At 44.9% G+C, this 71523-nt stretch overlaps 1 protein-coding gene across 2 annotated transcripts; it reads left to right on the top strand.

The window, feature by feature from the left end:
* The first annotated feature begins 24519 nt into the window (after positions 1 to 24519).
* Positions 24520 to 71011, top strand: IGSF5 (immunoglobulin superfamily member 5). Of its 2 annotated transcripts, XM_044254946.1 has the most exons (10): positions 24520 to 24737; positions 27113 to 27226; positions 28139 to 28217; positions 41838 to 42155; positions 46929 to 47228; positions 56940 to 57083; positions 59872 to 59896; positions 63543 to 63643; positions 64905 to 64978; positions 70181 to 71011. In XM_044254946.1, exons 3-10 carry the CDS (start codon positions 28160 to 28162, stop codon positions 70274 to 70276), a joined length of 1116 nt encoding a protein of 371 aa, XP_044110881.1. In that variant the 5' UTR covers positions 24520 to 24737; positions 27113 to 27226; positions 28139 to 28159; the 3' UTR covers positions 70277 to 71011. The 2 variants fall into 2 exon arrangements, with proteins under 2 accessions (XP_044110881.1, XP_044110880.1); XM_044254945.1 differs by lacking the exon at positions 27113 to 27226.
* The last annotated feature ends 512 nt before the right edge of the window (positions 71012 to 71523 follow it).

The following is a 71523-nucleotide window of genomic DNA, read 5'->3' as shown; positions in this document are numbered from 1 at the left end:
GAGCTCTTTATTTTAGTTTACTTTTTTTTTCCCTAGGAAGAGCATTTCATTTTCTTTTTTAAGACATATAGTCGATAATCTCTGGTGATATAAAGATTTCTTTCTAAAGGTAAATAAATGTGCTTTTGTTTTTCGTTGCGCCATGTCATTCCAACTTGCAGAAAGTTCCAGCCCAAGCTACAGAGAGGTTCACAGGTTTATTTTCTTAATAATAATCCTTGGCATGCATGCCATTCATTCATTCATTCATTCGTTCTCCATTGAGAACTTATCTATTCCTGGTACTAAAGGTACATTGTAATAAAGATACACTGTAAACAAGTAAGAAAATAGATCCCTGCTTTTGCAGAGTAAAAAGAATGTTTTCACAATTTTAGCCTGAATTATGAAGTAGAAATACAATTTCATTTTTTTCAGGAAAAAATATGGCTGGAGAATAATCATTCATAGATTTTAATAATTAGGATAATTTATAGTCTTCTTCTTGTGTGTTCCAAATTAAGGGTGAGCATAGAATTACTGAGTCACCCAATCTTGCTGAATAAAGTGAGGGGTGTGTGTGTGTCGCTGTGAGTGTGGGTAGGAGTGAGGAGGGAACCCATTCCGGGGTAATTAAGGTAAAATTTTACTTTCCAGGCTTGCTTTTTCAGCTTGTCCCCCCCTGCAGTGCCATCTGGTGGTAGAAATGGAGGAAAAGAAGTTGCTGTGGCTGATATCGAAGAGATTACTGCCTATGTTCTCCTCTAGGATTCTGATGGATTCCTGTCTCACGTTGAGGTCTTTTATCCATTTTGAGTTTATCTTTGTGTACGGTGTAAGAGAATGGTCGCGTTTCATTCTTCTACATATAGCTGCCCAGTTTTCCCAGCACCATTTATTGAAGAGACTTTTTTCCACTGTATATTTTTTCCTGTTTTGTCAAAGATTATTTGACCATAGAGTTGAGGGTCCATATCTGGGCTCTCTACTCTGTTCCACTGGTCTATGTGTCTGTTTTTATGCCAGTCCCATGCTGTCTTGGTGATCACATGATGCCCCCAGTTTTATTTTTGTTTTTCAGCATTTCCTTAGTGATTCGGGGTCTCTTCTGATTCCATACAAATTTTTGGATTATTTGCTCTAGCTCTTTGAAGAATACCGGTGGAATTTTGATCGGAATGGCATTATAAGTATAGATTGCTCTAGGCAGTATAGACATTTTAACAATGTTTATTCTTCCAATCCAAGAGCATGGAATGGTCTTCCATCTTTTTGTGTCTTCTTCAGTTTCTTTCACGAGTGTTCTGTAGTTCCTCAAGTACAGTTCCTTTACCTCTTTGGTTAGGTTTATTCCTAGGTATCTTATGGTTTTTGGTGCTATAGTAAATGAAATCGATTCTCTAATTTCCCTTTCTGTATTTCCCTTTCTGTAAAGCCACTGATTTCTGTACATTGACTTTGTATCCTGCCACATTGCTGAATTGCTGTATGAATTCTAGTAGTTTGGGGGTGGAGTCCTTTGGCTTTTCCATATAAAGAATCATGTCATCTGTGAAGAGAGAGAGTTTGACTTCTTCATTGCCAATTTGGATACCTTTTATTTCTCTTTTTTGTCTGATTGCTGTTGCTATGACTTCTAATACTATGTTGAACAAGAGTGGTGAGAGTGGGCCTCCTTGTCGTGTTCCTGATCTCAATGGGAAGGCTGCAAGCTTTTTCCCATTGAGGATGATATTTGCTGTGGGTCTTTCATAGGTAGACTTTATGAAGTTCAGGAATATTCCCTCTATCCCTATACTTTGAAGCATTTTAATCAGGAACGGATGCTGGATTTTGTCAAGTGCTTTTTCTGAAAAAATGTTCATCATCACTAGCCATCAGGGAGATTCAAATTAAAACCACATTGAGATACCACCTTACACCAGTTAGAATGGCCAAAATTAGCAAGACAGGAAACAACACGTGTTGGAGAGGATGTGGAGAAAGGGGAACCCTCTTACACTGTTAGTGGGAATGCAAGTTGGTGCAGCCACTTTGGAAAACAGTGTGGAGATTCCTCAAGAAATTAAAAATAGAGCTTCCCTATGACCCTGCAATTGCACTCCTGGGTATTTACCCCAAAGATACAGATGTCGTGAAAAAAAGGGCCATCTGTACCCCAATGTTTATACCAGCAATGGCCTCGGTCGCCAAACTGTGGAAAGAACCAAGATGCCCTTCAACGGATGAATGGATAAGGAAGATGTGGTCCATATACACTATGGAGTATTATGCCTCCATCAGAAAGGATGAATACCCAACGTTTATAGCAACATGGATGGGACTCGAAGAGATTATGCTGAGTGAAATAAGTCAAGCAGAGAGAGTCAATTATCATATGGTTTCACTTATTTGTGGAGCATAACAAATGGCATGGAGGGCAAGGGGAGTTAGAAAGGAGAAGGGAGTTTAGGGAAATTGGAAGGGGAGGTGAACCACGAGAGACTATGGACTCTGAAAAACAATCTGAGGGTTTTGAAGGGGCGGGGGGTGGGAGGTTGGGGGAACCAGGTTGTGGGTATTGGAGAGGGCACGGATTGCTTGGAGCACTGGGTATGGTGCAAAAACAATGAATACTGTGATGCTGAAAAGAAATTAAAAAAAAAAGAAATGGAGGAAAATATTTCCACCTATGCGGACAATTTTGTAAACATTTGGTCCCTGCGCCTGTGATGGGCATATAATTCATTATCCAAACTGGGGCAGTTTTGAACATTCAAAGCAAAAGTACTAATAATTTCCCAGGGACAACATGTGTCATGTAAGGCTGTCCAAGGCCAACCTACATCAGATGCAAGAGTAGTAATGATAATATACTGGCATTTCCAGGGCACTGTTGCTTTACAGGTATTATTTCATAACTTCCATGCAATAACCCCATGAAAGTTCAAGTTCAGCTTTTTTTTTTTTTGAGAAAGTGTGAGCAGAGGAAGGAGGGAGGAGACCGGGGCAGAAGGAGAGGGAGAGGGAGAAACTTCAGTGGGCTCCTTGCTCAGCAGAGCCCGATGCAGGGCTGGATCTCTTCACCCTGGGATCATGACCTGAGTTGACACCAAGTCAGAGGTTTAACTGGCTGAGCCATCCAGGCATCTTGGTAAGTTCAATTATTATCTTCATTTTACTGATGAAAAGAGGGAGCTTTCAGGTTTCCCTGGTAAAATCTAGAACTTCTGGTTCATTTCAGATAATCAGCAAAATATTTGCTGATTTACCAGGTTTCCCTGGTAAAATCTAGAACTTCTGGTTCATTTCAGATAATCAGCAAATATTTTGGTAAAAGTATGCCCCACATATTCAGATAAACAATGGATAATTTTTCAGTATATCTCATGGAACACTTGAGACATATCTATACTAAAAATACTTTGTGGCTTGTCTAGAATTTAAACTTAACTCGATGGTCTGCTGCTGTTGTTGTCCTATGTCTGGTAACCCTCGCCCACAGAGGTCAAGAAACTCACGTGAGATGATGTAAGTAGCAAGGACTTTTTTGAAACCAGCTCTTGCTCAGAATGAAGCTCAGACCCTTCCCTGCGTGACCATAATCTACTCCTGACCAGGGAGCACACTGCTGGGCGGGGAGGCAGAAGCCCCATGATTTAATCATACTGGGACTTCCAACTCCATACACAGGCATGCGGGGACTGTATAGCCATGAAGGTTTGTCTGGCCCATAATCATTAACAGTGCTGTTTGTTTTAATTTAGTAAACCTCACAACATTTTAGTACAAGTGCATTAGGGCCATGGGAAGAATTAGACCCAGGGACTAGACGATGCAGGAAGACTGGGGAAAACTTTCACGTGGTGAAGAGAAGAAACACCAGCTTTGAACTTTGGGTGTGGGGCAGCGGGAGTGAAGTCTGGAAGGGCACATGCAGCCGCACGATCGTGGGGGGATCCTGGGAATTCTTAAGAGGCATTTTCATGCTCACGTCCCAACAGGGTGTCACAGAGGATGGACCCACATGAAGGCCCCCAGTGAGGGAGGGCTCCTCTGACCAACACCCATGGGCAGCCAGCACCAGCTGGAGGCAGCTGGTGGTTGTAATCACTGGGCCTAGGGCTGAGCTGCCAACTTCTAGAATGTATGTTTTTGAAGCAGGAGAGCAAGGTTCTTGTCTCATGGAGTCGAAGAATGAATCTCGCAAACCAAGGAGAGTGAGTAAAGCAACAGATGTTTATTAGGCAAGGACATAGGAAAAACCTTGTAGGAGTGAGAGGGATCTCAATACGGTTGCCACTGAGAGCTTTAAAGGTTGGTCTTTTATTGAAAGCTAAGATTTTACAGAAATCTTTCTGACTTTTCTACTGGCTGCACCATTGATTAAGGATGAGTGATAACATCTTTAATAGCTTCCTTTTTTTAGGGTCTGGTTATTTTCTGTTGACCACAGAAGACTATCATAAATAAGAACCCCACTCTCCCCACCCTCCCCATCCCTAGACACCTAGGACAGGGTAGTCTGGTGTGTTCTTTTACACCTCCACATTTTTGGGATTTCTGTGAGCCTGATCATGGAGCCCGTTATCTATCTCTCCCTACCTAGCCCACCTGTCCCTTTCTCATTTTGAGGAATCTCCTGGTTCACAAGTTCCTCTTATGAAGGAAGAAATCTACCCTCCAACCCTCAGACAGATTCTGGCATCTGTTTTTATACTTGGTAGCCGTCCCTCTGCCCATACCAGCATGTAGCAGTGGGGACACCGACCAAGGTGGATGGTTAGAATCCATCCCCTGGGAACTTAGAATTGGAACCTGAGACACTACTTAGTCTCTGGTGATGAGGAGATAAAAATTTGGGAGCAGGAGCGTCCTGACAGTGGAGATAAGGCAGGGAGGAAGGGCAAAGAAGAGGGAGAAAAAAGAGGGGGAAGGAAAAAGAACCACAAAGAGAAGTGGGACCCTGTGGCTTTAGCTGCACCTGGGAGCCCAGGCCCTGCTTCCTGGTGACCTCCAGCTCCCAATTTTAGAAACTTTTGTCTGAATGAACGTCATGTCCTAGTTGTAGAAGCTCCAGAAACCTCCATGTGCTCTCAGCAGCCCCTCAGCTTTCCTGTGCACAGGGCATGCCACTATCAGCACTGTTCTCCTAGATGACATCTAGCACGTGGTCCAAGAACCACAGCCCCCACCCACTGGGTCTCCCTTTCTCCTATGCAGTATGGAAAAACACTGCATTATCACCAGTTTACCCAGAAACAGATTTCTTTGTAGACTATTTCCCCAGGATGTCTCCCCCGTAAGTGAAATGCTGGATCCTGGCCTCATGCTAAGTCTACCTCCCGGTGCGTCAGGAGGGACCCCCTCCTGGTTGAGCTGTAGTGCTCCTGCTCTTAACTCAGGGTTTTCCCATCTTCTCCCTGCATGAGCCCTTCCCTGAGTCCATGAGGCGTCTGTTACATCCCTGACTTGGGGACATGCTGGATGTTCCAGTCTTCCAGGTATCCCTTTGAAGGACTTGGGGGGTTTGGTGTCCCAGAGGACATCATACCCAGGTAGTTGTGCCTGCCCTGCGAAGTCTGTTGCCACCTAGTGGCCAGATGTGGTAGTGGAGAAATCTTGACCAGAACAGAGGTGGTGCTTTCTTGGGTCAGGTGAAGCAGCCGGATATACGGAGTCACTTACCGTAGGAGGCCAAGTCATGAACCTGGGGCTTGATACCTAACCTAGCTGCAGTTTCAATGTTCCCCCTAAATCTCAGTTTTAACAGGTCAGTCAGGAATTTTCTGTTAAGCACTAATGAGGTAGCCTATCCCATGGACCCCTTCCATCCCCTGGAGGAAGAGGAAGGAATTCACCCAAGACCCCCTGCCCTTCTCCCCAAGGGAAATTGACCTTGCCTGCAACAATTCTTTCTTTTCTTTTGCTAATAACTTCCTTGGCCCACTATCCTTCTTATAAAAACCATTCTTTTCAAACCCCTCAGACTGTTTTTCAGAGTCCATAGTCTCTCATGGTTTGAAGTGGCGGGGGGGGGGGGGGGGTGGTGGTGGTGGTGGTGGTGGGAGGTTGGGGTACCAGGTGGTGGGTATTATAGAGGGCACAGCTTGCATGGAGCACTGGGTGTGGTGAAAAAATAATGAATACTGTTTTTCTGAAAATAAATAAATTGGGAAAAAAAAACCAAAAAAACAAAAAAACCATTCTTTTCTTTAAGCACTCCGAACACTCCTCTACTTGCTAGACTAGGTGCTACCCGATTTGTGCATCACCTGCTAAAGCCAACTAGATCTTCACATTTACTCAGTTGAATTTTGGTTTTTGACACCGTGAACCTCCACCCCTTACCGTGGTTCAGACTATGAACTTGCTTGTGGGATTTCTTTGTATTGAACACCTTTCTCTTCCCCCTGACTTATGCTCCACAAAGCCAGAAACCCTGTTTTATGCACCTGCAGCTGGAAAACCAACCCCTGACATACAGTAAGTGCTGCATATGTGTGGAGAAGGCAGCAGGACTCCCTGTATGGTCAATGACAAAATTCTAGAGGCGACTTCACTTTTCTAGGACTCCCCTGGGTCAGTTCAGGCACAGAATGAATCCCAGGTCCTCTCTGTCTGGACACTGGCTTGGCTGAGGGCCAGTCTGGTTTATTCTCTTCTAGGCCAGGGCCAGGATGACAACCGATGAGCATTACTTGATGCAGGGGGAGACCCATGAAACAGACAGGAAATAGAGTCCGTGCGTTTCCTGTGAATATATTAGCCAGCAAGTTTGCTTCATGCTGCCCCACAGAGTACTGCTTAATGCCATTTGTTCCTAAAATATTTTCCTACAAGTATTAAATGGAGAATATGTGAAACAATCCATTTGGTTTGGTGTTAATGTGTATTTCTGACATAGCGTGTGCTGGTCAGTGTTGAGAGAAACCCTCCTGAGGTCTGATAGAGATGGGACGGCATTTTAGATTTCTTTCTAAGTCAGCATGACTGTGCATAAACTTTACTTAGATCAAAAACCTGATTTACGGCCCGCCAAGCATACATTGTTCGTAGCCTAAAGGAAAGTCATTTGTCTCTACCGTATTGCTCAATGTTCCTTCTGTTTCCCGCATTCCTTGACATTAAAACTGGTGATTCCTACCTGTACGCTGATCTATAATCTTTTGAGCTTTTAGAAGATGTAAAGACTCTTTGTTCTCTGAAGCACTTTCTTTACTGTGAAGACCTTGTATCTCTGGGCAGCTATCTTAACTTGGGCTCAAAGAAAACTCTCTTTCTATTGGAGCTTCTAAAATGAAGTTCATTTTGCATTGACACCAGTGAGAGCTAGTGAAGCTGACTAAAGCATCCCCTCCATCGGCCCTAGGTAACCCCAAAGCTGAATGTCACCCTAACAATCACAAACAATCTTTCTCAATTTTTTTTTTTTTTAAAGATTTTTTATTTATTTATTTGAGAGAGAGAGACAGTGAGAGAGAGCATGAGCGAGGAGAAGGTCAGAGAGCGAAGCAGACTCCCCATGGAGCTGGGAGCCCGATGTGGGACTCGATCCCGGGACTCCAGGATCACGCCCTGAGCCGAAGGCAGTCGTCCAACCAACTGAGCCACCCAGGCGTCCCAATCTTTCTCAATTTGATTGAGCAAATGGTATCTCGATGATTTAACTTACAACCTTACATTATTTGTCTTAGGATTTTTTATTTTATTTTATTGTTGTATTTTTAAAGATTTTATTTGTTTATATGCGAAAGAGAGTGCACATGTGCAAGTGCTGAGCAGGAAACCTGATGCAGGGCTTGATCCCAGGACCCTGAGATCACAACCTGAGCTGAAGGCAGACAATTAGCCAACTGAGCCACCATGTGCCCCATCTTAGGCTTTTTTAAACAAACTTTTTATTTTGGAATGGTTTATCTTTATAGCAAAATTGTGAATATAGTACAGTGAGCTTCTGTAGTCTCCTATAATTAACATCTTACACCTGTATTGTACATGAAAAATGTGAAACAAATCCCAATTGAGGGATTCTACAAAATATCTATCTGGTCCTCAAAACTGTCAAGGTCATCAAAGCCAAAGAAAATCTCAGAAGCCTAAGGAGACAAGGTGACTAAATATCACACATGTGATTTTCTGGAGAGACTCCAGGAAAGGAAAAAGGATATTAGGGGAAAACAGGAAACCTAAGTAAATTACGGACTTTGATTCTTAAGAAGGTATCAATATGAGCCATGAACTGTGACAAGTGTACCATACTCATGGAAGGTTAATAATAGGGGAACCTGGAAACCCTGTGTCTATCACTGCATTTTTCTTAAATCTAAAACTACTCTAAAATAGGAAGTTTACTTAACAAAAATACCTATGTGAAATCTAAAAAATACAAAGACAAAATACCCCCTGAGATCATAGATAAGAAAGAGATTGGTGGTTGGTAGAAGCAGGAGGCAGGTGAAGGTGATCAAAAGGTACAAACTTCTGGTTATAAAATAAGTAAGTCCCACGGATGTGAAGTACAGTATGGTGACTATAGTTTACAGTGTTCTGTATATTTGAAATATTTGGAAATTGCTAAGAAGAGTAGATCTTAAATGTTCTCACCAGAAGAAACAAAGTTCTGTAACTATGGGAGGTGAGGGAAGTTAACTAGACTTATCTGGTCAGTCATCTAGCAATACAAACAAATACGTTGTACACCTGAAACCTATATAATGTTTTATGTCAATTATATCTCCATTTAAAAAATCCAGGCACTACAAAACAAGCTACCATCACCTTTAACAGAAAAGTGATATAAAGGGGCTGATGAGTTGAACTGCAGGAGGCAATAATTTAATCTGCAGGATTGGATGTTTGAAATCACATCTTTCATTGTTAGGACAGTTTTCCAAATGGGAGGTTAGGTTAGGGAGGCATCTTACAAATTTTTCATGAATATCCTAATGGAAAAACGGTGCAATAGCATGGGAAGACTATGGGGTATCTTTGGGGTCAAATTCCGATGCAAAGCTGGCTTCCGGGCAGTGTGGCTCTTGACAACATAATGCAATGTTGAGAGCCTCTGTTTCAGTCTCTGTAAAATGCGTATACTGAAGCTCACCTCTCATGACTGTTGAGTTGATTAATGAGACTGTAGAAACAAGCCCTTCCACAGTGCCTGGCACAGGGGGAGAAGTCCCTTCACCTTCCACCATGTCTGCAAATGGACATGAATCACAGCAAAGCCTTATTTGAACATGGAAACTGTTTATAGAATGTATTTAGTTCAGGAAGTTTGGGTTTTTTTTTGATTAACACATAATGTATTATTTGTTTCAGGGGTACAGGTCTGTGGTTCCAGGAAGTTAGTTTTATTTTTTTTATTTTTAAAATTTTTTAGATTTTATTTATTTATTTGACACAGAGAGAGCATGAGCAGGCAGAGAGGCAGGCAGAGGGAGAGGGAAAGCAGGCTCTCCACTGAGCAGGGAGTTCAATGTGGGGCTTGATCCCAGGACCCTGGGATCATGACCTGAGCTGAAAGCAGTCGCTTAACCGACTGAGCCACCCCGGCGCCCTCAGGAGGTTAGTTTTAATTCAAGAGCGTATACTATCTAAAGCAGGAACACTGAATCTGAAATTTTCTTGCCTATTGTAGGTAATTGAGATTTGCATGGAGATATAATTGATTAAATTAAATCCTCTGAAAATTAAACACCAGGATCTTATTTGCAATGTTCATTTGATTCAGAATAGTTTCAAATAATTAAAATTTGATATTATCCTGAATTCTGAATTAAAGAAATCTAAATCTATGGGGTCTTAATTTAAAGTTAAAATAACCAGGTGCTTAAAACATGTGGTGTCCTTCCCCATAAGGACCACATCCCTCACTTGACGGTGTCAGATCCTGGATCTAATTAGGCAGCATTAAATATAAATAATGTGCTTCTCCCCTACTGCCAAACCAGATGACATATTCACCAGTGGGGAGCAGGGACATTTACTTTAGGAACATTGCAAAAAGTGTTCTAAGGAGAAAAAGGGAATCAGAATGATGTGTTAAAACAAACAGCCAGCTAGCCAGCCAGCCACAGTGGTTTTAAAAGAGCTTCCATGAATAAAATCAGAGGATATCAGAGAAGGAGGCAAACCGTAAGAGACTCTGAACTCTAGGAAAGAAACTGAGGGTTGCTGGAAGGGAGGTGGGTGGGGGGATGGGGTAACTGGGGGATGGGCATTAAGGAGGTCACATGATGGAGAGCACATGATGGGAATTAAGGAGGGCACATGATGCACTGGGTGTTGCATGCAACTGATGATTCATTAAATTCTGCCGCTGAAACTAGTAATACAGTATATATTAATTAATTAAATTCAAATAAAAAAAGAACTTCCATTGTTTGGGTTTGTGGTGAGATGATGCTTTAGATATTCAGAAGCATGCTGAGGATGTCTGTAGGGGCTGAGTAGATCTGCTGTGAGGAAGACCTGAAAGGAGCTGGGTAGAGCCATATACATATGGATACAGGGCTTTCAGAATACTTTCCGAATACAAGGTTTTCAGCCTTGAGTTTTCAGATTGCAAAGGTAGTGTGTTCATTGTTGCAACCTTGGAATATGCAAATAAGGACAAGGAACCAACATTTTAGAAAATCAAATTTTACTGTCCAGAGATCCCCATTGTCAGTGTTTTGGCGTATGTGTTTTTAGTTCCTGTTATGGACTGAATGTTTGTATCCTGCATAGAAGTCACATGTTGAAGCCCTAACATCCCTGTGATGCTCTTAGGAGGTGGGGACGTTGGGAGGTGATCAGGATAAGATGAGGTGGAGTCCCCAGGATGGTGTCCATGTCCTTAGAAGTGGAAGAGACAACTTCCTTTCGCTTTCTTCCATATGAGGACAGAGCCAGAAGGTGGCCAACTGTAAAACTGGGAGAGAAAGGGAGAGCCTTCATCGGACACCATCCCTGCCAGCACCTTGGTCTTGGAAACTCAGCCTCCAGAACTGTGAGAAATAGTTGTCATTTGTTTAAGCCACCCAGTATTTAGAATTTTGTAATAGCAGCTTGAGCAGACTAAGACAGTCTCCCTCTCTCTCTCCTTCCCTCTAGCTCCCTAACAGTTTCTCTTTCTCACTCCCCACCCCATAAACATCCATATACATACATTTTTAAAAATTGCAATTATGTTACACAATTTTTCTCTATTTTTTCCTTTTCTTTAAAATTTTTTTTCATTATATTCAGTTAGCCAGCATATAGTACATCATTAGTTTTATTTATTTATTTATTTTCAGCATAACAGTATCATTATTTTTTCACCACACCCAGTGCTCCATGCAAGCCGTGCCCTCTATAATACCCACCACCTGGTACCCCGACCTCCCATCCCCCTGCCACTTCAAACTTCTCAGATTATTTTTCAGAGTCCATAGTCTCTCATGATTCACCTCCCCTTCCAATTTACCCCAACTCCCTTCTCTCTATCTCCCCATGTCCTCCATGCTTTTTGTTATGCTCCACAAATAAGTGAAACCATATGATAATTGACTCTCTCTGCTTGACTTATTTCCCTCAGCATAATCTCTTCCAGTCCCGTCCATGTTGCTACAAAAGTTGGGTATTCATCCTTTCTGATGGAGGCATAATACTCCATAGTGTATATGGACCACATCTTCCTTATCCATTCATCCGTTGAAGGGCATCTTGTTTCTTTTCACAGTTTGGCGACCGTGGCCATTGCTGCTATAAACATTGGGGTACAGATGGCCCTTCTTTTCACGACATCTGTATCTTTGGGGTAAATACCCAGGAGTGCAATGGCTGGGTCATAGCGAAGTTCTATTTTTAATTTCTTGAGGAATCTCCACACTGTTCTCTAAAGAGGCTGCACCAACTTGCATTCTCACCAACAGTGTAAGAGGGTTCCCCTTTGTCCACATCCTCTCCAACACATGTTGTTTCCTGTCTTGCTAATTTTGGCATCATTAGTTTTTGATGTAGTGTTCAATGATTCCTTAGGTTAGAGTCTATCTCGTCTCATGACATGGTTCTGCAACTTGGTTCTTATCAACTTTATAAAGTTCCATTAAAGAATTTCCCATTCTTTATTTATTTAGTTAAATGATCACTATACTACATTTAAGCAATTTCTGCTTTGCTAGTTTGCTTCCATTCTCTCTCATATCTATCTAAGACAAACTCTCCTTGTTCTCCTCTACTCAATATTCACCTTGAACACTACTGTGAGGTGTTTCTCCCTGACACTAACAATTCTGTGACACCAGCTGGGTGTCTTCTGATTTGATTCAATTCTGACTTATCTGCCTGGATAGCATCAGATTCACAGGTGAAAGGCAGATGCCGTGACCAAACTGTTTTGTGGGCGAGATGTAGACTTGGGCGATGTGAGGCCACCAAGATTCGGGGTCATTCATTCATGTACACAGAGCCTAGCCCACCCTGACTGCTACACCTAACATTAACCACACCCTTAGCTGAAAGAGTATCCCGTTACTGTCTGTTTTTTGTACCTTCCCTTGTCTTCATAACGTATACCACAATCCAACATACACTTATCTGTTCATTTATTGGTGGTTTCCCCCTCAAGCAGCTTCTCCAAAGGGGAGATTTCTGTTCATCACTGTCCAAGCTTATTACATAAGTATTATGTGAATTAACCAACGTCATCGAGATCATCAACAATATAAAGAAGCACAAGTACTGGGTGTTGCATAAGGAGTTTATAGTCAGTATCTCAGTCAGTCCTCACAAAGCTGGGTGAGGTTGAGTATTGTTATGCTTCTTTTTCCTTATAAGTGAAAATTTCTCATTTTATGTACAGGTAATGTATTTATTAGCTATTTCTGTTTAACAAATGACCACCACAGCAGCTTTAAACAGCACACATTTATTATTTTCTTAGTTGCTGTGGGTCAGGAATCCAGACACAGCTTGCTGGGTCTCTGTTCAGGGTCCTTGCGTGACTGCAGTCAAGAAGTCAGTTAGGACTGACGTCTCATCTAAAGGGCATGACTGGGGAAGGGTCCTCTTCCCAGCTCACGTGGCCGCTGGCAGGATGTGCTTCCTTGTAAGCTGTTGAACCGAGGGCCTCGGTTCCTAGCTGGCTGCTGACTACTGGGGTCTGGTCTCAGTCACAGTCCTTTGCCCTTGGACCTCCCCAGCCTGACTGTGTGCTCCATCAAGGGTGCTGGCAGAGAAGGCAGCAGTGAGCTTCTGCTGGCAAGATGGACGTTACAATCTTACATGATTATGGAGGGGATGTCCCATCACTTTGGCTGTGGTTTGTGGGTTAGAAGCTACTCAGAAATCCCACTCATGCCCAATGGGAGGAATGTACCACAAAGGCATGATTACCAGGATGCAGGTCCATTGGAGCCATCTGGGAAATCAGAGAGGAGAAGTCACCTGCCCAAGGCCATGTGGCAGGTACATTGGTAAAGACCTTGCTCCCTAGAACTTACCTTACTTAGATGGTAGCAGAACTAAAGGTGAGGGGCACCTGGGTACCTCAGTCGGTTAAGAGTCTGACTCTTGATTTTGGCTCAGGTCATGATCTCAGGGTTGTGGGATCAAGCCTGGGGTTGGGCTCTGTGCTGAGAATGGAGCCTGCTTGAGATTCTCTCTCCCTCTCTTTTCGGCCCCCGCCCCCCTGCTCCTGTATGCTCTGTCTTTAAAAACAAAACAAAACAAAACAAAACAAAACAAAACAAAACAAAACAAACTATTGGCGATTATGGATCAAAAAGACTGTATGCCCTGAAGCATGATATAAATATTCACGTTGTTCCCATGAGGGTCAGAATCAGGGCTTTGACTAATACGCATCCTCTTTTTTCTTTTTTTTTAAATATGAAATAAAAAATTTAGACTTACTTTAAGAAAAAAATCAGCTTTTAATGGTCTGAAATGATGAAACAAATTTCTTAAACCTAAAAGTACTTTGTGTCTTCAGGAAATGTAATAAGTTTGTATCCCTACACGGGTCACAGAAGCCAGTGGACCTATTTCTGTTCACCCCCTTTTTGTCTTTTTATTTGGGCCAACAATGTGTCCAGCTGAAAGATGCTAAAGAGTGCATTTCTCATCCTCTGTGGGCGGCATGGACATCTGACTGAAGTCTGGCCACAGTGTTATGTGGGGCTCCCAGGAGGTGCCTTGCAGCCGCGTGGCCCAGCCCGCCTACAGGTCCTCTTCAGCTTTCTTCCTTGCCGCTCCAGCCTCCAGCTGGGCAGTGAGACGATGTTGGGAATGAGAGCTTCATGCTGAGGACACAGAGAAGAAAGAAGGGCTCTTGGAACTGGTTCAGGATCACTTACCTATAGACTTCTTCTTCTTCTTTTCTTTTCTTTTTTTTAAGATTTCATTTATTTATTTGAGAGAGAGAGGAAGAGAGAAAGCATGAGCGGGGCGGCAGGGGGCAGAGTGAGAGGGAGAAGCAGCCTTCTCACTGAGCAGGGAGCCTGGCCAGACTTCTGACCTACAGAAATAAATAGGTACTCGGAAAAAAAATATAAAGAAAAAAAAGAAAGAAAGAAAAGAAATAAATAGGAAATAGGTGCACTTTTAAGCCACCAAGTTTGCGGTAGTGTGTCACAGAAAACTAATCCAGCGACAGTGTGTGAATTTCCTGGTCCAGGCTTTAAAAGACTAGCCACTTCCGTTTTTTGTATAATGGACCAAAGGCTCTTGGAAGCTCAGCAGCTCCGAGGAGATGCCCACCTGGAGAAGAACGAAGACCCTCTGTGTCACCACAGCCCTGCTCCCACCACTCCCCAGCCTGGGAACCAGCTGCCTTGTCAGGGGAGCGGCAGGGGTGGGGGTCCTGCAGCCGCAGCTGATCCGTCCCAGCGACAAGCAGACAGGCCACCTCCACTGAGTCTTGTCCAGATCTCAAAATTAATGACTGTCCTTGTTTCCATCCACGAACTTTTGGGGTGTTATAAATACAGGGTGAATTTTCTGCTCTTGGCCCTGGGCCAGGATTGCTAATTGTTTTTCCCATGGTATGAATGACATTAAAAAGAAGGTAAAGACACTAGCACATTTCTACCTCGAGGGAGAGAAAACAGCCCTGCAACTTGAAGGGCACATTATTCTACCGACTTTCCTCCTGGATTTTATGAATCAAGGACTGTAAGGGACAGGCAGCATTTTGCAAATTCCTAGTCACTAGAACCAACCAGTTTATTAACTTTGCATTCCAATGAACCAAGAGGGGTTTATTATTATTCCAATTAACCACATTCACAAATATGACCGCATCCCATGATGTGGAGGGTGGGGTGAAACAAGTCATCTTCGAAACTGCATATGGGATCCCAAGTTGGTATGGTTCTGGAGACTCTCATAACTTTATCAGTCATTTTAAAGTGACTAATGTTTTCACATGATCCTAAATGAAAAGACTCTAATGTTGATAGGGGACCAAATGCACTCCCCCCCTCTCTGTATATAAATACATGCATGCCGGTGTTATCTGCAACACTAAAAAGATGGAAGCCACATGAGGTCTAACCACATGGGTATTCTTATTGTCATTACGATATACTTGTAATGATGCTGTATTCTGTATCATAATAGAGCATGTTATTCTGAAACCATTAAGACAGTGCTCATGAATGGTTTTTAATGATAGGGAACAATGCTTATGATGTAGCGTTAAATTAAGAAGCTATAAAATCACGTTCTACTATATAATACATGAAAGTAAAACGTGATTCTTCAGGTAAAAGATTTCTAGTAGCTGAAATGTAGATGCAATTTAATGTTTAATAATAAAGAATTCTTTAAATAACTGATGGTACAGCCACAGACAAGACTTTTTAGGCACCTAAAATTGTTTTGTAAGGGCACACATTTATGGAAAGACACTTAGGCCATTTGGTTAAGTGCTTTTATGAGTTGCCTAGGGCTACTGTCACAAAGTACCGCAAAATAGGACACATTTATTCTCTCTGTTCTGGAGGCTGGAGGTGCTGGCTTGGCCATACTCCCTCTGATGGCTCTAGGGGAGATGCCTTCCTTGTCTCTCATAGCTTCTGGGGGTCACCAGCAGTCCTTGGTATTTCTGGTAGGTGCAACACACCCATCTCCACCTCTGTTGTCTCGTGGTACACTCCTGTGTGTGTCTTCACGCAAACGTTGTGTATGTGTATCTGGGTCCACCTTTCCTCTCCTAAGGACAACGAGTCATACTGGATTAGGGCTCTCTGTAATGCAATATGATCTCACCTAACGTAACCAGTTATATCTGCTAAGACCCTATTTCCAAATAAGAACACATTCTGAAGTTCTAGGCAGATAGGAATTTTAGGGGAGACACTATTCAATCCAGTTTAGTGGGTTAGGTAAAAAACAAACAACAGATTTTTTTATATAAGATGATATATAATACTTCAATAAAAAGTTATAAGTTATACTTGTCGTACATACGTAGACACAGTCATAGACATACACATGTGCCTACACACACATTCAAGATTGGAAGGCTTTATGACAAGTACTCCATGGTGGGTCTCTCTGGACGGCAAGGTTTTGGGTTCTGCTTTAACGTACTGTTATTATTTTTCCTGAAATTTCCACATTTTCTACACAGTCCTTTTTTAATGAAGACAATACCAAATTAAACAAAATTTTCCAAGTTGTCAAAAATTAAAATAACTGACCGTGTTGATTACATTGGACATTAGCTGCTGGGGGCCACTGTAACTATCTTGGAAGATTTTGCTAATACAGAGTATTTCAGACTTCTTGCAATGTGCATGTCTTTTTTTTCAGAGATGCATTAAAAAATAGACTTTTCTTTTTTAGGACTGTTTTGGGGTCACAGCAAAATCGAACAGACAGACAGCACCAAGAGTCCTCTCCACACATGTATAGTCTGTCCACCAATGCGTCCCAGGCCAGAGTGGTACATTCTTTGCAACTGATGCATCTGTAGCAACACGTCATAATCACATGAATTCCACAGTGGGCCTTAGTGTTCACTCTCGGTGTTGTACATGATACAGGTTTTGCCAAATGTGTAATGCCACCCATCCACCAGTACGGCACCAGGCAGAGCACTTCCACTGTCCTCAAAATCCTCTTTTCTCATGTGGAGAAAGGGGAACCCTCTTACACTGTTGGTGGGAGTGCAAGTTGGTGCAGCCTCTTTGGAGAACAGTGTGGCGATTCCTCAAGAAATTAAAAATAGAGCTTCCCTATGACCCTGCCATTGCACTCCTGGGTATTTACCCCAAAGATACAGATGTAGTGAAAAGAAGGGCCATCTGTACCCCAATGTTTATAGCAGCAATGGCCACAGTCGCCAAACTATGGAAAGAACCAATATGCCCTTCAACGGACGAATGGATAAGGAAGATGTGGTCCATATACACTATGGAGTATTATGCCTCCATCAGAAAGGACGAATACCCAACTTTTGTAGCAACATGGACGGGACTGGAAGAGATTATGCTGAGTGAAATAAGTCAAGCAGAGAGAGTCAATTATCATATGGTTTCACTTATTTGTGGAGCATAACAAATATCATGGAGGACAAGGGGTGTTAGAGAGGAGAAGGGAGTTGGGGTAAATTGGAAGGGGAGGTGAACCACGAGAGACTATGGACTCTAAAAACCATCTGAGGGGTTTGAAGTGGCAGGAGGGTGGGAGGTTGGGGTACCAGGTGGTGGGTATTATAGAGGGCACAGCTTGCATGGAGCACTGGGTGTGGTGAAAAAATAATGAATACTGTTTTTCTGAAAATAAATAAATTGAAAAAAAATCCTCTTTTCTCTGCTTATTTATTCACCCACCTCCCCAGCAATCATAGACCTTTTTACTGTTTCCATAATAGCAGTTGCATTGCTCAGAATGGATCATAGGGAAATCTTTAGGGGTAGACCCCCGGTCCAGCTGCCATGGGGTTCACCACCCACATATGGTGCAAAGCCGGATAGGATCAGCTTTGGTAAGTGATGCTGCCTTCCGCTGATGCCATTATGCTTAGTCACTCAAAACCCTGTATTTTCTGACTGGGAATAGAGGTTTATAATATATTAAGTAAATAAAAATTGGCTATTAAACAGTGGATCCATATGAACATTTTTTAGCAGATACTCCCTGTGCTGTTGACAGTGCTTGTCTGCGTGGTACTCTTAAAAGCAAGAGGGGAGGGGAAGGGGGACGTGCTGGCCTGGTGGTGGGTATGAAGGAAGCACGATTGCATGGAGCCTGGGGTGTGGTGCATAAACAATGAATCTTGGGACACTGTGTCAAAAACTAGTGGTGTCCTGTATGGTGACTAATAACAGACACACACACACACACACACACGCACACAGAGCAAGGTATTTTTAATTTTTCTCCTTTTGGTTTACCTGCATTTTCTAACTCTTTTTGAGAGTGACTTTGTCTCACTTTTTAAGTAGGGGAACTAATAGGAGCCATTCGTTAAAAGTGGATAATACTCACCCATGGGTGATATTGGGAGTATCAATGGTCTTTATTTTATTCCTTATATTAGCTTGAGCCTCATATGAAACTGTTTTCTGTAAGAAAAATAGTGGCTACATTTAGGCACTTTTCTATCATTCAAGTTACTACTTTTAGTATTTTAAGAAAGTTCTGTAGGGATAATGTCACTTGTTCACTTAAGTTCCTCGAAGGTCTCCTGTTAACGGGATTTAAGACCGTGGCTCTCATACAAATCTAAAAGGAAGACGTGTCTGAGATTTTATTGAACTCTCTAATTGACGAGGGAACCAACCAGCATGATATTGCAACAGGTTCAAAGGAAATTTAAAGAACACACACACACATGCTGTTGTAATGTTGAAAATTTATGAATAGATGCAAAACTGGTCCATGTCCAAAGAGCAAGGGTCAGCTGCCTCTCCACCAAATTCACTAGCATATCTGCGTACTAGATCGGTATTACTATCAGTTTCTTACAGCTTTGTGTCAGTCAGGTTCTTTAGAAATAGACCCAGTAGGTGTGTTGTGTGGTATGTGCTGGTGCCTGCACATCCCTGCACACCCCGAACATCCCTGTTAATCACTGTCTGGAGAGTACACAGATCCTGTCCTCCCACTGGATTCCCATCAAGCAGGAAATGTAGAAAAATATGTTGTTCAAGGGGCGCCTGGGTGGCTCAGTCGGTTAAGTCTCTGCCTTCAGCTCAGGTCATGATCCCAGGGTTCTGGGATTGAAGCCCTCATGGGGATCTCTGCTCAGTGGGAGCCGGCTTCTCCCTCTCCCCCATCCTCCCCTGGCTTGTGCTTTCTCAATCTCTCTCAAATAAATAAAATCTTAAGAAAAGAAAGCATAAAGAAAGAAAGAAAGAGAAAGAAAGAAAGAGAGAGAAAGAAAGAAAGAAACAAAGAGAAAGAAAGAAAAAAGGAAAGAAAGAGAAAGATAGATAGATGTGTTGTTCAGTGTTCGAGGTCAGGCGCTCTGGGGGCAACCAACATGGAATGACCACCTTTGTAATAAGGGTGTCCGGATGGCAGGCCTTGATGTCTTTGGAACGGTGGCCATACAAGGAAGGGAGAGATGACTGGAAGTTGCCAGGCTACTTGGTATCTTATGAAAGCAGCAGAAGCTTTGTCCTGTCAGCTGCTCCTGGACTCCTTATACGTAAGCTCCTCCAAGAAACCTGCATCTTGATTCCTGTCTCCAAGTCCATTCTCTGGTCTTGTGGGACTGTCATCTGCCCTGGGCTTAGAGTCCGCTGGGGAGTGGCTGCACGGTATGGATGGATTATGAGAAACTAACTCATGCAGTTTTGGAGGCTAAGGAAGTGCAGACCCAGGAGGCCTGGTGCTGTGGGTCCTGTCCAAGTCCTCACTCCATGGTCCAAGGGCAGGAGAAGACGGCTGTCCCAGCTAATAAGCAGGGAGAGAAATTTTACCCTTCTTCACCCTTTTGTCCTATTCAGGCCCTCGTGGATGAGATGAAGTCCACTCACGCTGGGGAGGGGTGTCTGCTTTCCTCAGTGTCCTGATTCAAATGCTAGCATCCTACAGACACCGTCACAGACACACCTGCCATAATGTCTAACCAGCTCCCTGGGCACCTCGTGGCCCTCTTTGCACAAACTGTCTCACATTTAAAGTTTTCATTAGCTCAAAGACAGCTCAGGTCCTGTTACACCAGGTCACCACATGTGGACAGCAAGATGCAATCACTTATGTCAGACATGACAGAAGGAGCCGAGGGCCTGCAGGGAAGACCAGATATCACCTAGAGCAGCACCGGCCGACCACGCCCCAGAACCGACAACCAGTAGAAGCAGGGGAGGTCTGCAGAGCCCGGGACTGACAAAGGGAGAATTTTTGTGGCGAACCGTCAGACTCCTCAGACTCTGACCTTTGCATGTCTGACCACTTCAAACGGCAGCTGCTGCCCAGGACTCTGCCCGACTGATCTCCCAGTAGAACCGAGATCCTTCCCTGTTGGGACATAAGCAACAGTAAGCGCCGGGAGCTGACCTGAACAGGACCGAGACCTTATCTCAACCACGCGCCCACAGACTGGTGTTGTGTGGGGATTGTTGGCTTCTACGTCCTGTTCTTCCCAATGTGTTGTGTGGCCCGTCTCGTGCTGTGCTCTGTGTGACCTGTAAGAAGCCGAGGTCGACACGTGGGGAGATGTCACTGAGTGTGGAATCCCGACCCTGCCTCATCAGCGCGTTAACCTGGAGGAATGAATAAAGCCGGCGTTGGGAAAGACGCCCCCCGTGTGCACCTTCACACTCACACCATGATCTTTGCTCATTTCCAAGTTTTTGTGTTTTTTTTAACCACTTTTTACGACATTCCTTTTTATACGTGAAGTTAAAAACCCAATTCTTTTTTTTTTTTTTAAGATTTTATTTGACAGAGAGAGAGAAATCACAAGTAGGCAGAGAGAGAGGGACGGAAGCAGGATCCCCGCAGAGCAGAGAGCCCGATGCGGGACTCGATCCCAGGACCTGAGATCATGACCTGAGCCGAAGGCAGCGGCTTAACCCACTGAGCCACCCAGGCGCCCCTAAAAACCCAATTCTTGACTGTAGCTTTCGGTTTGGACCCTGCTTCTCCTCTGGGCTCAGGGAAGGACCTCTCCCCGCACCAACTCTCACCCTCTTGCATTCAGGTCCCTCTAGGCTCTCCAACTTCTTCTGGCTCGGCTTGTGGGCCTCTGGCCACCGTGGCAGGGAAGCCACCCTCCCCTGCTCCAGGAGGCAGTCCTCCCCACGCTGCCTTCCTACCCTGTGACCTAACGTGCCCACCGCCACCTGAGCTCAAACTCTGTTTCTCCAGGAAACCCCCTCCCAGCCCCAGCACCTTTATCAAAGCTTTTTTTTTTCTCTTTTCTTTATTTTCCTTTTTGAGATTTTATTTATTTGACAGAGAGAGACACAGTGAGAGAAGGAACAGGAGCAGGGGGAGTGGGAGAGGGAGAAGCAGGCTCTCCTCCAAGCTAGGAGCCCAATGTGGGCTCAATCTCAGGATCCTGGGATCATGACCCAAGCAGAAGGTGGATGCTAAACCGACTGAGCCACCCAGGAGCCCCTGTCAAAGCTGTCTTTAGAGCCTTTATCCCAATTTGAGTTTGAGTGTGTATGTTTTATGTAAATTTGAACTTTGTGATTTTCGAATAGCATAGGCTAAAAATATTAGTAAATCTGTCTTTTTGCTTAAACTTAGAAATAATGCAACCCCCCCAAAGTACCCCCACCCCCAAAACAAGTCCCTTGGAGCTGCATTGCTTCAGAGCTGTGTTTCCAGTGACCTATAAACTGGGTTTCCACTCTGGGTGGCTGTACCCAGGGTTAGCAGCGCAGGGGGTAGGGGGGTGGGGGGTGATGAGGGGAAGACCACCTGTTGTGATGCTTCTCAGCGGGCGTTACTGTCGTTGTGTATGCATGTAATTGTGGCACTTGCAGGGGGCCGGAACATACTGGAATTATTGTAAGCTGAAAATAACTGAGGAACAGGAGACCGCAAACAAAGTGTGCCCTCTCCTCTCCTGTATGGAGAAGGGCAAAGCTGTGATTTTAACCATGGGACACTCTTACCAGGTTCTACAAAACAAACCTTGCACAACCTCCTCTTCCTTTAAGTGTCCCCCAAGCATTCACCTACCCATGGTTTGCCCTGTGTAGAAGCCTACACTTCTTTTCCTTTGTCCTGTCAGTTCTCTTCAGATGTATTGTCTTGTGAAGACTCCTTTGGGTTACTCAGCACTGAGTTTCCCCTGTCTGTATGCAGGCTGTCTATATCAATAAACTCTCACTGTTCTCTCGTTTTTCTCTTGTTAATCTGTCTTTTGTCAGTTTAATTTTCAGAACCCACACCACAAAACCAAGGAGGATGTAGGAACATTTTCTCCCCCCTCCTACACATTGTTATCATAACTTAAAGTTTCTAGAAGGTCTTAACCATATTCTCCAGTAGTCGTGCTGAGGCTAAGACTGTGCTCCGAAGGCCAGTCTTCCTGACTCTTGGTACTGACTGAGACTAAATAGTAGGATTGGAACTGAGGAAAATTTAAAAGGTGTATCGGGGGAAAAATCAGCTACACTGGTCTTGGGTTTTCATGTTGTACGATTGTAGAGTTGTCGCACCGAGTTGAAGAATGAGTCTCTTGTGGACAATAGGGTGATGTGAAGTGAAAGTTTATTAAGTGAAGGTGAGAACAGAGAAGGAAAGCTCTTTAGAGTGACAGAGGTCCTCAGTGGGTTCCCACTATGGTTAGTCTTTTCTAGAAAACCGATCAAGGAATTTAAATCTTGACAAGTCACTGGTAGCACTGTTGTCTACTTTGAGTAAAAGTTTGGTAACTTTCAGTGGTCTGTTTGTAACTATGATGAAAATACCTGTCTATGACATTTATGAGAAACAAGGTGGTCTCCTTATGTTTCCTTCTCTCTGGTTTTGTACCCCTCAGCATTTCTATATCTGGGATTTCTGTGAACCTGGTCACAGAGCCACCTATGTGGGTCTAGTCAGGGGAAAGCTGACCTCCTATCTCTCCCTGCCTATACCTTAACCCTTTTCTTAGTCATTCATTTTTGTGGCTCATTGTTCTGGAATTATTTGAGTTTTGAACTATGCTTGGTCTTTGAGGACACAGCTCATAAATAAAAAGCTACAGCCCTGGGTGTATTGGGGAGATTATTTGACTCATACATTGCCTTCTGGAATCTGTTTTGCTCACCATTTTTTATGACCAGCTTCTAGCACAGGGCCTTGTAGGGAAGGAGGAAAAAAAAAATGCTTTCCTTTACCCTCTTAGGTGCCATGTCTGGGACTTGAGAATTAAATGGACAGAAGACAGGTTAACAAGATAAAGGTTTATTCTGCATGCATATGGGAGCCAAAAAAGGATTTTCCTGGCTTACTAAGTGGTTAGTTACTGACTTACCTACATTAGTAGGGGAAAGTGAAGGGGGCAAAGGAAGGCTTCTTATGGGAAAAACAAGCAGGTTTTTTTTTTTTTTTGTTTTTGTTTTTGTTTTTGGAAGGACAAATAGATTTTCAGGAGAAGAGACAGGAGATGGGAAAATTTGTGATAATGTTTATCTATACAGGTAAGAGTAGTCTTTCAATCTTATTCTGGGTCACAAGCTCCCTGTGGGGACAGGGTCTGGAATAGGCCTTATTTGTGTTCTCCCTTCTGGGGGTAGATCCATCCTGAAAAAGAATTTATGGCAGCCTTATTTCCCAGTAGTGGCTGCTTTCAGTCAGCAAAGGGAAACTCTGAGAAGGCTGTTCAAAAAAGTTGGTTAAATGTCAAATATTTTCAGCTTAAAATAATCTTCATGCTGAAGGTGCATCTTTTGGAACATATTCTGATCCTGTTCAACCGGGGAGAAACAGTCCCTCCCCACCAGGACTTATTTGTGTCGGTGTCTTCCGCTGAGTACATGACCCACATATTGGTGACTATTCTGTTTAGAGGCCCTTGACCCTGAGTCCCCTGACAAAATGAAAACGCATTGAGGGAGACAAGCCAGACGCTCAGAGAGAACCGCAGAGAGCAAACAGTTCAGGACCCGGCTACGCAGCGGATTCCAGGTGGTGGCCTTTTCCAGAAGTTTCCACAGTGGTTGGAGAAGCCAAGTTCCTTTTTCACGCAGAGTGCGGGGTGGCCACATTCCAGAAGGATCCCCCCTCAGGGCTTCTTTCCTTTCAGCCAAAAACCTGTTCTTGCAGAGGTGCGGGTGCCAGGCCCAGAGAAGGAACCGGCTCCGCCAGCCCCGGGCCTGCACTGACGCCAGAGGGCGGCAAGGTTGTCCAGACCCGTGTCCTGGGGCCGGAGTGACCCCCAGCCTGGGCAAGAGTGACCACCGGCCAGGCCCACGGGGCGCAGGCAGAGCTGCGGGACCAGGACCGAGAGCGGCCCGGGGGAATAGCCGGGGCGGAGGCCCAGGGCCCGCGGCCGTGACCCCGAGGCGGCCGTGGCGTGTCCAGCCCCACCACACTGCCCAGGCTGCTGTTTGGGGCGGCTAATGATTAGCAGGAAAAATGTCAACTCTGGGGCGCGCTCACCTTCCGGGAGCGAGAGGCGGGTGGCAGGCAGAGGCCACCTCTGTGTTTATAGCCTGGCCTGTGACGTGGGAGAGCCATTTCGCCGGGAGCTTCCTGTTAACCGTGACGTGGGTCGGGATTCTCCGGAGGCCGCACAGGTGCGTTCCTGCGTCCGTGCGGAATGAGACAGAACCGTGGCCGGATGCCCCGGGGATCGGAGAACCTCCTCTGAAGCCCCGAAGAGGAAGGAGGCCTTCCTGCCCGAGGTAAGGCAGCTCCAGCCAGCGGCCGGCGTCTGTCTGTCCCGCGGGCTGGTCCCCAGGCACCTGTCTCGCTGAGGGGCGGGTCGCCCGGCCGCAGGCCTCTAGCTGCTGTGCCAGGACAAGCGTCCCGCCAGCAAACACACACTCATTGTGTGTGCCCAAGGGACACAGAGTTAAACATTAGAAGAGGGGGCTGCCCTGGGGGTTTCGGAATTCAGGAGGCTTTCTCCTGGAGCGGGAGCCCCTGTCACAGTGCGCTGCGCTCCGCGCGCGGGGAAAGCTGAGACGCCGCAGTCTGGGAGCTCAGGCTTCCAGCTCTGGAAAATCCCGGCGGCTCCGCTGTCCATCGCACGCACCTGCAAATGCCCTTTGTGGGAAGGGAAGGAGAGCTGCTCTGAAGTCCCTGCGGGCCGGCGGACGCCGGGCTGTGCTGGTGCCGAGTCACAGGAGCGCCCCGACGGCTGCAGGCCGCCCCTTGCACGGATTTTGCGACAGCTGACTCTCACTCACCCTGAGTGGCCCTTGTCCATCCTGTCGGGTCTCAGCTTCAGGCCGCTGCCTGGAACAGAACGTCGGCAGGCGCCTTCGGATTTTACCATCTCAAGCTACTTCCCAGGCCCCAGAAAGAAGGGCTTGTGTGTGGGGCGTCGAGTGAGATGGTAAAGTCCAGCACTGCCCTCCCTGGGACCACGCCTTCTGTTTTTGCCTTGTCTGGGCAGTAGGGGACTGGTCGGTGGTTGAGCCCTGCCTGTGCCATGCAGTTTAAGGTGTGAGATCTTAAGGAGGCTTCGCAACTTCTCACCTGGAAGGGGAGCTCTTCCAGTCTTCCATCGCAAAAGGAATGAGATCAACTCAGCCATCTGTCCCGCTTCTCCCTAGAGATATTAACTTGCAAATTACTTGCCGGAGGTCCTAATTTAATTAAAGCGAAATGTCTGAGTTCAGTTAAAACTTGAAATCGGCTTCCTGACGGCACGCACCCTCACAGGGAGCCGGGCGCGCATCAGCGTCTGCGGTAATCCCGCTCGAGGTCCTGCAGCTCTCGGGAGCTCCTGACCCGCCCGCCCTGGGGGTTCCGCTGGGCTCTGTGGAAACCAAGTGCCCGTCCGACGGAGAGGCCAGGGCCCGAGAGGACGGCGGCAGAACGGAGCCTGCTGCAAACGCAGCCCTGTGGCCGCAGGCCGGCGCCCGACTCAGCTGGGTTATCAGCATCCGCGGTGGACCTTACGCCACCACCGCAGTTTCAATAGCGCTGGCTGCGCCCTTGGCATTTATTGCTTTCGGTGAAATGTGTAAGCTTCTATGACGCGATGGTTCAGCTTCGCCTCTAGCTGCTGCTGGGGTGCAGCTTTCTGGGCTACACCCGCAGTGGACAGGTGCGGTGCCTGGCCTGCTGCCTTGTGCTCATCGAACTTTGACAGTTAGTAAATGATTTATTTGGCGCTTCATAATTCAGGATCTGGAATCGGTCCGGGAAGGCCGTGATTTCACTTCAGGTGTTTGTGCACCTTGCTGCTGAGACGCGTTTGTGCGGGTCCCTAAGCCTGTTTTAGATTACGGCCGGGGCGGGGTCCACCGCCGCTGGGGCGGGGCCCGCCGGACAGGGGGCGGGGTCCACCGCTGCTGGGGCGGGGCCCGCCGGGCAGGAGGCGGGGTCCACCGCCGCTGGGGCGGGGCCGGCCGGGCATGGGGCGGGGTCCACCGCCGCTGGGGCGGGGCCCGCCGGGCAGGGGGCGGGATCCACAGCCGCTGGGGCCGTGGCACACATTCTTTGAATTTTACCTTACGCCCACGAGTGGTTATGGTTGAGCACACATGCTCAGTTTTGCTTCCCAACACATCAGAGAAACGAAGGCGGTAGAAAGCCTATGTTCCTCCTCGTGAGTTATGAATACCCAGGATCTCGCTAGGAGGGAAAGTGGGTTACAGGGCTGAGTGTCTTTGCCATGCTTCAAATCACCGCTCAGGTGTCTTTGCGACCTGCATGCTGTGTGCTCTGCAGACTGAGGCGTGGCGGGTTTTAGTCTGTGCCCTGTCTCCCTGCTTGTATTTCTGCTTGTGTGTTGCTGTGAGGTCTGTCTCTTTTGGTCTGTACCAGAAGAAAGGGGACTGAAGCCCTGGACAGGTGTCAGCTCGTGACAAAATCCCACGGTTGGGGAGGTGTTTCTCCCGGAACCCAGCACCCCACATTTTGGAGGGTTTGGTTGGGCTCCCCCGGGTTCTCCCCCACCGGCTGATGGGGCCCTGAAATCTCTGTCCATGCCAAAGCCACAGAAAACCATTCCCCGGTTAGGGAGCTGTGTGCCACATGGTGGTGTTGAAGAATGTTTGAAAGAAAAAGACCCTTTTCTGCAGCTAAGGGTCTGTCGTTTTTGCAGACAGTTCCCGGCCTGTTCAGTGCGTGATGTCCTTTAAACGCTCCAGTGGGACCTCATGGAGCGTGTGACTTCATCACATAGGCTGGTCGCAGGGGAGAAGGGGAAAATCACAAGGTAACATGTGGGGTGTAGGGTGAGCAGAGGGTTATCCAAGAACAAGGGATTCAAAGGAAGGGCCAAGAGGTGTACATGACAGGATCTCCCTGCTGTCAAGCGGCCAATAAGGCCTTACTCAGTCTACCCTGGCCTCCTCTAGCTCTGACCTCTCCCCCTTCCCCTTGCTCCTCACTCTGCCCCAGCCCTGGAGCCCTCTCAAACATGCCAGGCCCCATCCCACCCCAGGGCCTTTGTACCTGCTGCTCCGCTGCCTGGAAGGCTCCTCTGAAGATGACAGCTCCCACGGGGCTGTCAACCTCGCCTCCTTCACTGTTCACAGGGCAGCTTCTCAGGAGCCTTTCTCCAATTTCCCTAGTTGTGTCATAGCCAGCCCACCCCATGCACACTTGTACACACTCTCCTATTCTATTTTTCTTCATAGCTTTGGCACCTTCTAATAAGCTTATGTTCTGTTTTTTTTTTTTTTTTCCCTTCCCATTTTGTTGCCTCTTTTTGATAATGTGAACTTCTCATGGGCAGGATTTCTTTTTCCCAGTGATTAAAACACCATGATTGAAATGAAGAGCAGTAAGCCCACACCCCTGCACCTTGGTGAGGGCTTCCGTGGTAATGGTATACCATCTGCATTCCGTAATTTATACATGGGCTTGGGAGTAAGATCAATTAATACAGTGATTCTCAAACTTGAGCACATGCCAGAACTGGCTCCTTGTTGCATTGCTTAGACAGATCTCTGGGCTTGCCCCTGGAGCTTCTGATCCAGCAGGTGGAAGGGGGAGGCTGGTGCCGTGACCATGCTGAGAAGCTCTAATCCATCCATGGACCCATGAGCTAGGAGGGGCTCTGTGTGCTCTGAATGGCAGATGTTCATCAGTGGTAGACTGTGACCTGCCTGCTTTGTTTCTCCAGGGGTGAAGAAAACGTGTGGGGATGGAGAGCAACTGGAAAGGCATCTCGGCCACACTGGTTGTCCTGGCCGGGCTGGCAGGTAGGGCTCTTGCGAGCTTGGTGGAACTTTCATGGGCATCTGCTGAAGTGGGCAGAAGGGAACCCAGAGGAGGCAGCCTGGACAGGTGACTGCCAGAAGCTTCTGCCTTGGGCCCTTCCCACAGTGGGGTCTCTTTGGTTGGGCCCATTTCCCAGCTCTGCTGACTGAGCTGTGGGAGAAGTCCTTCATGGGCATTTGGCCCAATAGTCCTGTTCATTGGGTTGTCACTGGTGTGGGCCTTTGCCTTCTGTACCTTCCCATACTCATGCTTTTACTGAAATGTCCATTTTCTTCCTGGTTTTCTCTTATTCCATTTATAGTTGGCCTTCAAGGAAGGCCCGATTCCTCCTCCTTGAAGCCCTCCTGACCTGGCAGTGTTCAGGGTGATAATCCCAGCTCCTGTTTATTGATGGGGTGGCAGGGGGAGGGCCATGTGGATGCCTGTGAGGCCTGACATTTCTCCCATCAGCTTCTCCTCATCCTGGATCTCCCTCAGGGTGTTAGCTGGAATGGACTCCAGGGTATCCCTGGTCAGGGCCTCCTGATCTCACTTCACTGCTCGGAGAAGGAGCGAGCAGACTAAGGGGTCCTTAGGGCGCCTGGAGTTGGCTCCCCCAGCTTTCTCTCATTACGTCTTGTCTAGATTTCTTTGCTTCAGGTATGTTGTCTTGTCTTCTCAACTAGGTGTGTGTGTTTTTTTTTTTTAAAGATTTATTTATTTATTTGACAGGCAGAGATCACAAGTAAGCAGAGAGGCAGGCAGAGAGAGAGAGAGAGAGAGAGAGAGAGAGAGAGGAGGAAGCAGGCTCCCCACTGAGCAGAGAGCCTGACTCGGGGCTTGATACCAGGACCCTGGGATCATGACCTGAACCAAAGGCAGAGGCTTAACCCACTGAGCCACCCAGGCACCCCTCAACTAGGTTTTAAACTGCAAAGGTATCCGCGCTGTATTCCTTATGTGGTGACTTTAAGGCATTGTACTTAAGCATAATAAACATAGAGAAAAGCGCACAAGTCAGAGGTGCCGTTTGATGACTTTTCACAAACTGAATACCTTCGTGTATCAACAGTGACATCAAGCACCTCCCACGAATGCCCCCTTTCAGACACTCTGATATCCCCTCCCCCAATATTCAATATTTATTGAAAAAACGGAAAAGACATAAAACAGTATAGGGACTATTGGGGTGTGTTATGGGCAGTAGGGACTGTTTTGTGAGTTTTGGTTTGGGTGTGTGGAGACATTAAGCCCAGGGGACCAGGCTGTGGTGTTAACATGTTTTTGGGCACCAAGATGTTTGGAAACTCCTGGCTTACAGTGCACAGTGAGAGATGTTTAGTAGCTCCTGGATAAACATTTGTTTGTAGAGTGGAGAGTGAACACTGTCCCCTCTCGTGTGGAGCTTAGGACTTATCTTGGGGCTAGTAGACCACACTCAGCACACATTTTAGGGACAAGGCTCTCCCGTGGCTATTTCAGCCACAGCAGCAAAGATCTCTTCTAGCAGCTCAGCAGGAAACTGATATGCCAGGGGGTCTATCGTTTTTCGGAGGTATTTTTCCCCGACTTTCTATTTTGGACAAAGGGATGGCTCTGGTTGAGGCATGGAGATGGTTGTTCCAGGAGGGGAGAAGGTATGGGTTAATGCCTATGCTCCCTGGGAGATGGGGTCCATCACAAAAGCCTGAGACCCTTGGGTGTTTCATCTTGGAAAGTCTTGGAGTAGAGACACTTTCATTTATAAAGTTGGCTTTGAATAGCTGACAGCGGCCTCCCTGTGCATCCAGTGGGTTCCTGCCAGCTCTCTCCTCTCTACCTTGCCCCAGTGTAATGGGTTATTTAGAACCCAACACCCTTACTTGTTTACTCAGTGAGTATTCCCTGAGGGCCTGTTAGGTGCCATATAGTTGCAGGCACTGGGATGTGGTGATGAGCAAAACCAGGCATAGTCCCTGCTAACAAATATCTTACAGTCTAGCAGGGGAATCAGGCATTAGGTGAAAAATCAATATAAAATCACCATTGTGATAATTGCTTCTACGATTTGAAAGCCAGTTATAGGATAATTCAACCTAATAGTCTGGGAAGGCTTCCCTGGGGAGGAGACAACTAGACTGGGAGCTGAGGTGTAAGCAAGACTGGTATGCCAGGCTGATCACTGTCTGTGCAAAGGCCCTGGGGCCAGAAAGACTTGGTGAGTTTGATAAATTTAGGATAGTCTGGTGACTGGAGTCTGGAGTTTGGGGCAGAAGGAAGTTAATGTGAGACTAAGTAAGGTCTTAAGATATGATAATGGTAAGGGTTATATGGTCTTTATCTAAAGTGGATGTGTTTAAAATATTTAAGCAAAGTCTGAGTATGGAGGTGGGAGGTGGAGGAGGGGTCTGTGATCACACTGGTTTGCTGAGAAGATCCCACTGGTTGGTTGTCATGTAGATAGCAGTTCTGGGTGCTGCGGCACGGCAGTGATTGCGGGGACTCTGCAGGTGTTTCAGAACCCCTCCCTCACTTCCCAGTTTCCTTCTGACTGTCCCAGTAGCTGATGTGTTCCGACTCCCGTTTTCTTTCTCAGAGCTGTCAAACCAAACCATTTCTCGCTGCTAAATCCATTTCATTTCCCTTTGACCCTTCTGCTTTTAATTGTCTGCTTTTTGATTCCTTTCCAGTGCTGAGTAAGAGAAGGGGGAAGGTGAGGGGTCCTCAGGTACAGTGAGGAGCCTGCTGGAGGAAAGTGGAAGAATAGGGGGGTCTAACCTCCTGCCAGGGAGACGGCCAGCTGCTCCCACAGGGAGCTATGAGACCGCTTTTGCAGAAGGTTGGTATCATCCATGTTTAGGATCAAGTGATGGAGGGCTGGTGGGAGGCACGGAAGCAGGCAGAGGAGCTACTGTTGGAGTGGTTCCCATTTTGCAGATGGGAAGATGCAGTGACTCAAAGAGATGCACTTCAGTCTGGGCTGCAGCCCGTCATTCATGGAGATGCCTGGTGGAGTAGGATCCACGGCAGGGGAGGAAGCAAGGTGTTGGGATGTTAAGATGGAAATTAGAGTGTGCGTGTGAGTGAGGATCCTGGAAGTGGATCGACTCCCGAGTTGGGCGACCACCACAGTTGGCAGCCAGGGAAGTGTCTGGGAGAGGGACCCTGATCTTTGCCGTGGCTCTGCCCCAATTTGCCTATTTGCTCTACAGAATGAAAGGGGGAGGAGAAGGAAAGGGAGGTTTTGTGTTTGATGAAGGTCTTTTTTTTTTTTTTTTTAAAAGATTTTATTTATTTATTTGACAGACAGAGATCACAAGTAGGCAGAGAGGCAGGCAGAGAGAGAGGAATAAGCAGGCTCCCCGCCAAGCAGAAAGCCCCATGTAGGGCTCAATCCCAGGACCCTGGGACCATGACCTGATCCGAAGGCAGAGGCTCTAACCCACTGAGCTACCCAGGCTCCCCACAAATACATTTTAAAAATAGTTCTCCAAAGACTGGGACCTGCAATATACCCTGAGTCCATCGAAGAGCAGCATCTCACCCAACATAGGAGCTTTGGGGAATAAGTTAAATATTTCTCCCATAAGATGTTCTGGGATAAGGATTCATTGTATTTCCAGCTGGTTCTAGTGCCAGCATGGTGTTTGAATCCTCATTCCTTTGGTCTTTTTGAGTCCTCCAAGGAATATTGCAGTTGATAACTTTAGTTAAATCTGTGCCTGGTGCTAAAGCCATTACAGAGGTTTTTGGATCTCTGCAGAGGCTGCAGAGCCTCTGGCTTGGTAGCGTGATCTGCCCAGGTGTTCTCTTGGGCAACCAGTCTGATTTCTGGTGTTCTCAGCGGTGGACAACAGCTGCTGGGTCACCATTGCACCCAGCTCTTAATGGTCTTTGATCCGTGAAACTGTTCTTGTCCATAAACATCTAAACTTTGGGTTTTCTAGGGGCAGACCCGTCATATCAGAATGGCTGAAATCAACTTGCTCAATTATCTGTAGGTCTCTGGGGATCTTTTTTTTTTTTTTTTTTTTCCTTTTTTTTCTTTTTTTTCTTTTTTCCAATTTATTTATTTTCAGAAAAACAGTATTCATTATTTTTTCACCACACCCAGTGCTCCATGCAAGCTGTGCCCTCTATAATACCCACCACCTGGTACCCCAACCTCCCACCCCCCCACCACTTCAAACCCCTCAGATTGTTTTTCAGAGTCCATAGTCTCTCATGGTTCATCTCCCCTTCCAATTTACCCCAAAGCACATACCCTCCCCAATGTCCATAACCCTACCCCCCTTCTCCCAACCCCCCTCCCCCCAGCAACCCACAGTTTGTTTCGTGAGATTAAGAGTCACTTATGGTTTGTCTCCCTCCCTATCCCATCTTGTTTCATGGATTCTTCTCCTACCCACTTAGGCCCCCTTGTTGCATCACCACTCCCTCATATCAGGGAGATCATATGATAGTTGTCTTTCTCCGCTTGACTTATTTCGCTAAGCATGATACGCTCTAGTTCCATCCATGTTGTCGCAAATGGCAAGATTTCGTTTCTTTTGATGGCTGCATAGTATTCCATTGTGTATATATACCACATCTTCTTGATCCATTCATCTGTTGATGGACATCTAGGTTCTTTCCATAGTTTGGCTATTGTGGACATTGCTGCTATAAACATTCGGGTGCACGTGCCCCTTTGGATCACTACGTTTGTATCTTTAGGGTAAATTCCCAGTAGTGCAATTGCTGGGTCATAGGGCAGTTCTATTTTCAACATTTTGAGGAACCTCCATGCTGTTTTCCAGAGTGGTTGCACCAGCTTGCATTCCCACCAACAGTGTAGGAGGGTTCCCCTTTCTCCGCATCCTCGCCAGCATCTGTCATTTCCTGACTTGTTGATTTTAGCCATTCTGACTGGTGTGAGGTGATATCTCATTGTGGTTTTGATTTGTATTTCCCTGATGCCGAGTGATATGGAGCACTTTTTCATGTGTCTGTTGGCCATCTGGGTGTCTTCTTTGCAGAAACGTCTGTTCATGTCCTCTGCCCATTTCTTGATTGGATTATTTGTTCTTTGGGTGTTGAGTTTGTTAAGTTCTTTATAGATTTTGGACACTAGTCCTTTATCTGATATGTCGTTTGCAAATATCTTCTCCCATTCTGTCAGTTGTCTTTTGGTTTTGTTAACTGTTTCCTTTGCTGTGCAAAAGCTTTTGATTTTGATGAAATCCCAAAAGTTCATTTTTGCCCTTGCTTCCCTTGCCTTTGGCGATGTTCCTAGGAAGATGTTGCTGCGGCTGAGGTCGAAGAGGTTGCTGCCTGTGTTCTCCTCAAGGATTTTGATGGATTCCTTTCTCACATTGAGGTCCTTAATCCATTTTGAATCTATTTTTGTGTGTGGTGTAAGGAAATGGTCCAATTTCATTTTTCTTCACGTGGCTGTCCAATTTTCCCAACACCATTTATTGAAGAGGCTGTCTTTTTTCCATTGGACATTCTTTCCTGCTTTGTCAAAGATTAGTTGACCATAGAGTTGAGGGTCTATTTCTGGGCTCTCTATTCTGTTCCATTGGTCTATGTGTCTGTTTTTGTGCCAGTACCATGCTGTCTTGATGATGACAGCTTTGTAATAAAGCTTGAAGTCTGGAATTGTGATGCCACCAACTTTGGCTTTCTTTTTCAATATCCCTTTGGCTATTCGAGGTCTTTTCTGGTTCCATATAAATTTTAAAATTATTTGTTCCATTTCTTTGAAAAAGATGGATGGTACTTTGATAGGAATTGCATTAAATGTGTAGATTGCTTTAGGTAGCATAGACATTTTCACAATATTTATTCTTCCAATCCAGGAGCATGGAACATTTTTCCATTTCTTTGTGTCTTCCTCAATTTCGTTCATGAGTACTTTATAGTTTTCTGAGTATAGATTCTTAGCCTCTTTGGTTAGGTTTATTCCTAGGTATCTTATGGTTTGGGGTGCAATTGTAAATGGGATTGACTCCTTAATTTCTCTTTCTTCTGTCTTGTTGTTGGTGTAGAGAAATGCAACTGATTTCTGTGCATTGATCTTATATCCTGACACTTTACTGAATTCCTGTATAAGTTCTAGCAGTTTTGGAGTGGAGTCTTTTGGGTTTTCCACATAGAGTATCATATCATCTGCGAAGAGTGATAATTTGACTTCTTCTTTGCCGATTTGGATGCCTTTAATTTCCTTTTGTTGTCTGATTGCTGAGGCTAGGACTTCTAGTACTATGTTGAATAGCAGTGGTGATAATGGACATCCCTGCCGTGTTCCTGACATTAGTGGAAAAGCTTTCAGTTTTTCTCCATTGAGAATGATATTTGCGGTGGGTTTTTCATAGATGGCTTTGATGATATTGAGGTATGTGCCCTCTATCCCTACACTTTGAAGGGTTTTGATCAGGAAGGGATGCTGTACTTTGTCAAATGCTTTTTCAGCATCTATTGAGAGTATCATATGGTTCTTGTTCTTTCTTTTATTGATGTGTTGTATCACATTGACTGATTTGCGGATGTTGAACCAACCTTGCAGCCCTGGGATAAATCCCACTTGGTCGTGGTGAATAATCCTTTTAATGTACTGTTGAATCCTATTGGCTAGTATTTTGGTGAGAATTTTTGCATCTGTGTTCATCAAGGATATTGGTCTATAGCTCTCTTTTTTGATGGAATCCTTGTCTGGTTTTGGGATCAAGGTGATGTTGGCCTCATAAAATGAGTTTGGGAGTTTTCCTTCCATTTCTATTTTTTGGAACAGTTTCAGGAGAATAGGAATTAGTTCTTCTTTAAATGTTTGGTAGAATTCCCCCGGGAAGCCGTCTGGCCCTGGGCTTTTGTTTGTTTGGAGATTTTTAATGACTGTTTCAATCTCCTTACTGGTTATGGGTCTGTTCAGGCTTTCTATTTCTTCCTGGTTCAATTTTGGTAGTTTATATGTTTCTAGGAATGCATCCATTTCTTCCAGATTGTCAAATTTGTTGGCGTAGAGTTGCTCATAGTATGTTCTTATAATAGTTTGTATTTCTTTGGTGTTAGTTGTGATCTCTCCTCTTTCATTCATGATTTTATTTATTTGGGTCCTTTCTCTTTTCTTTTTGATAAGTCTGGCCAAGGGTTTATCAATTTTATTAATTCTTTCAAAGAACCAGCTCCTAGTTTCGTTGATTTGTTCTATTGTTTTTTTGGTTTCTATTTCATTGATTTCTGCTCTGATCTTTATGATTTCTCTTCTCCTGCTGGGCTTAGGGTTTCTTTCTTGTTCTTTCTCCAGCTCCTTTAGGTGTAGGGTTAGGTTGTGTACCTGAGACCTTTCTTGTTTCTTGAGAAAAGCTTGTACCGCTATATATTTTCCTCTCAGGACTGCCTTTGTTGTGTCCCACAGATTTTGAACCGTTGTATTTTCATTATCATTTGTTTCCATGATTTTTTTCAATTCTTCTTTAATTTCCTGGTTGACCCATTCATTCTTTAGAAGGATGCTGTTTAGTCTCCATGTATTTGTGTTCTTTCCAGACTTCCTCTTGTGGTTGAGTTCTAGCTTCAGAGCATTGTGGCCTGAAAACATGCAGGGAATGATCCCAATCCTCGATACTGGTTGAGTCCTGATTTAGGACCGAGGATGCGATCCATTCGGGAGAATGTTCCATGTGCACTAGAGAAGAATGTGCATTCCGCTGCTTCGGGATGAAACGTTCTGAATACATCTGCGATGTCCATCTCATCCAGTGTATCATTCAAGGCCTTCACTTCCCTGCCGATCCTCCGCTCGGACGATCTGTCCACTTCAGCGAGGGGAATGCCAAAGTCCCCCACTACTATCGTACCACTGTTGATGTGTTTCTTTGATTCTGCCATCAACTGGTCTACATAGTTGGCTGCTCCCACATTGGGGGCATAGACATTTAAAATTGTTAGATCTTCTTGTTGGACAGACCCTCCGAGTATGATATAGTGTCCCTCCTCATCTCTCATTACAGTCTTTGGCTTAAAATCTAAGTGATCTGATATAAGGATTGCCACTCCCGCCTTTTTCCGACGTCCATTAGCATGGTAAATTCTCTTCCACCCCCTCACTCCAAGTCTGGAGGTGTCTTCGGGTTTAAAATGGGTTTCTTGGAGGCAACATATAGATGGGTTTTGTTTTTTTATCCATTCTGATACCCTGTGTCCCTTGACTGGGGCATTTAGCCCACCAACATTCAGGGCAACCATTGAGAGATATGACTTCAGTGCCATTGTATTGCCTGTAAGGTGACTGTCACCGCACATTGTCTCTGTTCCCTTCTGATCTACCACCTGTAGGCTCTCTCTTTGCTCAGAGGACCCCCCTCAGCATCCCCTGCAGAGCTGGCCTGGTGTTTGCAAACTCCCTCAGTTTTTGTTTGTCCTGGAAGCTTTCAATCTCTCCCTCTATTTTCAATGACAGCCTAGCTGGATATAGTATTCTTGGCCGCATCTTTTTCTCGTTTAGTGCTCTGAAAATGTCATGCCAGCTCTTTCTGGCCTGCCAGGTCTCTGTGGATAAGTCAGCTGCCAATCTAATACTTTCACCATTGTATGTTACAGACCTCTTCTCCCGGGCTGCTTTCAGGATTTTCTCCTTGTCACTAAGGCTTGTAAATTTTACTATTAGGTGACGGGGTGTGGGCCTATTCTTATTGATTTGGAGGGGCGTTCTCTGAACCTCCTGAACCTTGATGCTCGTTCCCTTTGCCATATTGGGGAAATTCTCCCCAATAATTCTCTCCAGTATACCCTCTGCTCCGCTCTCTCCCTCTTCTTCTTCTGGAATCCCAATTATTCTAATGTTGTTTCGTCTGATGGTGTCACTTATCTCTCGAATTCTCTCCTCATGGTCCAGTAGCTGTTTGTCCCTCTTTTGCTCAGCCTCTTTACTCTCTGTCATTTGGTCCTCTACATCGCCAATTCTTTCTTCTGCCTCATTTATCCTAGCAGTGAGAGCCTCCATCTTTGATTGAACCCCATTAATAGCTTTTTTGATTTCAACTTGGCTGGATTTTAGTTCTTCTATTTCTCCAGAAAGGGCTTCCATATCTCTGGAGAGGGTTTCTCCAATATCTTCCATGCCTTTTTCAAGCCCGGCTATAACCTTGAGAACTGTCATTTTGAACTCTAGATCTGACACACTACCAATGTCTGTATTGATCAGGTCCCTAGCCTTCGGTACTGCCTCCTGTTCTTTCCTTTGCTGTGAATTTTTCCGCCTTGTCATTTTGTCCAGCTAAGAGTATATGAAGGAGCAAGTAAAATACTAAAAGTGTGGCAACAATCCCAGGAAAACACGCTTCAACCAAATCAGAAGAGATCCCAAATCGTGAGGGGGGATTTCTCCTCCCTCACGATTGGGTGAGGGATCTCCTCTGATTGGGATCTCCCAATCTCTTCTGATTGGGATCTCTTCTGATTTGGGGATAAAAAAAGGTTCAAAAAGAAAGAAAGAAAAAAAATAAAAAAAGAATTAAAAAAAAGAGATTGAATTAAAAATTCAATCAAGAATTTAAAAAAGAATTAAGAAAAAAATAAGATTGAAGAGATTAGGATCTCTTCTGATTTGGGGATAAAAAAGGTTCAAAAAGAAAGAAAGAAAAAAAAGAAAAAAAAAAGAATTAAAAAAAAGAAAATGAATAAAGAAAAGTATAAAAAAGAAAAAATATATATATATTATATAATCTAGTTAAAAAACGTTAAAAAAGAAAAGGGTAAAAGTTATAAAAATCTTTAGCAGAAGAAGTGAAAAAAAATGAAAAAGAAAAAAATTAAATTAACTGCAAGACTAAAAAATCACAGGCAGAAAGCCACGAGTACGTGGTTTGCCCTCTCCTCCTCTGGAACTCTGCCGCTCTCTCCTTGGTATTGAAACTGCACTCCTTGGCGGGTGAACTTGGTCTTGCCTGGATTTCCTGCTGATCTTCTGGGGGAGGGGCCTGGTGTAGTGACTCTCAAGTGTCCTTGCCCCAGGCGGAACTACACCGCCCCCACCAGGGGCCGGGCTGAGTGATCTGCCCGGCCCCGCCCCCAGGAGCCCCTGCTCCCCGAGTGCCCTCCGTAGAGTTCCGGAGGACGGGAACACAAATGGCGGCCTCCTGGTCTCCGGCCCGGAGGAGCCGAGAGCCCAGGGCCCCGCTCTCCTGAGCGCCCTCAGCGAACCACTCCTAGTAACTCGCGTCTGCCCAACCTCCGGCCGCGCTCCGAGCTCACCGAGCCTGCGACCGGTTCAAGGCAACTCCGAGCTGCGAGCTTACTGTCGGCTCTGTCTCTGCAGCCGGCTTTCCCGTTCCAATATCCGCAAGCTCTGCGACACTCAGACACCCCCGATCCTTCTGTGACCCCACAGGACCTGAGGTCACGCCGACCCCGTGTGGGCTTCGCCCCGGTTTAGCCTCCGGAGCGATGTCCCTCAGCAGGGCAGACTTTTAAAAGTCCCGATTTTGTGCTCCGCTGCTCCGCCGCTTGCCGGAAGCCGGCCCCTCCCCCCGGGTCTATCTTCCCGTCGCTTTGGATTCACTTCTCCGCCAGTCCTACCTTTCAGAAAGTGGTTGTTTTTCTGTTTCTAGAATTGCTGCTCTTCCTCTCCTCGATCTGCCGATGGATTTGCAGGTGTTTGCAATCTTTAGACAAGCTCTCTAGCTGATCTCCTGCTAGCTGAGGTAGTCTCAGCCTGCTACTTCTCCGCCATCTTGACTCCTCCTGATGAAGGTCTTATTTACAGTTTTCTCCTGTTTGTTCTGTACAGGACAGGGTTACACACACCATAGCTGATAGGACTCAGGGAGAGGAAGGAGGCTCTAGGACCTCGCATTATCGGGATACAGTTTCTGAGTCACGAGGCAGGCCTAACGATGGGTTTACCCATGGTGGGAAGCCAAGACTGCGGGTGACGCTGTCAGGGGAAGGGAGTGCTTAAGACGGGGTGCCTCCTGTTTAATTTAGAGGGCAGGCTCAAACTCAAGGTGTTTCTATTTGGCCTTCCTCTGCCTCACCTCCCACCTGTGAAGTAAGGTATGTGGCCTACGTGTTGTCTTGGTCACACGCAGCAGTCTGCTGGCTCGGAGTGAAATAAGCTGTCTACCCCCACCAGGCCGTGAGGGAGTCATGGTTCTGAATGGGTCTGCGTATTCAGTGGGACTGCTTGGACCAAGCTCCTGGCAGGGAAGCCTGGGTCCCAGCCGTCCGGACTCTGTCCACATCCAAACCTGGGTTTTGTCCACTTAGCTCTTATAACCTGCATCAGGAGCAGGAGAAGAGCACTGTTGTCACACTGTGGGGTGGAGAGAGTGTGTGTCTTTCCTCAGGGTGTAGATTTGGCTCCTTCTTTTCTTTTGTCCTTCTTCTTAAGGTGCGGCTCAGAGCTTGTAGAAAGAGCCGATTTGTCACAGCGGCTGTGGCTTCCCTGGGGAATCAATTCTGATTTCCCTCTTCAAGCTTTTTTCTTTTTCTAAAATCCCAGATCAAAGGGATCCTTGGATCAGAGGCACTTGTCCAGGGATAAGGGAGGATACCCAGTAGAGGCTGTTCTTTTAGGATCTCACCATCTCTCATTTCCTATCACACCCAGAGACCCCCCCCAACAAAAAAAAAAAGAAAAAAAAATGAATAGCCATCATGCTTACCCAAACATAGCAACTGTTTTAGTTAATTCTGATTTGCCCTCGGTTCTGCCTCTTTGGACTCCACAGGATCCCTTCCTTGACCTTGACCCTGTCTGCCTCTCCCGTTGGTCCTGTTTGCCTCTGGGACACTGTCTGTGCAGCAGACAGTGCGCTCAGGTGATGTGTTAACATGATAAGGCCTGTCCAGGGTGTGGTGTCTCCCCAGGAAGCTGTAGGGCTGTAATGAGATACTTTTAGAACCTGTAATACAAGTTGACCTTATGAAGCTGGAAGGGCGGGGGCCGCAGTGATTTGGGGCAATCAGTGTATATGGCTGGCTGCCTGGTGGACCCACCAGAATCATAAAGCTCCGGAAAGTCAGAGGAACCCATTGTTGTCTTACTGATGAAGCAGGTGGGGCTGAGAAGAAACCACCAGGCATGGTCTGCCAGGGTTCCTGTTTGCTGTAAACCCTGAGTGAGATCAGAAGGGAAAGGAAGAAAGAGAGAAGGTCCGAGTTTGGGTCTCAGCTCACCGCTGTGATCCAAGTCCTGGGTATTGCTGCCCTTTACTTCTTTGTTGTTAAACAATAGGAGGTAAAAACATGAGCATTCAGAGATTTTGAAGACTATCCTTTGCTGTGCAAGTTTTACTTTGAATTTTTATTACAAACATGGGAAGGCCTTGAAAACTTTCACTGCCGGTTGGCTCCTCTAAGATGATTAGAACTTCGGTCCTAAATGCCCAGAAGATATCCTGAGCTCTTCTGGTGTAGAGCATTCCAACTCAGGTGATTATGGCTGAGGTCACGTGAGCTGGAGAGCTTTTGGTGTACCCCATGTGGAATACCAGTCAGGAGCTGTCACTCCAGATTTCACTGGAGTCACGGTGCATCTGGTGAGCTAAGGGTTGAATGTGGTGTAAAGGGTGAAGGAAGAAATTTTACTTCAATCTGTGACATCCTTGGCTTGTTGCATGTCACATAGAAATGACATTTGCTGAGGGCTTGGGGGTCCTCTGAAGGACATCACGTGGATTATCATATTTGGCTTTTGAAACAAGTTGCCGTAGTATTAGTGACTGTGTCTGCAGCTGAGGGGAGTGGGGCATGGAGAAGTTGAGATCGCTTGTCCATTGAGTCAGGAGTCTCACCTGAGAGACCGTGGTCTTACGCTTGTGAGCACCTGACTGTCTGCTGGGGTTTTAAACCCAGCACTCAGGGTGGTGAGACTTGGACGAGGCTGCCGGACGCATCGTTTGGTGGTTCGCAATAGGAAAGCCCATCCCCCACATCCTTCTTTCTACCTACCCTCTTCCCTCTCTTTGTATCTCCCCACTGAGGTCTCTTCTGGACCTTAAGGGAGACGTGTGACTCAATGATAGTACGGTTCTCTTGATACTTGGTGACTGACGGACCTATCACTCCATGACAGCGTACTCAGGACGCAGCTGTTGTCTTTTTCCAACTGGATTCCTTCTCTCTTGACCTTGTTTATTCTCCAGCCCAGGCACTGTCCTGAGCATCCCACTTGGGGGCTCTAAGAGCGCAGGGTACACACGGGGCTGTGATCACCGCATACTGTGTTCCCCATTCTCTTTGTGAAGAGAAGCCTTGGGATTTCCTCAGAGGTGGGAATCAAAGATCCTTCCCCTTTTACTGGGAAGATAACTCCCATTTCACAGTAAAGGTGAAAAAAACTTTTCTTGGCAGAGCTGGGCTACAGGGTGCTCGTGGGACAGGCTAGGATCAGGTATTCAAGGTAACATATCTCTGGAGGTTGAGGAAAGCATCTTTTTTTGCTTCCAGTTTGGTGGGAGTGCTGAGAACTGTGAAGGGGGGGATTGGAAAGGAGGGATGTGTGGCTTCCTGTCACATGGTGTCGGGATCAGGAAGACATGGAGTCTGACCACTGGGTCTCCAGAGGTCACAGCTGGTAAATACAGAAGGGTTAAACCGTACGGTTGACTTACATAGATCCGCTCACTTACCTCCTTGAAAAACTGGCTGCTTTCCAGCTTCTGGATCCAGCTATCGAATCATAGAAGGCCCCAAGAATGCAACAGTGCTGGAGGGCTCGGAGGCTCGCTTCAACTGCACCGTCTCGCCAGGCTGGAGGCTCATCATGTGGGCTCTGAATGACACGGTGGTGCTGAGCGTCACGCCCACAGAGCCCATCATCACCAACGACCGCTTTACCTCTGCCAGCTATGAAGAGGGCGGCAACTCCATCTCTGAGATGATAATCCATGACGTGCAGCTCGGGGACGCCGGGCGCATCAAATGCAGCCTCCAGAACAGTGACCGGGATGCCTCTGCCTTCCTTTCCGTCCAAGGTGGGTACACAGGGGCCCCTGAGCGGAGCAGGTGGCGTCTGCTGGGTCAGACACCAGGGGAATGGAGGGACCCTTCGGAGTTCATGTCACGTGTGATGATGGGTCTGCTGGCACCTGGACTTGCACTTGGAATGATTCCAAACCAACGAATATCGATCTCACCCTCCCTCACTGATCCTCGTCCTACTTCCCTTCTTGCTCTTTCTCTCGTCTCTCTTCTCCTTTCCCGTTTCTCTCACTGAGATTCTTAAACACAGATCTTACCACTTTCCATCCGAACTGTATCCGTGCTGATAGCTTTTGTGACATTTAGCCCGGATTCTCCCCAGGACAGTTGTGGTCACTGCTCTTTGATTTAGGGAGGACTGCCAATCCTTGCCTTTTCTCTAGTTTTTTATGCACGTGACTTTGTCTCTTTGCCTTACGTCCTGTATGCACTTTGAATCATGCTTTACCCTTTACCCCTTTCCAGCTGAACTCTGCCAATCTTCTGTTCTCTCCTGCCTCCGGAAGTTCTTATAGTCGAAGATGTGTGTTCACTAAGTATACCAAGTGTTTTAGAGAAGAGTGAATGAAACTTACTGTAATGGATGACTTATTTTCCATTCTTAGAGGGAATTGTAGATGCTCAATTGTGAGATGCTCCAAAACACTCCATATAGTGAAAAAAAGGATGTTTTACAAGAATTCAGAACATCTTTATAAAAGTTTGATCACTTTGCACTCTTTTTGTAATTCGGTGATATTTTTAGATGCACTGGAGCTGGTAGAGCTTCTGATTTCTGTGGCAGCATTTCTTACAGCAGACCACATCATATGTTTGAAAGTTTTCTTATGTCTATTTATTTGCTTATCTAGGAGAAGTTTCCAAACGTTGGATTTGTGTTAATGTTGCATCAAATCCAGTTTGATAACACTTGGTAGAGATGCATGCCTACCTATTTCTACTTTTTTTTTCTTAGTGATTATTGTCAATTGTTAGTCAAATTGTTGTCTCTTTATGTTTATGTGTCTTTAATTTTATGAGGTTTGATGACATTTTCTGAAGAGTGCTTTTCTGAGACTACCTAGATTATTGGCTTAGTTTGCATGACTAGATTCTTATTATAATAATTTGTGGTATAAGGGAATGAACACAGGAGAAAGGGAATCAAAGATTTGAGTTCTGATCTGGCTTTCATCAATTACCAGTTTGGTGACTCCTGAGGAGGCTCCACTTCTTCATCTCTAAAATGGGGATAAAGCTTCCCTGTCCACCTTTCTGGTTTACTGTGAGGATTTGATGAAACAGTGACAGAGGATGGTTTGAAGACTCCAAAGCCCTGTGTGGTTCAGCTCATTGCACATGTAGTTGGGAGCCAGAGTGGTCTGGTGGTTCATGATGCAGGCTGGGACCTGTATGCTAGATTAAGATTCCAGCTTCATCACTTACTAACTGTGTGACCTTGGCCATGTTATCTGATGCCTCATGCCCTAGTTTTCTCAGTATAGGGTAGTTGTGGGATCACATGAGTAGGTTCAGGTAAAGCCTTTAAAATAGCTCCTGCATTCTAGCAGTCTCCATATTGCTAACTGCTATTACTTATTGCCTACCCAATAAGAGCACGCCCTTGTGTGAAGCATCTGAAGGGGGTCTCAGAGATGAGTAGGATAAGGCAGAGTCCTGCCCTTAAGGACCTTACATGAAGAGTAGATAAAGCAAAGGCATGAATAACATTGGTGCAATTGGAAAGACTGGCAAGGACCCTGAGTGGGAGACAAGCTTAGGTTTGAATTGGGAAGGGGGAAGAGAGAATAAGCCAAGATTTCATGGATGACTCCATAGTGAGGTGCCTTTTTGTGCTTGGGTGTCTAAGGATGATAGGTAAAATGGGAAAGTGAGAGAGGAGGAGAGCACCCCTGGATCAAGGAAGCAGGGTCAAAGGCATGACTTCTTGATATGCTTATAGCCTATCAAATTCATCAATCCATGTGGTTTTATAGCAGCTTTCTCAAAGCTATGCATCTATGAAGTTGTCTGAATATACCCAAACAAGCATTTTTATTTGTTGGTAATTACTGTAGCTTTTGGCTTTAATACAGATGGAAAAACAAGCTTCTATGGAGATTAAATTCTTTCCCAAGGTCATGCAGAAGAAACCTTACAGCAGGGACCTAACGTGGTCACACTGCCCAGGTTGCAGTGTCTGGAATGGCGCTTTGTTCCTAGAGGAACAAATGTTCTCCGCATAGCAGGATCTCTTTCAAGGGAAAAGAATCTTCAAAAAAGAGGAGGCATCCATTTTATTTTTAAAACGAATTATCCAAAGATTTATTTTTTCCTCTTGTGTATCAGCAATAAAAATAAAGACAGCTTGCATAACTCCATGTTGAGTCACCCAAAATCTATGTGAATGTTCTAGTCATCACCTTTGTATAAAGCGTTTGTCGTGCTGCTTGAGAAGTTCTGTGAAAGCCAATGGGAAAAGTTGAATCACAAATATATATAGAAAAAGGAAATGCTTCAGACTGTTTCACTTGTCCAGTCTATCAACCACGCACCAAATTCTAGTTCTCTTGTATTTTTTTGTTTTTGTTTTTTTAAAATTTTATTTATTTATTTGACACACAGAGAGAGAGACAGTGAGAGAGGGAAGCAGGGGGAGTGGGAGAGGGAGAAGCAGGCTTCCTGCTAAGCAGGGACCCCGATGTGGGGCTTGATCCCAGGACCCTGGGATTATGAACCAAGCAGAAGGCAGATGTCCAGTGACCGAGCCACCTAGGCGCCCCAGACCTCTTGTATTTTGAGGGACACTAGACTTCAGTTCAAGATCATCCGTTATTAATTGAGGCAATACCATTCCTTCTGGTTTCTGTCATCTTAAACCTGTCCATCACATGAAACAATGAATGGAGGAAAAGGAATAAGGACAAAATCCAGTTTGAAGGACAAATCTATTCCCTCTCATTGTTGCATTTGTAGTAATCCTCGCATTAGCAAAGGTGCTCTACTTATTCCAAGAGACTGCTGAGGAAAGTCATAATCGGAAATGTAACATCTCAGAGTAAGAAGAGCTTTCAGAGCTGACCCAGTTCCATGTAGTTGGGGAACCCTTGGGCATCCCCTAGACCCTTTCAGGGTCTGTGAGGTCACAACTGCCCCATAATAATACTAAGATGTGAGTTGCCTTTCCTGTTGTCATTATAGTAGGTGCACAGGGAGGCTCTCACTGTACATTAGGAAAGTCTGCATAACTCTGTGGACCCTCATTTCCTAAATTATCAAGGGATAATGATACAAAGGAATGCAAGAGTGAAAGATCAATTGAAGTGCCAGATAGAAGAGTAGATTTTAACGTAAAAGGAAATGAAGATTCCTTTATACAGGTTCAGTTTCCACAATGTGACTAGCCTGTAAGAAACCACTACTTGTGAAGTTTTGGTACAGTATCAAAGACTATCCTTGATTATCTGAAAAGCCTTCTCACTGTTCCACCTATATATCCATGGGGGGGTCAGATGTTTTTAATATATTTCAACTAAAGCAATATATTGCAAAGGAGTGAATGCAGAAGCTGATAGGAGAATCCAGCCAGAAATTAAAGAGACCCGCATAAATACAAAACAATGATTTTTCAAATAATTTATTTTCGTTTTAAAATAGAGGTATATTTTCACAAATATATGTGGGTTATCATTGTTGTTATAAGATAAATATTTAAAAATTTTGATTTCAAGTATGGTAAATATTGGTAGGAAGAATCCACATAAAGTCTTTGGAGTTTTCATGATTTTTAAGGTTTTAAAAGATACCGAAACCTAAATATTGGAAAACCTCTGATTTGATCAAATTATTTCACTTGACCAGTGAAAAATGGAGCCTGAAAATGTCAGTGACTTGCTCCAGGTGGTGGCGATCGTGTGGGGTATCCAGGAATGAGAAGAGAGTTTTGGATCCTCAGTCCAGTGTTCTTCCCGTTATACTATGCAACAGGGAGGCTGTTTTAATTGGGATGTTCCAAAATTTATGTGTTTCACTAAGGCTGTGTCTTTACTGGAGCCAGTCCTCAGGTGACCTGGTTAATAGTAGCACGCACAAGCACTCTGTCCAGACGGCTTGCCCACAGTGTTCACACTGGCATGGGCAGGTGGGACTTTAATAAAATCCTGAAAATACTTTATCAGAGTATTCTATTCTGATATGTGATTTAGGGGAACCGTTTTTGCCATTAGATTTGATTTTGATTCAATTTGTAATTGGAAATATACTTTAAGGAACTGTCATAAGAAGCTACGTTCAAAATGTGTGACCCCAAAAATAAATAGAATGAATCTGACTGACCAAAGGCCAGGAGAGACTTGTTTTTCCATAAGACTTTGAGATGTGATCTCCTTTCAATGGAGAAGAATGTAAAAGTTTTTCCCTTTTTGCTTTGGCTCCCAGGACAACTTGGCAACCCCACTTTGTTGTGGTTCTGTAGCCTCTTAGGGCAGGCACATTTGCCCTCTTTTCCATATAATTTATACTCCCCTGGATCCTGATTTTTATTTATTCATTTTCTCTGGAATTATTTGTTTTCTGATGAACAACCTCACCTTCTTTCATGAACTTGGTGGGTATCAATTATCAATAACACAGATAAAACCTGAGTTAAGTTTCTTGATACAGACACAGCCAGTTTGGACTTGGGAAGATAATGCTAGTGATATGTGATTTGAAGGAAAAAGTAAAGAAAACTTGGAACCAAGAGAGTCATGGTCACTCCTTCAGAACGTTTCTCTTTTCTTCTCTAGTTATGGGGGAGTTGCTCATTCCCAGAGGCAACCTTGTAGTCACTGAGGATAAACCCTGTAATGTGACTTGTCATGCATTGGGCTGGATCCCTCTCCCGGATATTTCCTGGGAGATCGGCGTTCCGGTGAGCCACTCAAGCTATTATTCTGGTCTGGAGCCCGACGACCTCCAAAGTGCAGTGAGCGTCCTGACTCTCACGCCACAGGGCAACGGGACTCTGACATGCCTGGCTAACATGAAGGGCCTGAATGCTCACAAGTCTGTAACTGTGAATCTTACTGTGGTTCAGCCTTCTTGGGGTAAGTGAAGACATTTTGCTTTATATAAAAAAAAAATTGTTGCATGCTTATACTTTATATGTGGTGCTCTTAATCAACAATGCCTAGGACAACTGTAGAGTGACCTTGACTTTGGGTAGGGATGGTAATGGGGACAATCAGCGTCGGCTTCATGACCCTATGATTCCACTTGCTTTTAAATTTCATCTTCGGTGTGTTTTTCTTTTCTATTCACTGTGGAAACCATTAAGAACTTTGACGATTATTTATCACAAAACAGCATCAGTTCAGTGATAAATACTTGAAGTCAGTGTTTCTCTGTATCTTTTAATCATTGTTTCGTTTAATCTCATCCCCTGGGCCAGTATGAGACAAGTTCTTCTAATATTTGAGGGGGGTGTAGAGATGCTATTGGATTCCTTCCAATCTTAGTAGATTATGGTTTCACTTTTTTTAAACTGGCAAATCCACAGTGTATTTGAACGTACCAAGTCTTATACTTCTTAAAACCCAACAAAGTGACATAAATGAGATGAAATCTGAGAGGAAGACAAAGTATACGAGACTCTCAACTATGGTAAACAAACTGAGGGTTGCTGGAAAGGAGTTGGGTGGGGGAATGGGGTAACTGAGTGATGGGTATTAAGGAAGGCACTTCATGTGATGAGCATGGGGTGTTGTATGCAACTGATGGATCACTAGACTCTACCTCTGAAACTAACAATACACTGTATGTTAATTAATTGATTTTAAATAAAAATAATTTAAAGTTTAGATCTCCAGGAGAACCCACTGTAGGGTCCTCGGCATACCAAAACCTTTAATTACACAGACTAAAGGGCTGCAGAGACTGCTTGAGCTCGGGGTCAGCCCAGGCCAATGAGAAAACATGCGACCCAGAGCTGGAGATTTACTTGAAGTCCTTCATTTTGCAAGAGGGTAGAAAGGGAGGCCCAGAGATGTGCTGTGCTGTATTCCAGGTCATGCATTGGGTTGGGGTGGAACAGGGGCCAGAAGCCAGGAAAGGGTTCCTCTTGGTGCAAAGATTTTCCCACTACAAAAGCAACTTTATTCAAAGTTCAGAACAAAGCTATAGCCAGAGCAAGACTGATGATGAAGAAGAAGAGGAGGAGGAGGAGGATGAGGAGAAAAAGAAGGAGGAGGAGGAGAAGGAGAAGAAGGAGAAACAGAAGAAGAGGAAAGAGAAGGAGGGGGAAGGAGGAGGAGAAGGAGGTGAGGAAGAGGGGGAAGAGGAAGAAGAAGATGAAACAGTGCTTCACAGCATTTGCCAAGTAAAGACTCTGTTTTAAGTGCTTCTCTGATGTTAACCAAATTGACCTGCACAACAGGACTATGAGTGGATCCTCATCTAGCTAGATGTTTGAATCAAGGTGTTGGTAGGGTTGGTTCTTTCAGAAGACTGTAAGGGAATGATCTCTAGTCCTCTTTCTTAGTTTCTGGTATTTTCTGGCAGTCTTTGGTGTTTCTTGGCTTCTAGAAGCATCAGCCTAACCTCTGTTTTCATTTTCACATTGTTTTTTCTGTGTGCTTCTCTGTGTCCAAATTTCTCTTTTTTTAAAATAAAGACTCTAGTCATATTGGATTAGAGGACCCATCCCATCCAGTATAAACTGATCTTAGTTAAATTATGTCTGCAATACTCTATTTCCAAGTAAGCTCACATTCTGGGAGCACTGGGGGTTAGTAGTTAAACATATGAATTTTAGGGAGACACAAGTCAACCCATGATAACGTCTCCATGAACCTCTAAAAAGCCATTCAGAGTCTACCCTGTGATCAATACCAGGGATTCTGTGCTTTGCACTGCAGGGATTAATCCTCAGTGCAGTGAGCACAAGCTTGCTCCCCTGTTGTTAGGACTTTGCCTCCTGTCTCTGACTCAGATGCCCCCAGAGAGCAGGTAGACAACAGAAATGAAAGTGTGAATGAATACATGTGTCAGGTAGAAGACAGAGTGCATGGGTCCATTGGGACACAGCCATCAAACTCCATCCACATGAAGCAGCCGTACCAGTACCAGCTTTTGCTAGCAGGAAAAGGGATCCAGGACTGCCAGATCTTTCACATGGATCTGGTGAACATCAATGCTTTTGAGGCTAAAGGATGCAGAAATCTGTGTTTCTTTTATTTTAAGTCAAGATCAACTTATTTTAGCATATTTAAAAATGTTTTTTAAAACACTTTATTTGAGAAAGAGAAAGAGAACACAAGGAGGGGGACAGCCACGGGAAGAGGGAGAAGCAGACTCCCCGCTGAGCAGGGAGCTCAAAGCAGGGCTCAATCCCAGGACCTGGAGATCATGTCCTGAGCTGAAGGCAGATGCTTAACTGACTGAGCCACCCAGGTGCCCCTCCAGTTTATTATTTTTAACAACTAAAGCATTTAGCAAAGTTGCAAGACTAGTAAAATGAATACCCATGGACCTTGACCTAGATACAACTAATGTTAATATTCGTCATGTTTGCCTTTCTCTCAGCTTTTTTTTTCCTGAACCATTTCAGAGTTTATGACAGTTTACCCCTAAATACTTCAGCATGTATATCACAAGATCAAAGGCATTCTATTTAACCACACCCAGTGTAGTTGACAATCAGGAAATGTGACATTGACACAAGACTGTTATATAATATACAGTCCCTATTAAAGTGTCACTAAGTATCCTTTATAGCAATTTTCTTCTGTAAAACAATGTCCAGTCAAGGACCATGCATTGCCCTTGGCTGTCAGGTGTAGTCTTTTCCCTTTACTCTTGAATGCTTCCCTCACCTTTTCTGTCTTTCCTGACATAAACATTTTTGAAGGGTCCAGGCCATTTTTGCAAGATGCCCTTCAATTCGGATTTGTCTGAGGTTTTCCAACATAATTTGATTTGAGGGTAAATATTCTAGGCAAGTCATGGGTAATGTCACGTGGGCTCATGATGCCGATTTTTTCTATCATTGGTAGTAAGTTTGATCATTCGGTTAATGATTTCTCCATTGTAAAGGTCCCTTTCTCCATTATAATTAATATGTATTCATTGAATACTGTATGAGTAGTTTATTTCCCAGCAGTCTTTCCCCTAATAGTTTTTGCATTCATCAATAAGTCACTGCCTGAATCTGTTGTTTCTATGGTGATTGTGAAAAAGGATTTTCTGGCTCCATCATATTTTCATATTTGTTGGTTGGTAGTCTTCTGTAAGAAGAAACTTCTCTCACATTTCCTTTTTCTTTTTTCAAAAAGTTTTAGGATGGACTCATTTTTATTCAATACGCTATGAACTCCTCCTGTCATTATTCATTTTGATGCTCAGAATGCTCCAGATTTGGCGAGCGGGAATCCCTTCCAGCTGGCTCTGGTGTCCTTTTGACCTGGCCCTATTAGTTTTCAAGCACTTGGCCCAAAATGATGTTATGAACGCCCTTTGCATTTTTCCTGTTCTATCCGGAATCAGCCATGTCTCCAAGGAGCCAACCCAGCTGGCTTTGAAGCTATTAAATTATGTTAAAGTATGGTCCAAGCTTTGAAAGGAAAGATTAAAAAAAAAGTTCCATTAACACCAAATGGAATGAAATCGATGGTTTAAACCACACATCTTAACAAGGTAACAGTGCAACAAAGAGGTCTGGTCTGATTGATGATGCCCCGTAGAGATGAAATTTTAGAGATTCACTTGCCTCCAAAGTTCTTCTTTTGTAGGGAAGGGCAAGGGGCACTTAATTTCCCCTGACCAGGTTTCATTCAGCGGAGTGCTTCCTTGGTTGGCTCGGACTAGGGAAGTTAGCAGCCTTAATGATGGCAGCTGCAGTCCCCACAGCCTCAAAGGGGAGCTCATTGGGTGCCTTGCAATGAATCTTACTTTATTGGACCCATTTGGAAAAGGGTAATTTGTTTCTAAATTATTCATCAAGATCCAGAGCAGCTGGTGGCTGGCTGCGTGTTGTGTATTTTATGCAAGTTGTAGTAGCTGAAGACCTCATTACAGCCCCGGCTGCTCCTGTCTGGGAGGCTTCCAGGAGCACAGCTGGGGGTGCAGAGAGCCCAGAACGAGCCCGCCTGTGCTGTGCAGGCTTCTCCAGGAACCGATAAGCATCCATCTTGCCACCCATCTCCTCCTGAAAGTGCAAGGAGTCTGTGTCCGTTGTGTTCCTTTCTGGAACAGCCCCCGTGAGTCGTTGCAGGGAGGACAACAGCAGTTTAGGAAGGCTAATTAGTCCAAGCCACACAATCATTGATTCTTGAAAGAAAAGCATACTGCAAAGCGTACTGCTAATGTTTTTGAAAAGACCGATTTTCTTGATTCCAGAAGCAGCACAGACTTCAAGCCCTGCAGACACGGGTACCAGTGAAAGGTGGGACCCCCTCCCCTGCCCCACTCTCGGTGCTCCCAGCTGCCTTGCTTTGTTTTCTCGCTCAGGTGTACAGGCTGTGAATCGTTAGAGCAAAACAACATTCTGGGGACGGGGAAGCACCTGGTCTCTAGAGCACAGAGATTCCTGGTTATAACCTTCCTTTTGTGAGGAGTGGCAATTTTGAGGGCAGACCCAGTGGAGGCCTCACAGTCCTGGGTCACAGCCCTGGGTCTGGCTGTGAGACTCTGGGCAAGTCGCTGACCTCCGCAGCTCAGTTCCTTGCTTGTAAAATGAGAGAGAGAAGAATAGGGCAGAAGCTCTCTCTCCCGGCTGCCGTTAGTCTCCAGGACCCTCAGCATACAGGATGGGGCTCAGGCTCCTCCCCGGAGGTTCTGACTGAATTGGTTTGTGTGCAGCCTGGAAATTGACATTTTTTTTTTCCTCTAAAGATTTTATCTACTTGACAGAGAGAGATCACAAGTAGGCCTACAGGCAAGCGGGGGGTGGGGGGGTGGGGGGGAAGCAGGCTCCCTGCCTAGCAGAGAGCCCAATGCGGAACTCGATCCCAGGACCCTGAGACCATGACCTGAGCCGAAGACAGAGGCTTAACCCACTGAGCCACCCTGGCAGCCCTGAAAATTGACATTTTTAAGAAAACTCCCTGATCACTGGGCAGTCACACCTGGGGGCTGCCCAGCAGGGAGATCCTGAAGAAGGCCTTACCTCCTGACCCAGCCTCCTGACCAAGCCTCTTCAGGTGCTTGGACACCACACAGCCTGGGCTCCGATCTCAGCTCACCTACTTACTTGCTTTGTGGCTTTGGGCAAGTTACTTAACCTCTCTGTGCCTCAGTTTTCTCATCTGTAAAGCTGAGATAATAATATCTACGTTACGGGCTTGTTGTTGGTGTGAGAAGTAAGCGGGTTAACATGTCTGAGGCACTCAGGACAGTCCCTGCCACAGAGCCCACAGGGCAGGTGAGGGGATGGCTGCTAGCCCTTGTTTCACTGATTCAGAGACCTCCTGTGTCCCCCCACAGTGAGCCTAGGAGCACACTTTGCACACGCTGCTGGTGACATTTTGTACTGATCTAGTTGGTTTCGAGAAATTCCATGTGGACTTTTTTTTTTTTTTAAAGATTTTATTTATTTATTTGACGGAGAGAGATCACAAGTAGGCAGAAAGGCAGGCAGAGAGAGAGGAGAAAGCAGGCTTCCTGCTGAGCAGAGAGCCTGATGTGGGACTCAATCCCAGGACTCTGGGATCATGACCTGAGCCGAAGGCAGAGGCTTTAACCCACTGAGTCACCCAGGCACCCCTCCATGTGGCCTTTTACAACTCTGAGCACTTCTATGAGAGCGTCTGGGAAGTACTTCCTTTTCTGCACAGATGGAAAAAGGGAAGTCCTGATGCAAAGATAAAAGTTGCAGAGCAAATTCAGTTGTGTGGTCCTGACGTGCACAGATGTGTAAGGGAACACAGGGAGGAAGGCAAGCAGTGTTGAATGTGGAGGTCATCTTCCTTGGTCGTCAGGTGCACATATACATCCTTTCCAACAACTCAAGCATTTGCCTTGAGCCATTATGTTCCCACCCTTCGCTAGCGCACAAGTCAGGGGCCAGTGCCCACACAGACTCCCCATTTCCCATAACACCTGGGCTGTATCTTCCCAAAAGATATTCCAAGTTGGACACACAAAATGAGTAGAAAGACAAGGCTCACAACCCTGGGTTTTCTCCTTTTTCTGAGTGCCTTTGTCCAGTTTACTGAGCCTCTTTGTCCCAAGAATCTTATCTGTACAGTAAAGGGGTTGGATTGCTCACAAGGTCATTCCAAGATTCTGTGCTTTCTGTCCACTGCCCTGCTTTTTATCAATATATGATCATTATTTATTTTTATTTCAATGCATTGTAAATGTACTCATTTAAAAATTAGCATCACACTGAATTGTCTACGATATATATGCATGTGTGTATTCATGTATATATCATATATGATGAATTAAAAATTATTATTAAAATAAGGAGGGTTCTTCTGTGCAGCTCTGGTTCCAAATTGTACCTCCTCATGGCTCATATGCCATGCTTCTTTGGGAGAGCTCCACTGGAGTCGAGAGAGAACGTAAGTCTTCTCTTGGTGTGAAACTCAGGGAGACTACACTGAGACTCTTAGCGTACCATGGTCACAGCATACTGGAAGCGAAAGAAAGAGCCATGTGGCTTCTGAGATAAACTACTGTTTTGGTGAGAGTTTGGGCTTTTAGAAGAAAGCGGCATCACTTTGCTAAACTTGGTAGTTAAATTAAGAGACAAGAGAGTTATGAGATCACAATATCACCTGCTGTCTTCCTTGGTTTGAGCACCAAATCCAGTGAGAGGACCCTTCCGTCTCTTCAAACAACTCCTCCCTGATGATAAGCAGCTGTTTCTGTGCTAGATCAGAGGAAAGGTCATCACGTCAAGACTTGACTGACAGAAGCTTGGCACACTGAACGTTTTCTCCAGTAAGGGAGGAAAATGCCCGGGTAGGGAATGTTTGAGTAAGTCAACAATGTGTTGACTTTTTCCAGTAGGAATCTCAATCCCATTTCTTGAATCTTGAGCCAGACCTTAATGCTTAACATCAGCTATCTCCCTTATTATGAAGGGTTCTAATATTTGCAAACTTCAGCTCGTAACAAGTTCATCAGACTGATTTAGGATGATGTCAGCCATCTTGAATGTGTTGTACCCTGCAGTGTTCTCCGCACTTTCAGACACAGCCCTAGTCTCTGAACGGCCTGGGGGGTGAGTGGGGGCAGGAATTGTTGTGGATGAGTGATCAGTGGCCAGAGGGAGCACAGAAACAGTGGCCATGAAATTTCCCTGGATCCACTGAGCCCAGAGCTCTTTGTCAATCACAAAGCTTCTGTGCAGTGATCTGAGTTTTAACTCCAGATTGTGATTATCATAAACGTGGTTTTGGACTTAATTTTTCTTTTTCTTTCTTTCTTTTTTTTTTTATCACATCCACAAGAGGGAGATTATGGGAACATCCTGTAATGTGGCAGTTTGCTTGGGAAGCGTTTCCATTTCGGGCATTCTCAGTGTGTGAGTCCACCAAACACATACATTCCAGACCCCCTGACTTGGCACCACAGCGGGCAGCCTCTGAATCTGCTTGTGTAACAACTGTTCCTGGTGATGCCTGGGAATTTTGCTGTCTGTGTAGCAAGTGGGTAACTTGTATTACTCTCTGCGTGTGAAGAGGCTGGCTTGTTTGAAAGCTCCAGTTGTGGGGCGCCTGGGTGGTTCCATTCGTTTAAAGTGTCTGACTCTTGATTTTGGCTCAGGTCATGTTCTCAGGGTTGTGAGATAAGGCCCTGCGTTGGACTCCGAGCTCAGTGCAGAGTGTTGCCTGTCCGTCTCCCTCTGCTCCTTCTCCGGCTCTTTCTCTCTCTCTCTCTCTCAAATAAATAGATAAAAATAAAATCTTAAAACTCTAGTTCTGGGGCTGAGGAGGGGTGATATGGGAAGGGCTGAATATTGTCCCCAGCACCTCCCACCTTTCCTGGGGAACTCTTTTCAATCTTTATCTGTCCCAATTCATCTCAGAAAAATGGTGGGTGATGTGGAGACCCATCCTCCCCTCCACATTCATCCTATGTGCCCAGTACGTGTCAGGTGCTTGGGATATAAGGAAAATAAGACAGTCTTTGACTTTGAGGGGACTAACTTTCATTTAGAGAGTAGCAGATGTGTAAGGAGAGCTGGAAGTGATAGCAAGCAATTTCACAAACATTTAAGGTGAAGATGAATAGGAGATTTTTTTTTAAAGGAAATTAAACAAAAAACTATCACAGGTCATGCACAGGAACTTTGCACCAAGAGCAGAAGATGCGTATATTTTTATATTATGTAATTCTTCAAAGCACAGAGTTCTCTGAGTTTTAGCACTTGCTTGGAGATTAGTCCTTGTGTTACTTTGTAGTGGAATCCTTACTTGTCCATGAGTCATAATCCAGCTGGTTGATGGTCACAGAAACCAGGGAATTCGTGATTATGTCTAACCATTGCCACAAGGTACTCTGAGCTTTTCACTTTGACACAGGATTAGCAAATTATGATTTCAAGGTCAATTTTCATGGAAAACTCTAAGGGAAAACACACAAGAATGGGTTTCCCCTATAACCGCTAGTTCCAACGAGCTGGAAAGATTGTTGATTTACAGACTGTATCTTCCCTCGCAAGAAGTCTGTGATTTCAGTATTTCCCGATGATTTGCATTTAATAAATAGCATTCATCCACAGTGAGAGTCCAACCAAGCACTCAGCTGAGTGACAGGCTATACTGAGTAGCACTTCACGTTTGAACAGATCGACTTAGATGCGACTTGACCTCAGCGTGTTTCAGGAGGGGAAACGCAATGCTGGATAGGACCTCCTTGCAGTTCTCACAACCCGGTGCTGGGCGGTGCCCTCCAGCAGGACGTTCTGTGATGAGAGCAATGCTCTACACCTGTTGGAATCGGGCACTTGAAATGTGACGAGTGCGACTGAGGAGTTGAGTATTTAGTGCCCATCATTTTGCTTCATTTAATTTGAATTTAGATAAGTGCATGGTGCGTGCTGGACAGCTCTGGCTAAGGCAGGACTGCCTTACACAAAATGGTTTTCTTCTTCTCCCTTCCCTCCTGCCCCACTCCTTGTCACTCCCCTCTGGCGGCTGCCTGTCCATTCTTTCCTCAACTCCATGACTACTGCATACAGCCAGAGGGCAAAGCGGACCTTAAAGAAGGTGGCTCCTGAAGAGCCATGGGAAACAGCAATCAGCTGATGAGAGAAGCGTTCTGCATGTGGGGTCTAGGTGGGCTGGGGTTGAAAGGCTTGTAGGACACTCCTTTAGATGTGACACCTCTACAGCTTGTCCTCATTTCTTTTGGACTCTGGATCCCTGAAGGGTGGGGACATGGAAGGGAGAACCAAACACCAGTCTTGCAGTCTTTGTCCAGCGGTAGCTGCTCAGTAAGGATTCTGTGGCTAAATAAAGGATACTGAAGTGTGGTAATTTCTACTTCAACCTGGGAGCTGTCTCCCCTTGCCATCTACCCTCCCTGGAAGACTGGTAGAGGCGCTAACCAATGGACACAGGGACTGTCGTACTCAGCGGTATTTATTGGCAGCACTAAGTATTGTAATGGAAGATCCTGTAGAGAATTGAGTATCTGAGCACGCTCAAGAGAAGTTGGCCTATGACAACCACCTGTAGTGGGCCACATAGTTATATTATTGGAAAACAAAATCTGACTTACAGGGTAGCAGAATCAGTGCTTACGTACTCTAGACAGTGGCAAGCACCAGTAAATTAATTTTTTTTTCTCTCTTTTCAACCTTATAGGCAGCATTGATAAAGCAGGGACATCCTTGCCTACCTGGGCCATAGCTCTGCTTGCAGTATCCCTGTCATTGCTTTTCATCCTGATAATTGTTCTGATTATAATATTCTGCTGTTGCTGTGTCTCCTCAAGACAAGAGAAAAAAGGTAATTTTTTGGTTCATATAGATTTGTGTATATTTTTCAACTTTTGGTACAAGCACTTGAAATCCATTAGCTCCTCAGCAATTTCATAAGATGCATTGACCTTGAGAGCGTCCTTCACTTGGAAGTGGACATTTGAGCTTCAGAGAATGAAAGGACTTTCTGAAAAGGGTTACATTCCTTTGGGGCCTGGTGTAACCCCTCCGGGGAAGACCTAGATCTTCACACTTTTGGGAAGGTGAAGAGAGAGCACCTTTCTGAGCAAAGACACCGACTACTTAAATTTTGTACTTATTTTCGAGGATGTAAGGGCATTATAATCTGCCTTTCAGGTGCTATGCTTTTTTTTTCCTATCTGAGCACAGTAAAAGATTATTTCCTATTTTGTGTAATTCCAAATTGCCTTTTGTAGGAAAATGTTGTAGTGGTAGCAAGAAAAAGAAGGTCTTCTGTCAATAAAAATAATACAGAGAAAATTAATAAAGGTAATTATGCATCTCTTCTGAATGAGGTCTTTTGGGGTACTCAAAGCAGTGACCTTGTTTGGGGGTCAGCCTTGAATTCGAGGTTGGGGTGGGCTTGTGGTAGAATTCAGCTGTCTATGACTCCAGGAACCACTGGATCTTTTTATGTGGATGTCTTAGAATTTTCCAAGTGCTGAATGTATGTCCAGCCTTACCTTTCTTTGTCTCTTAAAAGCTTACCTCTATGCCTATTTAATATTTTCTACAGTTAAGGTATTTTTCTTAAAATAAGACTTCTGATATTAGACTATGTGTCAGTTCAATTGCATTTAAAATTTTATTAATGCTAATTGTCATTCGATGAGCACTTTTTGTGGCTGTCAGTCACTGTGTTAATTACCTTACATGGAATGCCTCTGTTACTGAGATATTCTGTGTAAAGTGCAGAGTTACGCTGTATCTAGGCTAATTGTCGAGCCTGAACCCATGCGTGGATTTGCTTTGGGATTGGGAATTAATTCTGTCATACGACTTTATTCCCTAGGAAACAGAACATGAAAGGTAGTAAGCCTCTGTTGGCCCAGATTTGATGGAATTTGCTTTTACCTGGGAGATACCCTATACGCCACAGGCAGATTATTCAAATAAAATACACTGGATTTTAAGTGAAAACTATGGATAACTTAAAATTTAAGTGAGAAGTGACTAGGATTGTTCCGTGCCTTCACATTATTATTTTCAACATCAGCTGCTGTGGTGTTGAGGACTTTCTGGTTGTTTGGATTTCTGCTTCTCTTCCGCTGTTTTTTGTCTGTTCCACAACAGCCTCATAAGATGGCTGTGAGGGTTGGTGGCCCATGTTAAGATGTGCACCAGGGTGACTTTGATTCTTAGCATCCTCATTTACAAGCTGGGAATAAGTACTATCCTATAGACTGGTTGTGACAATAAAATAAAATGGTATATGAAACTGTTTCTACCCTAGATTTTATCCTTTATTTAACATTGAGATGAAAAACTCATATAAGAGTGAGCTGTTTTTATTGCCCTTGTTCATAACAAGTCTAGGTAAGGGCTATGGACAGCGCCTGTGACAGCCTACTTACAAAGTCCACTGCATTAGGTAGAATTCACAGTGGACACTACACTTCCCCTTGACATAAATGTAAAGGATCAGGGAGGTCTGGATTTTCCCATAATTATCTCTATGCTTGAAAACAACAAACATCAGTTTTCTTCAGAAGTATTTTCTGGCACATTGCTTTGCCAGTGCCTGGGAATTCTCAGTGCTCTGACTGGTTAACTGGGGACTGGCGAGGAGGGGTGAGGACCCCGCTCAGTGTGGTCTGAAGGCCTTGGGATTGCTTCTGCTAATAGAGCAGAGAAACCGAGAGCCATCTCCTGGAGCGCGTTCCTTATGGGAATGCTAGTGACATTTCAGACTGTCATTCTCTTTCATTTCAAATAAGATTGCTTCTTAGGTCCATTTTGGGGTGTGAATTGGCAGATGTTATTTCAACTGGAAGTAAGTGAGAACATACCTAAAAATGAGGAAAATGAATTTTTTTTTTTTTTAGATTTCAGTAAATCTTGATGAATAGAAGGTCTAGACAGGAAAGCAGAGTTGCAAAGAACATTGGCTTTTGAGACAGATGATTGGGGACTGGTGTGTGGTTCTCTCACTCCCTATTTCCAGGTTCTATGTCCTCTCCAGTCCAAGAATCCATTGATTAAAAACATTAGTAATTTAATGACAGCTTCTAGGGGTGGATGCAACTCCGTGCGTTAATACCATTACTACACACTGATTGAAAATGTATCTTAGAATTAAGGAAGTATGGTGCTTATACAATGTAATTCCTTATTTGTTATAGTATGGTAATAAAATATAATAATGTCTAGTTTGTTAAAAATATGATGTTGCTAACACCTACCTCTTGGGTTGTTGTAAAGATAAAAATGAAATAATCTCTGTGATAGAGCTGGCACACAGTGAGTACTGAATGAATGGCAGTAGGTACTGGGAATGCCGAATGCCTCTTCCTAGTGAATAGAGTCTTTGTATTTCCCTAATCAATTCACTATCAAATACTTAATAGGTACCCACTATACTTCAGGTGCAGTAGTTATGATAGTTAATAGTGAATTCTACTTTCCTTATGCTTGAAAATAATTTGGTAATTTGGTGTGGGGGAATTTAATAATACTCTAATGGGTCACAAATACTCAGCAATGTACTTAAAATAGAGGGATATTTTCAGAATAGCTATCTTGATTTTGCTAATGTGATTTCTGTCCCCACCCCTCCCTTTTTTTTTTTTTTGCAGAGTCTAGTTATCAAAGTGAAATAAGGTAAGTTTGAAATCACATCAGTTTTCTGAAAACAGAAACAAACAACTGAAAAATAACCAAACAACACCAACCCTACTACCACTAACATATAGAGCTGTGGGATTTCAGGATTATGTTACTCAAAATAAAATACCAAAAATGGACAACTCTGAAAAACATGTATGCCAAACACAAACTCATATGGCAAAAACAACTGTAGAATAAAATAAGGGATGGAGCTACTGCCTACATCTGAATTGCTCTAGCTCACTTAGGAAACGGAGATTTTCTGCTTAGTGTCTGACATTCGCAGCTCTTTCCACAAGAGGACACTATGCACCATGACTGTTGTCTCTCCTGTTCTGAGTCAATGCAGGGGACTTGAGGACTATTTCAAGGGTAAAGAACAAGGCAGAGGCCCTGCTGGAATTTCTGGGACCGGGGAGAGCAGGGAGGCCAGCTGGATGGCTTCAGGCACATGAAACTGAACAGGGGGACAAATTAGGTAGTGTTCACTGCTTGTGCAACTAATGTGGGAGGGGACAGGAAAACCCCTGGCATTCCCATGGCTGTCCTGAAATTGCTGCAAGTACTTTTAAGCTATGTCAGGGACCTACAATAATACAATAACCAGTTTAAATGTCTCAATATTTACACATGTATAAATGCAGTAAGGGGAGGGATTTTTAGGCAGAGCTCATTTTGCTGGGAGGTGTTATAACAAACCACGGCTAATTTCCAGTATTTTATTAGATACTTTTAGTTTTTGAAATGCTGAGAGTTTAAAACACCTTTTGGCTATCCATGGCGAACGCAGATGTATACAGTCATCATGTAACAGACACTAGCCATACTCCCTCTGACCCCAGTGGCTTACTGGTGATGATATGGTCTGGGAGAGCGGGCTGTGGTCTCTCTCAGGACGCCACAAAGCCGCAGTCTGAATCCACCTCCTTTGGAGCTTAACTTGGGGCAAGAGGAGAGGACGGAAAATGGACTCCAGTAATTATTCTAGCATTTCTCTTGATGGCTGTCTCCAGCAAGCAGGGTGGTGGCCTGGATTCTTCCTTTCACCATTATTATTATTTTTTTTTAAAGATTTTATTTATTTATTTGACAGAGAGAGATCACAAGTAGGCAGAGAGGCAGGCAGAGAGAGAGAGGAGGAAGCAGGCCCCCTGCTGAGCAGAGAGCCTGATGTGGGACTTGATCCCAGGACCCTGAGATCATGACCCGAGCTGAAGGCAGCGGCTTAACCCACTGAGCCACCCAGGCTCCTTTCACCATTATTAACTTTGTAGTATTTTTTTAATCTCTATTCTCTGGGATGTTAGATGATTTCAAGACATAGAACAGTGGTCAGCAGCTATTTGGGGTCACGGATAGAGGATAAGAAGAATAAGGACAACAGCAGCAATAATATGACCGTAGGGATGACAATCGCTAGTAGACGCTGAGTGCTGAACGTGTGTTAGGTCCTGGGAGGAAAGGCAGGGAGGCTCACTGGCACCCCCGTATCCCACCTGGCTTCCCTGCGCTGTGCAAACTCCAGCGGCTCCCAGGCTCCTTCTGCAGTAAAATAATGCACACATTCCTTCCTATAGAACCAATGCATGTTTATTATAGAAAAAATTAAAAATTTACTTTTAGGAAGTGATTTTGAGGGGCCCTGGGGGTACAGGCAGTTGAGCATCCGACTCTCGATTTCTGCTGGGTCGTGATCCGAGGGACGTGAGACTGAGCCCTCCATGGGGCTCCGTGCCAAACACGGAGTCTGCTTGAGACCTTCTCTCCCTCTCCCTCTGCAACTCCCCCATAAAATAAATGAGTAAATCTTTAAAAACATAGAAATGATTTTGAAATCACCCGTAATTCTACTGTTCGGAAGCAGGTATTGTTAAGTAAGTATGTACCTGCTCTCACACACACGTGCTCACATAGGTACACGCACATACGCGTTTTGTGAAACTTGGATCAGCATAAATCTAATTTCGTAACTTGCTTGTCTTACTTGGCACTATTCTGAAGATTATTTATGTTAACAAATTTCTGTAATAAATACATTTCTGTTAATAAATGGTAAAAATAAATTTGTGCTTAATAAAACTATCTTACTGAAGTATGAGTTCAGGGATACAGATTGTAGGTGTGTGGCTCGATTACTTTTCACAAGGCTTATGGGCCTTGAGTGGGGACATGTAGAACTAGAGTACCCCCAACACTTCAAACTCCCCATGCCCCTCAAATCACTGACCCTTCCTCAAAGGTCGTGTCTTTTTTTTTTTTTTTTAAGAGAGGGAGACTGAGAGAGAGGGTTCCAAGGAGGGACAGAGAGAACCTTAAGCAGACTCCACGCCAAGTGCAGAGCCCAACACTGGGCTGGATCTCACAACCCTGATTCCAGATCAAGAGTCAGACATCCAGGCATCCCAAAGGTTATGTCTTCTAACCTCTATGCCCACATCCCCCGAGATTAGGTTCATATAAACTTTATGTAAATGGAATCATATTGTGTGTACTCATTCATTTTGGTTTTCTTAAGCATCACACTGTGAGATTGGTCCATATTGTTCAGTGAAGGGGTAGGTGATTTACTATTATATAATAGCAGACTGTGAGTATATATGCAATTGATTTTTCCTTTATACAGGCATTTGGATAGTTTTTGGAGTTTTAAGAATTCTGTGGCACTAAACAGTTACAGATCTTTGGTGACATGCTCATTAGTACTCCTCTCTGTGTTGTACCCAGGTGGGTGCAGGTGTATCAGTGAGCACTGGGTGGGTGGAATCAATACCCCACAGTTTTCTAAAGTGGGTGTGCCAGTGTATACTTTCACCACAGTGCATGAGAGCTCTCATCTGTAATAATTTTTACAGGTGGCATGGAGTTTCATTTTAGAGATGTATTGTCATTTATTTCACTGGTCCTCTATGGTGGGGCACCTGTGTCCTTTGCAGTTTTTGCTATTACAGTAGCTCATGCATGAATATTCTTTCAAGTAAATCTTTGCACATACCTGGTTATTTCCCAAGAAGTCCTCAGTGGTCAGTCATGAATATCTTTAACTCTTTGGATTTCCACTGCCAAGTTTTCTTCCCCTGGGACGTTGCCCCAATTGTTACTTTATTTCAGAGATTGGCATATGTTCTCTGTAAAGGTCCAGATTGTAAATATTTTGCTTTTGCAGGCCGCATGCTCTTTATCACAGTTACTCAGTTTTGGTGTGGTACCATGCAGACAGCCATAAATAATATGGAAGCAGACAGGTGTGGCTGTGCTCCAGTGAAACTTTACTTACAGGAGGAGGTGGATTTGCCCTATGGGTCGCAGTTTGCCAGCCCTGCTTAATTTGGTCACTGGCTTCTGGGGGTTGATTGTGGATGGGGGAATGGAGTCCATGGGCGTATTTCTGTCCACCTCAAGGGGAGCGTGAGCAGGCAGACCACCTACACAGTCGTGCTGGTGCCTATAAGTTTCCATCCCAATGCTGTGGTTTAACAGGCAAGAGTGCTCTGGGCGGACCAGAGTGAACCCAACATCCATGGCTGGTTAACATTTGGCTTTTAAAAAATAAGTAATAAATTAAGTAAAATTAATTAATGAAATTAAAATTTAAATTAATTAAAATAAAATTAAGTAATAAAATAAAATGGTCTAATTTCAGAAAATCCGTAAGTGTGAAGACAAACAAAGAAAGTTTGGAGACAAATGTGAAAAGTGGGAGTGAAAACAATGCCTACAGCCCAGATGAGCCCAGGATGGCAAGTGAGTGGGTGGGTGGGGCTGTCGGAAGACCTGAAGGGGAGGGGGAGGCGCTTGCTGACCCTGACCAGGCACCAGCTGCACAAGGCAGGGGACTCAGCCCTTGCTGGTCATTCTTTTTTGAGAAATTTCAGAAGAAGGAGAAATTTCAGGGCTGGAAGTATTCTAGAATATAGAAATATTCTATAAAAAGTAAAAATCTATCTATTTCTCCAAAGTTTAAAATAGAGTGGGATGATAATTTCTTTAAAATAAATTTTCTGGGTTTTTTTTTTTTTTAATGCTTTCTCTTTCGTTAAAGCCATCTAGCTTTAGAAAAGCGTTTGAGGATGGATTTTAATATATTGAGGGTCTCTTTCCCAAAATGTCCAATAAAACCGAAACTCAGCGAGAAATCTGTTCCTAGTGAGCTTTGGACTGTGTGCAGTGTTGAAGAACAAAACCCAATTTCGAAAAGTCTTTGTAGCACCGGAATGTCTTCCCTTTGGAGGACAGAGTCCTTGAAGGGACATCTCGGAAGGCTTGGCCACTGGGAGGCAGCAGGGATCTGGTTTGGTCTGAGATCCTTCTGGAAGGTAGATGAGAGAGGGGACGAGTGTGAATGGTCTGGAGAGGGAGACCCTAACAAGTTGCCTGGCAGAACAAATTCCTTGGAGAGATGTTTCATTAATCAGTTCTTGCTGAGGGCCCCCGCACCCCTCCTGCAAATTGTTTTCACTAAGACTGGGGCCGCCCTCCCAGCCCGTTCCCCTTCACCGTGGTGGTCTCCCACGTCCATTCCAAATGGGTTACTTCAGATTCTTAAAAAGTTCACGAAGCATGACTGTGTCCTTTCATATTCTGATCACAGCTTACAAAATTTCCTGGGGACGAATATTTATTCATTAGTGTTTTGAACAATTAATCAAGTAGTTTGACCAAAATCTAGGCCCAAACCAAACCTCTCTGTCTTTTTGTCCTCTTGGTCATGTGTTTATATCCCTTGGTCAGCATTAAAGCCACAGATTCACCTTGTCTCTGGATGAGACTAATGAGTCAGGAAGGACTGAATTGTGAGTTTTCCATGTTTTTATTTCATTAGAAGAATAAGACTTGAAAGTATATAACCTCAAGGAAACTCTAAAGACAAATCTGTTTATGGTTAAGGATTGTTTTATGCTTGGGTTACTGTATAAAAGCAAACGTGTTTCCTAATAAATCAGAATTGCTGGACTATTATTTGGGTTTTGTTACTTATCACTCTAAAATCACTCTTCCATTGCAGAACTTGCTTCTCTCGCTCGAGAGTCCTCTGAATCCAGTGTTCGAGAACAACAAGGAAATAGACAACCTTATCAGGTGACTCAGATCATTTTCCCCATTTTGAGATTTTTTTTTTGCCATTTAAAAACCGTTGCCGGGTGGTAGGTGATTATAAAATGGTACTTGTTTTATGTGCATGATGGAGGAACTTGGCCTGTGCTCACTGGTTAACCTGTTAGCATGGAGGACGTATACATCTCTTGCACAAAAGTATAGGTGGGGGCTTGTAGACTTTGGGGTATCTCTTACACACCCACCTAGAGATGCTGAGTGGTGGTTAGATGTACAGGTCTGGAGCTCCAGGGGAGGAATGCTAGTTGTAGATACTGTTGGTTGTTAGACAAACTCTGATGGGCCCCTTCTTTCCAAAGAACATGAAGAACACAGTCACCCAGGAACCGCGAGGACATGGTACGTTATTTTTCTGACACGGAGTCAGTGTTGGTTGCCACAGATGAGTGAACTGGAGCGCATAAACAGAAAATACGATTCTCGTATCCACAGTCATATTAAGCAAAATATGCATTTTCTGACCTGCACAAAGTCACCTTCAAAGGAGAAGCACTTTGATGTGACTCTGCGACGCTGCCCCTCATAGGCATGGCTATTCTCCTCTTTAGCTTTTAGAAAAGGCAGATTTGCAGATTGGGCTCCTGAAGCAAGTGAGTTCCCAAGGTCTTGGCTGTGTTCTGCCTACAAATCGCCATCGGGCTGAAGTGCCGCTGCTGGGAGTGCCTTCTCAGACCCATCGTTCTCTCTTGGGCTAGATATTGACTTGGGTTTCTGGGCCACTCCAGGCTGTAATACTCCTCCTTGAAGTTGGGATTCAGCTCAATCCATATAACTTGCCAGTGACATGTGCCTTCTAGGCCTTTGTGTGGGGAGGGGTGAGCTTCGATGGATGCTCAGCTGTGTATTGGGGGGACCTGAGTGATGTCACTACTGGAAAAACAGTGGTAGCCAGATGGGAAAACATATGAGGATCTATGGCACCAAAGAACATTGGCCCAAGTGACAGATTGTTGGGGACAAGTTCAGGCTATGTCCTTAGGCTGGTGTCAGGAAAATGGAGAGGAAACTTCCCTCCCATTAAGGCTGTTGTCTTTGACACATATGTCGTCGTCTTCTTCTTCTTCTTCTTCTTCTTCTTCTTTCTTCTTCTTCTTCTTCTTCTTCTTTTTAACATATAATGCATTATTTGCCCCAGGAGTACAGATCTGTGAATCATTGGGCTTACACATTTCACAGCACTCACTATAGCAGGCACATATGTCTTCTGATGCATCAGTCTGGCCCTGGGAGGGAAGGCTATAGAGATGCAACCAATTCTCTTCTGAGGGGCCATCTCTTGAGTAAGGGGCGGCAGGCCAAAGGGAGTTATCACTAAGCTGTGAAGGATGTTTCCTGTCAAACCTCTACAACTGAACCTGAGTGGGAGCTGTGGCTGATGGAAGGGTCTTCTTCACCTAGTACCAAACATGGTCACCCAGGAACACATTTCCTCCAGCCTTTATTTCTGTGGCTTTTCTATGGTTACCTTTTCTATGGTCGTGTGTTTCCATCAGAGAAGCCGATGTACTTATTTCTGGGGTTGGGGGCATGGGGTAAGGAGGGAGGGATCAGAAAGGTCATGTCTGATGATCTCCCCCTGAAGTAGAAATGAGGACAAAGGGGGAACTCCAGATACTTTTGGATATAGGCATGGAGAATGACATTTTGGAGCTTGGAGTAGATGCTTCTTAGGCTTGAAGTGTTTTGAAAATACACATCGAGAGAAATTTAAGAAGTTTCTGCTACTTAAACATGTAACCAGCTAAATAATCTTTTGGTAGAAAAAGAACAGTGGCCCAGAGTTGCTGGGCCCTGGGGAATGGTCACACACACCGTGTTTCTTGAAGAGTCTGTCAGGCTTCTAGGGAAGGGTGTATCTTGGCCCAGAGCATCAAGGTCCTTAAGAAACCAACAGAAGACAAAGAAGAATAGCTGTTTTTGCCTGGGCTACAGCCCGGTGGGGGCTGCTTAAATAGCTGGGTTCTTCTGCGTAGAGTTGGGGCACTTCAGTGCAAAGACAGTTTTGAAGAGGCCCCTCTCTGATCGTGCCTCTCAGGGATAGGCCTAGGCCCTGTCTGTAGGTTGTCCATTTGGAGAACGTGAACCTGAGATGTGGGCTATGCTTTTTGTGAGCACATACGGAAGGGATGGAGCAAGACGGATGGTGGAGAAAGTGGCTGGGCTTTGGAGCTCGTGGCCCAGAGAGGACATAGTCCTGCATGTGGGCAGCTGGCCACTTGAGAGCTGCCAAGTGGCCAAGCCACCCCCTACTGAAGAGGTCAAGGTGAGCTGCGGCACCCCGGGTCCAGACCTGTAGCTGTGCCTGGTCCAGGCTGCCATGCTGTCTCTGTGCAGGTGGAAGACATCCTTCCTCAGACTGTTTTCTTTTCTCTTAGCCTTTCTCCATTCTGTAGGGAGCCTTGACCCCTAATGGACCAGGAGAGGCAGCTGAGAGCTTCTTAGAGCTCCTTCATCTGTTTTTCACCCCAGCTTCTTCCTCTTGGGCCTCAGTGTGCCTCCAGCCTGTGACAGAGCCGCCAGGGCTGCTGCGGGGTCCTTCCATGCACATGGGCTCCAGTGGGGCTCCTGCCCATGAAGCTGGCTTGCGGGAGTTTAGGACTGTTGACCCAGACTACACAATTGTGCAGAGTATCTGCACTAGCCTTGGGTCCTACATAGCCTGTAGCTCCAGCTGAGAGATTTCCAGCTGGCAGGCAGCCTGCAGCCAAAACTCTTCCAGCCCCAGCACCTCGGAGCTGGTTGAGGCAGATGCACGTCCGATCCGTGGAGGCGAGGTGCATACATCAACGACCGAGGCTCCCGTTTTGTATTAATAGGTCTCACAGTGGGGCGATCTTGGCTTTGCCAACAGCACAGCCACTGTAGAGTCTGTGCTCCCGTTCTCTCTTCATGCTGGCTTTCTCATCTGCTCAACCTGCTGGTCTTATTTTCGCTCAGCACTTTCAGATCTTAACTAACGGGTGGCCATGGACCACATGCAGTCTAGCGCAGCATTCCCGGGTGCTCATTAAAAAGTTGTTTGTTAAAGTGGAGAATGTCCTCAGTGCCTAGACTTCTGCTGTCACAGGCCAGGCGATACAAGGCATGTGCATGCAGTAGACACAGTCCCTTTGCAGAGAATCACAATCTAGTCATGATAAGCAGTATTATTAGGCTGATATAGATGAATACGCTACATAAAAATGCTGTGTTTTGGGTCATTGAGGAAAGGTATATAATTCCACATCAGATTGTCACTTTGCTTGTTTGCAGTCTTGGGCACTTTTTTTTTTTTTCCCCAAGGGTATCCTGTTTAGATGTGATCCAAGAAAGGGAAAGCCTGAAAGGCCAGGGGTGACGTATGGGAATTATTATTTAAAAAAATTTTTTTTAAAAATTTATTTTCAGTGTAACAGTATTCATTGTATTTGCACCACACCCAGTGCTCCATGCAATCCATGCCCTCTCTAATACCCACCACCTGATTACCCCAACCTCCCATCCCCCGCCCCTTCAAACCCCTCAGATTGTTTTTCAGAGTCCATAGACATATGGGAATTATTGATAAAGCTTTTAGGATGCCCAGATTCTTGATCCCACCTGTAGACTCCTGGCTCAGTGGACTTGGGGTGCAGCCTGAGTGTGTCTGAATTTTAAGACAACATGGAGGGATTCTCTAGATGACCAGGTCTATAGGTAATTGACTACCTTATAACAAGATGGAAATGAGGGGCTTTTGGGCTGCAGAGACCCTGGAGCACGTATTAAGCTATAGGAAGGGTCAGAAAGGAAAACAAGAGTGATGTTCCAAACGGATGCATACCAAAATGTGATACTTCTCTCCACTGATGATTCCTATCCGGGCTGGACTTACCGTTCAGGATATGTAATATCGACTTTGTTTCTAGGAAGGAGCTTCTCTTGGTGAAGTGCAGTAAACTCAGGTGTAACTGCCCATGAAACACATGAGGACAAAATTAATAAATAAAATTAGAAAGTCTTACTAACAATTACAGCTAACGGGAAGGATAGGCACCCTTTGTTTTATATGAAGTCATGGGCTTTGCAAATGTTTTCCATCCTGGTGACTAGTTAACACAAAGAGTCCCCCTTTTCCTTTCCTGTTTCCAGGGCTCAACTCCCTGCCAGTCAATTTTTCTGTTTATTTTGGGCAACTCTGTTTCTTTCTCTCCGGAGTCTGTCAGTTTTGAACGGTGAGCACATGGAGGTCTTGAAACGCAGATCAAGTCTTCCCCGCTAATCACCACCCTTCTGAGATAAACAGAAATACACTCCTGATAAATTTAGAAAACAGCAACGCGTTAGTGTAGCCCAACAGGGAAAACAAAAGGCAAACCACAAATGCAAAAATGTCAAGCCTATTCACAGCAGAAGGCCAGTTCTCAGAGCAGGGTGGTGAGGTGGCTCCCCCAGCTTCCTGTACTCGGGGGTCGCTAAGTTAAGCCCCAGAGCCAGAGTGATTCTATCCTCAAGACTTAATGACATTCCATTGCGACGTAAATAATGCATGGTGCCCAGTTACATTATTTAGGATGTGCAAGGCAGCTGCAGTGCCCCGGAATCTGAGCTGACAGTCTCAGAACTGGCAGGAACACATAGCGCATGCTTTGCAATAGGGTAGTACTGCTGGGCAAGCACTGGCCCGTCTGGAGGAGTGTGCGGAGTGCCTGCAGTCACATTTCCCAAGGGGAATGGCAAAGACCAGGTTTCTGAGAGGAGGCGGCTGCATGGCCTCCCAGGGAGAGAGCAGGCTGGCCTGTACAGACAGTTCAATTTTGCTCCTCGCCTTTAGAATGAAAGTCTGTTTTTAAAGAAGGTTAGAAATATTTTACATTTTCATACCGATTAGAATTTCCTTAGGAAGATTGAAAAAAAGAAAAAAAAAAAGAAAACAAACCAGAAGAGTGCATCTTTCCTGTCATTTGCCTTCATACAAACAAATTCTGGATTCTTTGAACTGCATTACTCGTTAGGCCCTGAGCTTGGACACCTCTGGAGCGTGTGGTTATTGAAATAAGGCAAGAAAGGAAGGATGTGTGTTAACATCTTTGGTTCCTCTCTGGGCCCTTATGCGTCTTCTTATCTGATGAGTGGAGCTATCGGCTTAAATTTGCCTTTTATGTCGCTCTCCAATGATAAAACCCATCCTCCTCCCTTTGTCCCCAGGGACCTGACCACCGGTCGCCGGGACCCGCAGGTCGTCCACAGGTTTCCTTCATCATGACCAGTCCCAAGACTGTCAGGAATGCAACTCTGGTCTAGCTAAGATGTCCCTCCAGTTCCATTTTGCACGTGGCTGATGCCCTGCCTCACGCCGACATGGTTTCGACTTCCTCTCCGTCCCGAGGCTGGGCTCCCACTTCACTAGCGTTTCGGGGACAGAGCGAGGCTGGAGTGATCAGAATGGACACTTCATGTGGGGAGAAAGAATCCATTTCCCCACCTTCCAGGGTAAAATTTGGCTTTTGAAATGTTTCAAGATTTTCATGAATTCCACCAAGTTTCTAAGTAAAGCTGCAAATTCATCATCTTAATTTACTTGTCACTCGACACTCCTTCTTGCCAATCCCATCAATGGCGGATAAACCTCTATCTTACCACAACTTTTAAAAAATATTTTTGTTCTGTTATGTCCTATGAAGACAATATTTATGTGTGTTTAGCACGTGGGGCATTACTGTATATTATCTGTGAAAAAGGAGCATATGCATTAGGATCAATCAGAAATCTAAAATTTCCTGGAAAATCAGAACTTATAGGTTAAGAATAAGATTAAATTCAAATCCAATGGGCATACTATGAAATATCTCATTATTGGATATTTATGTGAAGGCATTCACTTTTATCTGCTCCTTATCAGGCTGCTCTCATGTCGTCCGATGAGTTGGATGTGGATTATGATTTGTGGGGGATGTACCTTACATGCCACAAATGCCGTGAAAAAGCTGGAAATGGGTAACATGTTCTTTAATAAATAAAAGAGAAAACACCAAAGAATGTTATTGCCTTTCTGAGTTCTGAACTATTCAGGTGGTGGCTTAAGGAATCATGACATTTAGGAGATGTCTATTAAAAAAAAATCACATTCTTCACTTTCTTTCATGAGTGTTCTGTAGTTCCTCGAGTACAGTTCCTTTACCTCTTTGGTTAGGTTTATTCTCAGGTATCTTATGGTTCTTGGTGCTAGAGTAAACGAAATCGATTCTCTAATTTCCCTTTCTGTATTTTCATTGTTAGCGTATAAGAAAGCCACTGATTTCTGCACATTGACTTTGTATCCTGCCACGTTGCTGAATTGCTGTATGAGTTCTAGTAGTTTGGGGGTGGAGTCTTTTGGGTTTTCCATATAAAGAATCATGTCATCTGCGAAGAGAGAGAGTTTGACTTCTTCATTGTCAATTTGGATACCTTTTATTTCCCTTTGTTGTCTGATTGCTGTTGCTAGGACTGCTAATACTATGTTGAACAAGAGTGGTGAGAGTGGGCATCCTTGTCGTGCTCCTGATCTC

Source organism: Neovison vison, chromosome 6 (genome assembly GCF_020171115.1).
Source record: "Neovison vison isolate M4711 chromosome 6, ASM_NN_V1, whole genome shotgun sequence".
NCBI lineage: Eukaryota > Metazoa > Chordata > Mammalia > Carnivora > Mustelidae > Neogale > Neogale vison.
The sequence above is the reverse complement of the archived record's forward strand: the minus strand, read 5'-3'. Positions and strand labels throughout refer to the sequence as shown.

Bases quoted from the DNA above. Each gene is read 5' to 3' on its own strand.
- IGSF5 (XM_044254945.1), top strand. From the start codon at position 28,160: ATGGAGAGCAACTGGAAAGGCATCTCGGCCACACTGGTTGTCCTGGCC. The intron at 63,644-64,904 runs GTGAGTGGGTGG...CTTCCATTGCAG, and splicing joins AGATGAGCCCAGGATGGCAA to AACTTGCTTCTCTCGCTCGA. The intron at 64,979-70,180 runs GTGACTCAGATC...CTTTGTCCCCAG, and splicing joins GAAATAGACAACCTTATCAG to GGACCTGACCACCGGTCGCC.